Source organism: Melitaea cinxia, chromosome 22, assembly GCF_905220565.1.
Source record: "Melitaea cinxia chromosome 22, ilMelCinx1.1, whole genome shotgun sequence".
Lineage (NCBI taxonomy): Eukaryota > Metazoa > Arthropoda > Insecta > Lepidoptera > Nymphalidae > Melitaea > Melitaea cinxia.
This window is the reverse complement of record NC_059415.1, coordinates 5,980,124-6,052,212: the sequence shown is the minus strand read 5'-3', so window position 1 is coordinate 6,052,212 and position 72,089 is coordinate 5,980,124. Positions and strand designations below refer to the sequence as shown.

The window sequence follows — 72,089 nt, the reverse complement described above, 5'->3', positions numbered from 1 at the left end:
CAGATTAATCGGTTGACAGGAAGAGGGTGAAATTTGAATTACTAAATTTGACCCAAGAATAATAAATAAAACAAACGGGGTGAGCTAAATAAAACCGTTTAATTAAAAAAAATAAAACAAACGGGGTGAGCTAAATAAAACCGTTTAAAAATCAACCGATCAGTCAAATATATGCAGTAGTTTCAGTTCAGTTGTAAACCTATCTTGACATGTTTGAAGACATAGTGTTATCTTAGGAATAGAAGACCGTGTGTAGATTGTAAAGATGTAAAGGTTTTATTTTTACATAACTAGGTCGGCAAACAGGCGTACGGCTCACCTGATAGTAAGCGATCACAATAGCTTATAGACGTCTGCAACACCAGAAGCAATTTCAATCTCCAATTCCCTCTAGGAGCTCCGGTCACCTTACTCACCAATAGGAACACAACATTGCTTGAAAACAGTATTATTTAGCTGTGATCTTCTGTAAGATCGAGGTACTAACCCCGTCGGGCTGCTCCATATTTTGAGCAGGAAATTTCCTGCTGTACCCTACCTCAGTCATATGTAATAGGTGTACCGTGTCATAGGTGTACCAGTCACGTGTAACAGGAGTTAAAACAACTAGTTCCTATTTGACAGATTTTTTATTCAACTTAGAAATGGCATATACTGACAATATCTTGTTTGGAGGACTTTCTCGTCGATTACATCAGTAAATGAAAATAACATTGTATTTGACAATTTTAATTGACATTTTAATGACATTTTATTTAACTCTTTGAATCGTTTCATTTGAAATATACATAATTCTGATATAAATTTATATTTTAGCTTATCACTACAGATAAAAGTTATGTCAATGTTATTTTTATTTGTTTTTTCGATTTCCAGTTTGTTAAAACTTGACCGATCGAAATGAAATTTCTTTACTTATTTCTTTTTAACCGACTTCCAAAAAAGGAGGAGGTTCTCAATTCGACTGTATATTTAATATCTAAGATTTTTATTTTTGTGTTACCCACATTAGGAATTCTAAACATTTTTGAATATCATATCAAAAATTGACCGCTCCAGCGGGGTTCGAACCCGCGTCTCCGACTTACCGTGTCGGCGCTCTAGCCAATTAAGCTATGGAACGATGCACCCGCTCGAGCGAAATTTTCGATATGATAATTTTTAATTTACCGACCGATTAGTAGACCGATTTCGACAAATTTTGTTTTAATCGAAAGGTAGTGTGTGCCGCCAATTGGTCCCATTTAAATTTATTTGAGATCTAACAACTACTTTTCGAGTTATATCTAATAATGCGTTTTTACTTGACGCTTTTTTCGTCGACCTACGTTGTATTATACCGCATAACTTTCTATTGGATGTACCGATTTTGATAATTCTTTTTTTGTTGGAAAGGAGATATCCCTAGTTTAGTACCATGATATGGAAACCAGGATCTGATGATGGGATCCCAGAGAAATCGAGGGAAACTCTCGAAAATCCGCAATAACTTTTTAATGGGTGTACCGATTTTGATAATTTTTAATTTAATCGAAAGCTGATGTTTATCATGTAGTCATATATAAATTTTATCGAGATCTGATAACTACTCTTTGAGTAATCTTTGATAACGTGTAGTTGCTTGACTATTTTTTCGTCGATCTACGTTGTATTACTTGTCGATGTAATTGAAGTCGTTTTTTTTTTCGTTTGCGAGCAAACACAATTATTGTGTAATATTATTGTATTTCAATTATTTTTCTTTAAGCATTTTGAACTACTTAATTACATGATTAAAATAAGACATGTCACGCTAGTTGACATCTTCCAATTTTTTCCTATTATTATAATTACGTGCAATGTAAATATTTCTTTGTAACTGTAAAAGTGTTGATTTTCTTATTTTCTAGATATCACGAAGTTTACTTTTCGTTTATTTTAGCTTTAAAATGTCCTTATCTTTTCCTTATTTTCTATATCTACGAATAAAATCTCCACAACGCTTGCAGAGCAGTAGGTGAACAATAAAAATGTATAATCCACGACGTATTTCATAGCTACACCTCTTTATGTCGACCGGAATACATTTATTGTATAATATGAATGTATTTTAGTTGTTTTAATCTACTATAATTTCTTTTAATTGTTCTAATTTAAATAAAATAAATTTAATATCAGTATGTTTGCGTATCGTTAAAAGTTTTATCTTTAAAAAGTAGTTTGTACAATCGATGTTGCTGCGTTTTTGTATGGATAATAAACTAATTTACAGTATTTAGTAAATAGTGGTACAATGGTAAAATAATATTAATATGGGTTTTATATTTAATGATATTTTGTATAACTGTAATCGAAAAAAGAAATGTAATTGCGTCAATTTACAAAAGCAATGAATAACGGTTACTGCCTTATATTTCCGCCAACCCGCAGTAGAGCAGCGTGGTATATTAAAGTCCAATCCTTCTCCTACACGGAGAAAGAGGCCTATGTCCAATAGAATATTACAAACTAAATTGTGTAAAAGATAATAGTAGTAAAAAGGGTATGATGTCATAGTTAAATTAACTTATTATAAGACACGTGTGTTTTGTTTACATTTCGAAGAATTTGAAAGTAATGTTTCAGATAGATCTACAGACGCCATCATAAAATATATAGCAAATTCTTCATAAATAACAGCATTAAAAAATGTAAAGTATATTGTGATAGTTACACATGACATATATATAAATGTATGACACAATATGGAAAAACCGTGTATATCATTTTTGGTCTTATCTTCTTCAATAAGAAGATGAGATAGTAACAACTTTTGATCAGAATGAGGCTTATTTTCATTTCCTAGAACGTCGTTGCTGATAAATATTCTGACATTTTATTACTAATCATATTTTTACATATTAACGATATATTCGAACCAATTTCTCTTTTTTGCCCCGTAGGTTTAGGTAACCAGTTTTTACTATGACACCTACCACAACTGGGTACAGTTAGGTAGCCGACAAGTAAGATCTAAAGTACTTCGAGCGAATTTATGGAGGATTTTGTCTATAGGGATATTTTGAGGGGTTGCCAAATTGGGCAAGAAAGTTGTCGAATGCAGTGATGGCTATGTTCCATCAAAGACGTCGTTTTCTGTCTTCGGTCCTTGCATTAAGTACATGGATTTGATGTTTATGGGACCATTGGTCCGTTCTTACAAATCCCATAGTTACCATTAAAACATCGTAATTTTTAAATTAATCCTGATTCATTCTATTTTGTCGGAGCCAAATAGAAGTGGCTGCATGAGGAATGGGAAAAACCAGGGTATTTGGCGCAAATTTGGGTCGTTTATGTCCGGTAATAGACTGCAACCGGCTTAGACGATGCTATGTGTTTACCTTTAAATTACTCTTAAATATTCTCTTAAATAATTCTCTTAAATAATTTGGGCCACACCAGCTTTTGAATAATATATTATGTTAATATTGTGTTAAAAAGATACTGCAAAGCATGTTGATAAGTAATATGAACTATTACTATTCTCTACGACATACATACACATACATTTTATATCCAATGTATTACTAGTAATATTAAATATTCCACTACAATGGTAGTATCCCGCTCATATTAGACATTCATGTATAATGTTGAATCGAAATAAGATCCAGTCTCCATTTCTATGTAATTACAACCTCCGAGCCCTATTTATTTGACTCCAATTTAATTTCAATCCCTCGCTTCTAAAAGAGATGTTCTAAGATAAAGGGATCGCTTGTAGGGAAATCTAATTAAAATGCGTTGTCAGTACTATTTGCGTAAATGGTTTGTAATCTTTGTCTCGATAGGTTTGGTGTATGTTTGGTTTGATTGTTTTATGAACAATGAGTAGATTTAATGTGTATTTTATGGTTCCAAATTCAAGATTACCATTTTATTTTAAATATTGTTTTTTTTTTTTTAGTTCGAAAAAAGAACTACTAATAAATTATATAGCGCACTGACGACAACAAACGACAAGTAAATTATAAATAACATACACGTTGGTCACCTTACTCACCAAAAGGAACACAGCACTGCTTGAAAATAGTATTATTTAGATGTGATCTTCTATGAGGTCGAGGTACTACCGCAGTCGAGTTGCTTCATATTTTGACCAGGAAATTTCCTGCTGTGTTTTAACATTTTCAAAATATTTGCTAACTTTGTACTATGAAAATAATAATTTAAGCAATTTCTGCAGCATTAAAAATTGTAGACTATTTTTTTCATTAGAAAAATAAATTATAAATTTTCATTAAGCCGAGTAGAATAGCACCAACCCTTTTCTTCCCGTGGGGGTCGTAAAAGGCGACCAAGGAATAAACCTGGCTCAAAATCATCAGGGTCCTGGAGAAGGAAAACTTCATTTGAAACCCGATATGGGGTATCCGTCAAGCATTCGTGGCATAGCTCTAAAATGCGAACTCCTGCAGCCGAACTGGCTTTACACGTGTTGATTCGTCGTGCCTGTGGGCCTAGCCAGTGAGGTCGAGAGGGTGGCGCAGAGTTTAGGCAACTCTGCGTTTTCCTGAAGAGTTTCCTAGGTGACACAGTGTCTGTCTGACACTGTCTAAATCATCTGCAATAGACGGACTAAGGTCAATGAGAAATATCTTTCAAAGTCTGGAGCAGCCCAACCTTACAGAATTTGACGGTCAAATAATACTGCTTCATGATCCTGTTAACTACACTATTGGTAAAAAAGACAAATCTAATTATATGTATACACCTATATAGACATGTAATAAAAATATTCACATCATTCGTAAGAATATTTCCATTAAAATAAATTTTATTCCACCATTGTTTTAAAGTGAGCCAGAGAGCGTAATATTTCGAGAGCCGCTGCTCAGAAACTAATCGACGTCGGGAAGGTATTTTCAATTTTACCTGCCATTTACATATTCGATGAGAACAAAATCCTTGATAGCGCTCCGTGGACGAATTTACATCGAACGAAAAAGTCCTCTAATGTTGAAGCCATTAAAGCACGATTAATAAAAGTTTGTTAAAAAAAAAATGTGATCGGTTTTTTGTAAATTTGATTTTTTAATTTACTTAAGGCATTTATGATAACAACTGGGACCGATTGATGAACATACTCTACGAGACATGGCGTGGAGACCCACAAGGAAAAACATCCTAACAGGAAAGAAATATTAATAATAAATTTTATACGCGTTTTATTACCTTTATAAAAATAAAACAACGTTAAAATATGGTGAAAACGTTATGTCGCATTCAAATGTTACCGATTGCGACATATTAGGTATGAATCATAATAATGATAGTGAGGATTTCGGGAAACCGGGATGTCTGGCGCGAACTTGGGGAGCACATGTCCAGCAGTGGACTGCAATAGGCTGAACTGTATGACTGACTGACATAATAATGATCGTACTGTTACGCGGCACCTCCCGGTAGTCTTTTAGAATAGACACACAACTGGTTAAATATTGATAAAGTTTATTTAATAGTCCAAACACTTACAGTAACTGTCCCTAGAAACACCTCACTTTCCTTTTCTGTATAAAAAATATATATAGTGACGCGCTGGATGGTAAACGGCAACTGACTCGACCGTATGGAAAATGAAATATTTAAAGTAATTAAAATAGCGGCGTCAGCACTATCCGCGAATTAAACCTAGGTATAACATCTCCCCCCTTTTGATGGAGCTTTATCTTTAAAGATGAAGCGGAATTGAGACGCGACTAAAATCGAAAAGGTCAGAAAGGAAAATGAGCGTTTTACAATTTTTACCAAAATATTAATTAATTGGAATTAAAAAAATAAAATTTATCATTAAATAATAAGAGAGCTGCTTAGCTAAAATTTTAACAATGTTAATATTATCATCAATAATAAAGAATTTGACATTTTATTATAAAATTATGATAATAAGATAATTATAATAATAAGTTTGTTTCAGAAAATTCATCCATATGTGTTAGTAACATTTTAACTTATATGACTAATGTTAGTCTATTCTACACACAAACAATTCTTAAAGAAAATATAAATTTAATAAAATTCACAAAAATTATAAAATTTATAAAATTGTCAAAAATTGCCAAAATTCATAAATAAAAACACATAACAAACTTTTATAGGTATCTAAGTGTGTTTATCTTAGAGTTAAAATTATTATTTATTATAAGAATTAGTATAAGAATTAGTATAATGAATAGTGTAAGAGATAGTACATTGATAATCTTAAGACATTAGTTTAATATTTAGAATTAGTATAAAAAACATTTATTTAGAAATTGGATACATTACGATTTGAGAGTTTCATTACATTTTCTCTTGTATCGGGTAAAGATTTTAAGGATTTATCATCACTTGAGATATCTGACATCACCATACAAAATTTTATGATTACATTCAGGTGGCATTGATAGGACTACTTCTGTTAACAATTTACTTTCACAACAAGGATTATTTATACTCGAATAAATGCTGAGCATAGGGCATATAGAATACTCATCGTTTATCAACTTACAATTGTTTAAGTTATCTAACAAGACGTAACTGAGCTTATCATCTGTTACTGCAATATAAGCTTTAGTCGGTTGAATTAAAGAAAACGTGTTAGCATTTTTATCGTGTGGAGTCGGTAAAGGAATATTTTTGTAAACAATGTATTTCTCTGGGTATATTAATGGTATTTCTAATATAAAAATAATCTTTTTGTTATAATAGAAACATGTTAGCTTTGATACATCGATTATTGTGTTAATGTTTTCAAGTGATAGAGCTACAGGAAAAACTGTACGCTTATCAATAAAATTACTATGAATCGTTAATTCACTATACAAGTAAAAAGGCTTAAAACTGAAGGGTGTAAAATATTTGCTTTTGAAAATAAAATAGAATTAAGGATTACGTCTAAGAAATTAGAAATTGTTATCAGGGAGCTTTCAATTAGATTGATAAGACTATTTATTCGCGTTACGTAGTATAAGTTATCATTTTGCTTTGTAACTTGAGAAAGAATATCATTTAGTATAGTTATATGGGAATTTAATTTAATTTCGTTTTGGTTTAGTCTTCGAATAGTAGAATTAAAAGTATTTAAGCTTGATTTTATGACGTGTATGTTTTCTTTCATTAAGTGAAATAATTCAGATTCGCTTTTCTGGCAGATTTCGATAGCGGCATCATATTTCCGGGCATCATCGGCGTCTAATGTACCGAAAAAGAATTTAAGAATTTCTCCACCGAATTCTAGTGACCTTTTAGTCTTGGAAGAGTTATTCGATATTATATGAGAGAGAGAATCGAGCTTAGCATAGTTTGTTTGTAATAAGTTTTGTATAGAATCTTCAATATCTTTACAATCAATCAAATCTTTAGAACGTATTTTAGAACACAAAATCGTTGTTTTAAGTAAAATGCTTTCAATGCTATCAAGGTGAGGTTTATAGGTGACGACATCAACATGAGTGACGACTTGCCAATAATTATTATAAAAATTAATAGAAATACTAGGATCAAAGTAGATCCCTGGGCTATGAACAATGGAAGTAACCTTGCTTTCTCCAACACATTGGTGAATTATTAACCTGAAAAGAATAAAATTAGAATTATGAGATTTAAGAGACTTAGTATTATAAGATTCAGTGAGACTCAGCGGCTAGGACTGAGATGCATTTAATTTATGAGATTCAGTGAGACTCAGCGGCTGGGACTGAGATGCATTTAATTTATGAGATTCAGTGAGACTCAGCGGCTGGGACTGAGATGCATTTAATTTATGAGATTCAGTGAGACTCAGCGGCTAGGACTGAGATGCATTTAATTTATGAGATTCAGTGAGACTCAGCGGCTAGGACTGAGATGCATTTAATTTATGAGATTCAGTGAGACTCAGCGGCTGGGACTGAGATGCATTTAATTTATGAGATTCAGTGAGACTCAGCGGCTAGGACTGAGATGCATTTAATTTATGAGATTCAGTGAGACTCAGCGGCTAGGACTGAGATGCATTTAATTTATAAGAATTAGGAATAGTATTCATAATGATATGACTCAGGCCTACCTCGCGGGAGGCTGAGATGATAGAGAATCGAAAATGGAGTTTGTGCCGTTTATAGCCGACGATTTCGACTGGCACGAGGCCGAAATCGGATTTAGTTTAAATCGTTTTCGTTAAAAGAAGTATTACATCGATCAATATTATCACAATGGTGCACGCGCGATACGTTATTCGGTGCACGTGAACCCGTGGCGTTGCTTTGTGCAATCTGAGAAGAATCGGGTTGCGGTGTGCGGCGACTATTGTTATATTCGCGTTTGCGACATTCGTTTATAACATGACCCTTGTTTTTACAATAAACACAATATTTATTATTATAATTAGAATTAAGTTTATAAGGTCGACTTAAAATTGGAGGATTTTGTAGATGAAATGTTTTTTGAAAATTGTTAGATTTAGTAAAATTAGGTTTTTGGTTTTTAAAACAAACAGAGGTCTTATGACCTGATCTGTGGCAAATTGAACAATATTTAGAAGGTTGTTGAGAAATTTTGGTTAGGTTTAAAAGCCTTTCCTCCTCAATAGCAAGTGTGATAGCCTCAGATAGCGTCTTAGGATTGCGACAGCGTACAATTTGCGATAAATTTGAATTAATCCCTAATAAAAAAGTATTCAATGCCAAATCCTCCATAGCAGCTAACCTTCCTATTAACTCATTTGAGTTTTCGCAGCTGTAATGTATATCAGATAGTAATCGTGTTATACAAGACTCAATTCTTAATGAATATTGCGTGACATCTTCTGTTGAATTTTGCTTACAATTCTGTAGATCAATTAAAAGATGCGTAGAATGCTTTTTCTCACCAAACGTGACTTTTAAAAATGATTTTATTTCGGACCATTTATTAAATGTTTTAAGACAGCAAGCCATTTGTGCCTTGCCTTCAAGCTGGGATATAATGTATTTACAAAGCACATTCTGTTGGTCAGCGGTTGCGAGAGAAATAGCATTTTCGCAGTTTGTGAGAAAAGCTGGCAAAGATTCGCGATCACCATTATAAGGTTTTATAAATTTGGTAAGAACAGATAGAGTTATCTTCTCAGCCATTTTCGGTTTTGAGAACTTTAAAGATGGATCTGAATAATTGCTGTCGGAATCAGAGCGAGCTTCTTCAATTACAGTCTTTTCCTTTTTAGGAGGCATTCAATTAAAAATAACAGTAATTTTAGTAAAAATGTAAATAGATTTTTGTAGAAGTTGTATATACGTGACTCTATAAATATATTAAGCTTGTTACTGAATTTAAGGTTTATTAAAAAAAAAGGTTAAGATATATTAATCTTCTGGGAAAAAATCACTGATCACTAGCACTTATTCACTTTTAGGCTTTTAGTAAAATAGAAAACTCACAATGAAACAGCAAGCGCGATCATTTCTGCTGGGAAGCGTGACACGTGTTGATGACGTTGCGGGGCCGGAACTCGGACACGTGGTGGCTCTGTGAGTCGTATTGCAGCTAACGCGTCACGTTGCAATATAGCGACGTGTATGTAAAATGTAGATGATGGTATGGTTGCCTGGTGAGGGTTCTTCTGCTGGGACGCAGTCTCAGCAGCGTGGGGCTGTAGATCTGCTAGAAGTTCCGTGTGTTTGGTGGACCTGCCTCGGCTCGTGGGGCCTGAGACGTATACCTGATGTAGGCACGGCAACGTGGGGCCTGTGACCTTGTGTAATGTCTAATGACGTACCTGGGTGTCAGGGTTCGGATGTCAGGGTTTTATACAGAAAACCACTTACGACATCCCGCTTCTGACACCAATTGTTACGCGGCACCTCCCGGTAGTCTTTTAGAATAGACACACAACTGGTTAAATATTGATAAAGTTTATTTAATAGTCCAAACACTTACAGTAACTGTCCCTAGAAACACCTCACTTTCCTTTTCTGTATAAAAAATATATATAGTGACGCGCTGGATGGTAAACGGCAACTGACTCGACCGTATGGAAAATGAAATATTTAAAGTAATTAAAATAGCGGCGTCAGCACTATCCGCGAATTAAACCTAGGTATAACAGTACGTCGTAATATCATGTTGTAATTTGATGGTTTTAATTTACTAAATTCAAATCAAACTTAGTAATAGGGACATTACATATAAAACGTAGTTCGTGTCACATATAAAATGTTATAATTGTAGCAATGGACACTGTAGTTATTTAATAATTAACGAAGCCTGACCAATACTTGGCATGAAACTTTTGCTATGGTCAGTACTCTGGTTTGGAATGCATTAGTTCGTTTTTCGTAAAATTATTTTGCGTTAATGATTTGAAACATAGCATTTGTGGTCTTTAATATACTTTACGTGTTATGACACTGGTGAACACGTACCATGATATTCAGTTTTTTTCAGACCCTAAATTTTCATTTATGTCACCTTTTTGTGGTACGCAAAAGTGTTATTAATATCTATACAAATAAATAAAATTGAAGTGTCTGTTTGTAATATTAACATAACCGCTTTTTACTAAATGCATATGGATGTATACACGATACATATACCAAAATGACATTTTTTTAGAATTTTTGTCTGTGTCTCTATCTGTCTGTTTGTTTGTTCCGGCTAATCTTTGAAAAGGCTGGACCAATTTTGACGGGACTTTTATTGGCAGAAAGCTGATGTAATAAGGAGAAACTTAGGCTTTTGTTATTTTAGAAATTTCTTTATTTTATGACTCTGCGAACTGAAAAATAACTTTTTTGTTAAATTCCATGCGGACGAAGTCGCGGGCACACCTAGCTATTTATAAAAAGTACCTAATATAGCAAAATTTATATCACCATTTTTTTTTCTTTGCAAATAACGATTGTCTTTTCAAACAGGAGTTTTCAATGGGAGTTTTAAAATAGGAGTCACTTGCCCAAAATAGTTTTAAACTTGCAAAAGACACGAAAAATTTTTTCATTTCGATACCTAATGATACATATAATCAGTCATATGTACGTTATCTTCAAGCTTGTGTCTACTCAACCGTGTAACAAGACATACGACTTGTTTCACATTCAAACACATTAGCTAGCGAACTGGAAATCTATGCGACACGGAAATCTGACTCAACCCCCTTTGTAGACCGAATGTGATATTACTGTACTGTGCCTATATACTAGATTCTATTGTCCTCGAGTCTGCAGTAATAAATAGGATATAAATCTTGATAAAAGATTGTCTTTTGCATCTAATTTAAGAATTTATTAAGAAAGTTTTCCTTAAAGGCGATATATAGAAGCTACAAAAATAAAATTTGTTTTTCAAGGTTTTTACATCGAGAAGTTATTTTATGCACTTATATCGATTTTTACGAATGAAAAAGCTCTTTGAACTATTCAAAAAAAGTTCTGAAAATATAACATAGTAAGAAAGCAGAGAATTTCAAACAGTAGATCGATTTGGAATAAAAAAATTGGTTTCGGAAATTTTATGTATTTTTTTTTAAATTTTAACGTCTTTATTTTAGCCTACAACAAAAAAAAAAACAATTTTTGAGCAAATAAAACATTTTCAACTTCTACGACATACGTATATTTCAGCAAAACAGTGCAGATACATGTATATACAATGGTTTTTTTATAGAAGAAGGGGCAAACGGACAGTTTACTCACCCGGTGGTAAGTGAAAACAACATCCATAGACACCCGCTACATCAGAGGATTAGCAGGCGCGTTGCCGGCTTTTAAGTTTGATTATGTTTAATAATTAAACATGTATACTCAATTGCCCATTCTACAGAACCAAACTCAATAGTTATTCTACAACAGTACTATTCATATCGTCAAATAATTTATATTAAATAAATAATAACAAACGTATCAATCTTGATTATTATTATTATTTTACGTCTTATTTATTTTAACTTTATTTCATAACCATACAAAACATATTATGTTTGATCAATAGGTGAACTTAAAACCATACAGCCTTATTTTTTATATATATATAACTAGGTCGGAAAACAAGCGTACGGCTCACTGACGGTAAGCGATTACTGTAGCTCATAGACGCCTGTAACACCAAAAGCATCGCAAGCGCGTTTCCGACCCTATCCATAACTCCGCCCAGGAGCTCTGGTCACCTGACTCACCAACGGGAACACAATACTGCTTGAAAGCAATATTATTAAGCTGTGATCTTCTGTAAGGTCGAGGTACTAATTCAGTCGGGCTGCTCCATATTTTGAGCAGGAAATTACCTGCTGTGCCCTACCGCAGTTATTTACAAGCTTATAAAAACAAAGTAACTTGTAATAAATAATAAATGAAAACACATCCAAATATCATTAAGTGCCAACAAATAACAATATTCTGACACAGTAAGAGGAAAAAGAGAGCTAAAAAAGTGACGGATAATAAATACATTACTTGTAAGGAATTCTAAGCACGAATAATTCATAAATATTCGAAACAGGCCTACTCATGTGATATAATCCTTTCTCTGTTATATATGTATGTCTTTTATTTGGCGTATCAAAGAAGTTGATTTATTGATGTACTCATGCCTTGAAATGCGATTCGCGTTGAATTATTTTTCAGTGACGTGAATAACTGAGATCATTTTTTTTTACAAATGTCAATTTAGATTTTTTTATTTGTGGCCTAGAACTTTGTTCGTATATAAATTTTCATATTGTCCTATTTGGCATACTGTTAAAAAAATGCCCTCTTGATTACATTTTTCAAAGATGCTTCACTAATATAGCCTAAAGACATTATTAATAAATAAGTTATCCAATACTAAACAATTTATTTCTATTGAAATTGGTAATATTTCAAATTAGCGCATTCAACAAACGCTTTATGTTATAATATCAGTAAAGATGTCGAATTTAATGACCGTTTTGGTCTACTGGTGGTCCCTTCATGCGGGTTTTTGGTTACTGTGCTGTAAATCATAGTGTAATTTGTTACAGCTTAGTCAGTCAAAGTCATCTTCAACAAGCAAACAGTGAAGTGAATGAGTGGATTGCGATTAATTTTGTTTTTTGTTTTTTTTTTTTACTATCGAAAACAGTTCTGGGGAAAAAACAAAAAAAAAATACGATAACTAAAAATTATACATTCGGTATCTTTGAAAAATAATTATGAACCTTTAGAATCAATTTGGTTTCAATAAAAGTCATGAAATCTCATTTTTACTAAGTTTTAATTTTTATATATGTATTATTGTTACTAACTAGTCTATATAAATAAAAATGAATGTTGTTAAGCGCATACCTTGAGAATCGCTCGACCAATTCGGCTAATTTATTTTTTGTATGTTCCTTAAGGCTTACGAAAGGTTTTAATACAAAAAAATACTGTCAACTTTTGATAGAACGAAGTCTGTCCGGGCAGCCAGTTTCTTAAACAAAATCTCTTATCTCCATTTTAGTAAAATTAACTTTTAAACAGGAAATGATCTTTACTGTCTTTAAAATAGCCCATTTAAACACCAAATAAAGCTATTAACAAAAATACAAACGTTTGCGATGATTTTCAAAGCACAACTAAAGTAAATAGTTACACAGTTATAAAATTACGATATACGATGTTAAAAATAGCCACCTTGCATACTACTTACCTGGGTAGGTATTTAATCAGTTTACGTTACTAAAATTAGTGAAATTCCATGACAGCTGAAAACATGACAGTTTTTTCGAAGACAAGTGTGCCTTTAGGGGTCTAATTTTTTCTTTTACATCTCATAAGTTGTTTAATTATGAAAGACACGTTCAATGACACAAGATGGGATTGCCAAATAATAATCAATTTAACACATTATCATTATCATTCATAATTTCAACCTAATACAGTCCACTGCTGGACATAGGCATCCATAAATTTGCGCGAAAAATGGCGTGAACTCATTTGTTTTGCCCATAGTCACCAAACTGAGCAGGCGGATTGCTGACCGCAGGGCTGGCTTTGTCGCACTGAAGACGCTGCTGCCCGTTTTCGGCCTGTGTATTTGAAAACCAGCTGTTGGATCGTTATCCCGCCATCGGTCGGCTTTTTAAGTTCCAAGGTGGAAGTGGAACTGTGTTATCCCTTAGTCGCCTCTTACGACACCACGGGAAGAGGGGGGTGACTATATTCTTACTGCCGTAACCACACAGCTATTAATTTAACACATATAAAAACCAAATGTGCAAAAAATAGCGCGAATAATGTAGTTCATTATTACACATTTATTCACAAAGAACACATCGAACACGAAGAAAAATCTATAACAAAGCTAAGATCAGAGATTAATCTTAATTAAGTGCTGATATCAAGATTAACGGGAAGACGTTTACCCAGAAAATAATGGAGCCTACCTGTCTACAGGTGTGGCGAGATATCTTGCCTAATTAAAACTTTCTGCTGAATCTCCTTATCTACTGCGATTTGTTAGGAAATATTCTGAGATTACGGAACTTCTTAGCTTTGTAGGTCGTGAGTCGATCATAAAATATATTAGTGAATTTATATTTTTGAATATCATATCAAAAATTGACCGCTCCAGTGGGGATCGAACCCGCGTCTCCGACTGACCGTGTCGGCGCTCTAGCCAATTAAGCTATGGAACGATGTACCCGCTCGATAGAAATTTTTGATATGATGATTTTTATATTCGGTTTAAGCGAATTATTTAATTTATATTTTTTGTTGAAATCAGAAATCGAGATGCAATCCGCTGTTTTACTTACCTTGATATTTGTGGTTTATGAAACCTTATAAATCTTAGTGGTTTTTGCTGTTCTTTAAATTTCGCTTACAAAATTATTTTATAAAATTTATAAGAACAAATCGTGGACCAATATTGCTCTGAAATTAGGTATGTTGATAGATTATGTATGGTTATTATATATGTTGTGTGTCCACGCTACTTCTTGATAAAGGATATCACTGTCTATATAATATAAGATAAGATATCAAGGTACATAAATATTAGTGAATCGCTCAAAAACGGCATACATTTGTATTGCTATATATATTGTTAGAGAATGGTGTCCAAGCTAGTCTCGAAGCCTATATTTATATATTCGGAATAGGAGACCAATCCCTTACAATAAATATTATGCATTAAACGCCAACCCGCATAGGAGTAGCGTGGTGGATTAAGCTCTGATTCTTCTCTTACATGGGGAAAGAGGCCTATGCCCAGCAGTAGGATATTACAGGCTGAAGCATATTCGTCGCATATTTAGTAGAATCTCACTCAATAACCTTTCAACTATCGTTGTTCTGTTGTAGTCGTAGTTTTCTAGGTAATGGTTACGTGAAAAAAATATTTTCGGAAAATTCAACGGAGATATTTTTTGGTATTTTTTTTAGAAAAAATCCTAGTAAAAATATTTGATGTTCCATTTTACAGGGTCTGGTGTCACATGTTTTCATAGCAATAATAAATTCAAAATGATTGACAGCCAACGCCTACATAGCCGGAAATAGAAACGTCGTACGATAAAAAAAATCTAATATTTCTTGCTACACCTTCTTTTCATATTCTCATGTGGGTGCAGGGCTACACTTCAAACCGGCAAGTAAGATAAAGTAGTAAATACACATCCGCGTAATCCGAATCCATTCATTCTAAATATTTTCTTTTAGATAATTTAAAATTTAATTTTTAAAGATTTACCCGTAAATAAGTTATGGCCTATGGTTTCCATGTTCAGAAAACACAGATACCATAACTTACTTCATAATTAGGTCACAATAACTTGTCATCTCAAACCATACTTAAGACCTTTAAGCGTGCAGCTCTTTTTAAACTGACGTAAGAACTTTATCTCGTAGATATAAAAGGGATGGTTATAGGAAATGTTGTTACAAGTAAGGCTGTGTTAATAACAAAATTAAAACGACTTTCAATTTCCAATTTAAAATTCATTTATTTTTATTCGGTGTTTGGAAAATACTTTGGTATGTTTGAACTTCTAAGGAATGGCCGTATTCTTGCATAACTTCGTTGTTCTATGTTTAAATCAAATAAATTACTTAAGCGTTACTAAAATGTACTTAAAGGAGTTTTCTATTTTCATGTTGTACATTAACTTTAAATTTTTTTAATAGGAATCAAACCAAAAAAGGAAGAGATACTCAATCCATGTGTATTTTGTGTTGTGTTACATCATAATGTTTTAACGGGTATATCGATTTTAATGATTTTTTAAATCGGAATCTAGCGCTTGTGATATGATCCCATTTAAGTTTAATCGAAATCTGACGAGTACTTTTAAGTTATCTCTAATAATCTGTACTTGATTTTTTTTTCGACCACATGGGTATTGCGTGAACTCATGTGCTTTGCCCATAATCACCACGCTGGGCAGGCGGGTTGGTGACCGCAGGGCTGGCTTTGTCGCACTAAAGACGCCGCTGCCCAGCCCGTCTTCGGCCTGTGTATTTCAAAGCCAGTAGTTGGATGGTTATCCCGCCATCGGTCAGCTTTTTAAGTTCCAAGGTAGAAGTGGAACTGTGTTAATGAGAGGGGGTGGCTATATTCTTTGATGCCGTAACCACACAGCACATAGGCTATATTACTAATCAATGTAAATTGAAGTCTTTTTGAAGAAAGAAGTTTTTTTTTTCTTTTCTGCGAGCAAACACAATTATTGATCTTAAAAAGAAATACTTATAAATTCAACAAGCACTGAAAAAGGATATACGAAGTTAAATTTATCTTAATATATACGAGTATTTACTTTAAGTTAAACAATAAAATAAAAATGAGAAGAAGAAAAGATTTATTTCGAAACAAATAAGAATGTACCTAAATAAGAATTTATATATATCTATAAAAGATACGTGAAGTGAATATTCTCTCAACGACACTTATAAGTCACATTCAAGGATGAATACTCAGAAGAGGCTGTATGTTAGTCGTACTAAAATATGAATATAATATTCGAATGATATAAAATCCAATGATTGTACCAAATTGTCCAAATTATATACGGTGCTTGTGAGCGGTTCTTAGGCAAAGGCCGCCCGCATAGATGGGAAACCCTCGCTTGGGGCGTCAAAGTTGCATGCGTTTACAGATCCCGTGGCCCACTATGACGACGAGGGAAACGTTGGGTTTTAGTGGTAAAGTCTGGCATGCTCTGACCTGAGTTAAAAAAATGTATTTTCTAAGAAACACAATAATAAATAACTCTCTCTGTGTACCCTTTTTGTTATTTTAATTTGGGTTTAAAAAAAAACATAACGAATTTTAGGTCCAATTCACGTTCTTCTCTATGTTGTAGTTACGGAAATATTTTATTACAAAGTGATATAACTCTATTAAAAACTCGTCAATATCGACATTTGTCAAGTCGAACCCCTTTGTCAGTAATCAATCACTCGAAGTATTCAATGCTATTTTTCGTGCTATGTGATTTAAGTACGATTGTTTTGAATTTCACAATTAATATTCAGTACATTTTTCGTGAATACTGATGCATCTGAATTGTGTTCCTTTTCAACCTAAAGCTTTTGTATGTCGTTAAAATTCAGGCAAATTAATAATTTTGAAAAGGTGTTAACAAAAAAAAAAAAAAATGTCATTTGTTTATGGAACATTGCCTTAGGATCATTATTGTGGAATTTAGACAAAGACAAGTTATAGGTGTAAAGTAATTGAACTGTACAGGCATCATTTATCACATAATTGTAGCACTTAATGAAATGAATAAAAATGAATTTTAAAAAAAACCGATCGTGAGTCCTGAATACAGAACAATCTTCTACTAATTTATTTTAATTTTATCCCATAATTATATAAGATATATTGGAATAAGGTGGACTTAAAGCCATCTTCTTTTTTCTACGACTAAATTTGCAAACAAGCGTATGGCGCTGCTTTTGAAAAGCGCTTACCGTAACCTATAGACGTTTGCAACACCAGAAGCATCGCAAGCGCTTTGATGACCCTATACTCGATCCTCAGCTGTTCTTCAGTAAGGTCGCGGAAGTTTGGGGAAGTATCCCCGCAACATCATTCATTTATTGAGTAAATATTTTAATTACTTATTTAATTTATTGTAAGGGTAAGAAAAGAATATACTTTATTGCTCACCATTCAGGAAAAATTTACGTTAAACAGTTATATAAACATGCAGTTTGTAATGTACAAAGATGGTCTTATCACTAAGTAGCGATCTCTTCCAGACAACCTTTAGATAGACGAAAATATGCATACAAAGGTATGTGCAGATCCGTAATTATCAACATTATTTGTAAATTAATGACATGAATAATGTTTATTATTCATGCAAACATAAAGCATTTTCGTAACTTATATAATAAATACACAAAATACTACAAACATATACAAACAAACACACATATATGTTTATACGAGTACATACATAACATGTCGTCACATGCTATCAAAGTTAATCTTAAATTCTTGTATATTATACTTTATAGCACTATTATTTCTGTAATAAATCGCACATATTATTTACAATTATATTTATATTATACAAAATTCAAGTCCAGAAAAGCACACGACTTAAAAACCGAAATTATCAGAACACTACAAATATATGTATATGATACAGATATTTCTCATGACGATGTGGTAGTTGATGACCATAGGTTTATAACCTTGAACAAAATAATTGCGTCTGTTTTTAAACACAATGATTGTTTGCTTGCAAACGAAAAAAAAACAGCTTTAATTACGTCGTCAAGTAATACAACGTAGGTAGACGAAAAAATAATTAAGTAAATTAGTATTTTATTTTTATTTTTTTAATAACTTTTGGGACTTTTGTCCTACATGGCAGTCCCCTTGTAACTTTTACAAAATAATCGCGACAAAAAAAAAATATAGCTCAATTACTAAAATCTAGTTACATAAATCAACAAAGGATAATTTGTAAAAATCAAAAATCACTCTAGCAGATTCTGATAAGGGATCCGATAGAATACTTTGCACCGCCCCAACATCGAAGTAAATATGTATTATTAGAGATAATTCAAAAATTAATCATCCATAAAAAAAGAATTATCAAAATCAATACTCACAGTAAAAAGTTAAAACACATAAAAAATACATATGAATTGAGAGAAAAAATTGTTGTCACTAAAAATTTATGCTTCCCGCAATTCTCTCTTTATCAGTGCTATCGGGTTGCTTTGTACCAAATTTCAAGATTCTGAGTTCACGGGATGTTCCCTGTACGTTTTAATTCACTTGCGAGTATCGAAAATTTGCACCATAAACGGCTGTATCTTTTGATTACGTTGGCTTTGATTTTTTTCACAGCTCTAAGGGACAGGAGACCTGAGTATTTGATACGAATTTCAACTTGATACCTCCACGCGTTCTTGAGAAAAGGGTCTTGATAGATAGACGGACAACAAAGTAAAGTAATAAGGGTTCCGTTTTTCCTTTTGACGTACGTAACCCTAAAAAATAGTCGAATTGCGAACTTCCCCATTTTTTGAGTCAGTCAATACAACAAAACAACTGTAATGATCCTATAATATAGATAATCGCTCAAATCAATCAAGTATTTGTAATACTTCTTCTTTATCAAATTAGATTAAGTCCCAACCTAAATAATATTAAAGTACACATGCACAAGCTACTTCATACATGCTTCTGTTCGCTTGAAGAGTGAAGTTCTAAGACATGAAGTTATTTGTATATTCGTTTGTTTTGTTCATTGTTAGTTGTGATTGCAAGGTGTTCACAAGATGCAGACTTGCTTCGGAGTTAGTGAAAATGAAGATGATAGAAAAAACTTTTTTGAGCAATTGTAAGTAAATTATAATAGTTTTTTTTGTGTTGGTGATATTCTATATTTATTATACGTTTATATATCTGTAGTGTTGGTGATGTTCTACACTTATTATAAGTTTATATGTATAAATAAAAATGAAATACCGAAATATATGTCCGCGCATAATATCCGAACGACTGAAACAAATTAGATGTGTTTTACAGTTCGTTTTTTTTTAATATTATTTTTTTTAATGCTTGAAAAAAATATTGTGTACGCAGTTGCATTTTTTTTTTAAATACAAGAAATAATATATCTGATACTATTTTTATTTTAATGATAACTTGTTTACAATGTTGCTAAAACGACGTTCGATATTTGTTTAAGGAAAACTTATAGATAATTAAATCGTTTGAATGTTTATAATCTTTGCTGTTTCTGATAAACTAGTTTTACCTGCGCGAGTTGCTACGCTTTTTATTTAATTATTTTTGAGTATCGTGGCAACTCAGAAATCTTTATTGGCTCATGCACAACACTTTGCTAAAGATGACATGATCAAATGCATAGTTTACGATTCTATAAAGGACATACAGACAAACATTCATTTATATATAATCATATAGTATATAGTGAGATAGTGTTTTGTTTACATTCATATCGTCGGTAGATATGCAAGGAAATCTGTAACTATTCGTAACACCAAAGGACACGAGAAGTCGTTAATGTATTTTAACACCAATAAAATATTATATGTTTTTATAATTGTGTTGTTATGTCAGTCCTCCATCTTACTAGTGTTTTTTGAAAGCGATATTGACGCGTTCGACTAACACTTGTCTAGTGGCTAATAAGTTTGTATTTAGCGTTCACAGTGCCTGTTTTATAGTGATAGAACTTTAGTCACGTGTTACACAAATTGTAAGTGGTGCAAGTTTTGATGTTGATAAAGTATTAAGAACATGCGCACGTTTAAGAAACGCCACTGTGATTTTCACCTTAGGATTTAGATTTCCATGACAGTGCCCCTGGGTCGTAAACAATTTTTTTGTCTGTTGTTCTCGTGAGCGCAGAAAACGATAAAAATATATGTAGATTAATACACAATTATTGTTGTCAATTACAATTAAAAAGCGATAGCTAAGCTGTAATTATCAACAACGAATTGAATATGGCGTCTACGTATAAGTGTGTATTTGATAATTAGTAAAGTAATGAACGATAAATATATCGAGTGATTCAAAGTATGGGTACTAAAATATTGCGCAGTTACTTATCTGTGCTCATCCTTATCTTCTATCTTTTCGTGTATCTCTTTATCTGTTAAAACGTTTGACCGTGATCTTATATTGATAAGTTGTATTTGAAGGTTAATACCAAGTTTAAGCAGTAGTATATTCCATGAAGTCAAGTGCATGTTTGTAATATGTGTCTTTTTATACTATATTGTATTTTTTTATTGTAGTATAGATTTGCTTTACACTCCTGAGTTACAAACAACTTCCTATTTAAGGTCTTTTTAATTCTACATTTAAGCAAATAGCATGAAATAGAATAGCTATTTTATAATTGAGTATGTACTTAAGACTAGGTGAACAAAAAGATTGGATCATTTTTTTTTCTTCACTTTACCTGTAATAGAAATTTTACCTTTGATTTAGTTAGTGTCAAAAATTTTGAAATATCCTAAACTAACCTAAGATGTATAATATACTTAAAATAGTTTGTATAAATGACTATTAAATCATATATTACAAAAAAAAAAAAAACGAGTGTGCCTTAGACCACATGATTGAAAAAAAACTTCTTTAGCTCCATCTAACTTATATCTCCCTCTCGACTTCCGTTCACATCGTCTGATCACACTTTACGTAACGCTCTCGTCACTAACTCACTCGTGCCTAAAGAAGTTTTACTTCAACAAATTTTGTGACGTATGTACTGTGTTATAGATATAAAATATTAAATTAATGAATAATTTTCATAGCGTACCCGAGACTGACTTGCCGAATCACAACCGAAATATGTTTTCGTTTCATAATTATTTTATAACTATGAAAACTGACCGAAATTTTCTTTCAAATGTAATTTATTTCAGCGTTTTCAAAGCGAAAATTTTGGTGTTAAATATCTATTTATTTTAAAATTTGACTTCACTGTTTATTTCACACCTTTGAACTTTCAACCGGGTGAAGCTTATTTAGATTAAGAGAAGGTATTCATAATTCATGAAGTTAATTTATTTCGGTTAAGATGGGTGGCTTTGTCTACTTAAGATATTTTAGATTAGAAGCGTTTTCTATTGTTTACAATTTATTGTTTCCCGGTTTTCTGACAACGTATGTTCACCTCTGATAAAATTTATAATTAATTTTTTCGAAACTATTTTTAAATTCGTTTTGTAGTATAATTAATTGTATTTGCTCGCAAACGAAAAAAAACTGGCTTTAACACCTACGCAGAATGCCAACACCGTCGTTCTTACAACACACACTCAGACACACAACACACAAACACAAATAGAACAAAACCGTGTCCAACAAGTAACTCAGCAGGACAACATCACGGCTCCGCGGATGTCTCCTGGCCGCACCCTTCTGGGCCAAATAACTAGGACCATGTCTTCCTCACTGCAGAACCTGTTCAGGAATAGAGCCAACCAAAACGCACCTCCGCAACCGACTCAGAGCAGGATGACACAATCCTCGCCCAGTGAAGTGAACGGAAGTGGAGAAGTTGGTATTAGGACCAGATGCGTGGCTCTATTCATGGACAGCGAAACGGAGAGGATGGGAATAAGCTTCTGTCGCTCTGAAGAACGCAATCAGCTGGCGATTTCGCCGGGGCTCGCCTTACTGATAAACGGTAGCACCCAAAAGACAAGCATAAAGCGCACAAAAATCACAGCGCTAGCGCAAGAGCAGGAGGGCGACCCGACCTATCGTTTATTGCGGTTGAAAAACAAAGAGATCGCACTTTTCGAATGGGGAGAGACGTCCGCCTTCGCGCAGTCCAGCTTGTGGCTACAGCGCTTGGGCGAGATCCCCGGGGGAATCCCCGGAAGAATCAGTGTCGATTCGATGAGAGTCGGTTATGATAGAGGCAACGTATCGGATAGGTACGGTTGCCTAATGGCTTCTAAGAACAGTGAGGTCATTGTTTACGAAGACAGGGGGGAGGATCTTGGTTACTTAAGACCGAAATCCAAAACACCTTCATCCCCTGCATTGCCGACTGTCAGCGAACCCGCACCTAGTGGCTCGGAGCGCCTACAACAAAAGATCGAGAACCAGAAGGTTGAACAACGCAAAGCAAGGGCCGCACCTGAGTCTAAGCCGAGCTCGATGTCATTGGCGACCTTTATCCAGGCAACCATCTCCCCGAAACAAGGTAAGCTCCCGCATCACCCCTCTCCCAAAAAGGCTGGACAGGGAGAGCGACTATCGGGGACGCTGAGCGGGTTCACCAAAGACGACAGTCCGAGGCACCCGGAGGCGTCACTCGCCGCTCGAACTAGGGCCGATATGGGACAAGTAGAACCACCAAGACTTCGACCTGCGTCCACACCGTTTCAACATGCAGAGAACGCCCTAATCGAGTTCCTGGCCATAATAAAGGCAAACCGCGAGGTAAGCCTGGCCACCTGCAAAAAGATCATGCAGGCCTACCAGTACGATCACCAAAGGCTACTGGAGGTGGAACTCGAGGAAGCCGAAGCAGCCATATACAACAGCAAAACCCGACAAATACTCAAGGGCAAGATGTCGGGTAGGTATATGGCTGCATATAACACCACAGCAGGTTTTGTGAGCGCGGTCGAGTCTGAGGGGAGTGACGAGGAGTCTCAAACCTTCGACACACCTGAAGGGGACCCGGTGGTGGTAGTGGCCAGATGCACGAAAGTAATGCTGGGCGACCGGATGCTGCGGATGGCGAAAACCATCTCGGGCGACCGGGAAGCCGGTTTACCGTCCGTGACCTGGGGGCTACCATCGCTGGAGTGGATAAACGGTGTACCGGGATGCGGTAAGACAACTCGCATAGTCAGGGACTTCGATGAGGACACGGAGGTCGTGATTACGACCACAGTCGAGGCGGCCAAAGACCTAAAGGAAAAACTGGCGCACCGCTATGGCAACAAGGCCAAGCAAAAGGTGCGCACTATGGCATCCGTGCTGGTAAATGGTTTCCGTGAGGGCTCAAAAATCAAACGCCTAACGGTGGACGAAGCCCTCATGAACCATTTCGGAGCCATAGTAATGGCCGCCCGACTATCGGGAGCAGAGAAGGTAGTCCTCATTGGAGATATAAATCAGCTGCCGTACATCGACAGGGACAACCTGTTCGAAATGCGGTACCGCAGACCAAACCTGTTAACAACCATCTCATGTGAGTTGTCATGCACGCATCGTAACCCCAAAGACGTCGCCTTTGCCATCAGTGAGGTTTACAAGACCGTGTACAGCTCAAGCACAAAGATCCGATCTTTGCGAGTGGAGAGCCTCACGGGCGCGCGCATTCCTGTAGGAAGGGACCGGACCTTGTACCTGGTCTTTACGCAAGAGGAGAAGAGATTGCTGACTGACCAGGGATACGGGTCTGGTGAGGGATCGCGCGTCTTAACCATCCATGAGGCGCAGGGCCAGACCTATGAGGACGTCGTTGTCCTCCAGACGAAGACAAGGAGGCTCAAGATTCACGACAGCGTCTCGCACGCTGTAGTCGCGGTGACTAGGCATACCAACACCTGTGTCTATTACACCGACGACCGTGACGACGCAATTGGTCGCTTTGTGACGAAGGCAGCGGAAACTTCTGAAAAAGATATCCTCGAGCACAGCCTCAGGATGGCGATTCACCACAGGGATGCCGCCGTCATTGAGGGTGTGCTCGAAATGTTAAAATTGTAGCACACCTTACTTGTAGGAATAAATTGTATAAGGAAAAAACTTAGGAGTAAGAAAAAAAAAAAAAAAAAAAAAAAAAAAAAAAATTACTAATAATAACATAGGTTAAGTGTATATTGTAAGTAGGCCAAGTAGGCCATAAGTGTACATATACGTTAGCTAGACAATAAGTGTACATATATTATAGATAGCAAGTAAGTGTATATATAAACATAGATAATAATAATTATTATAATAGTGACAACAATAATTAAAGTAAGGCGCAATATAATTCTATGTCTTTTTGCATGTAAGATATCAATTAAGTTTAGCATAATTTTGGTCGGTGGACTCACGTCTGCATTAGGGATACTAAGATAGAATAATTAGGTCTCTTAGTGTAAGCTGCAGTAGTGTAACAAGTAAACGATCAGTAATAAAACTTAAAATCGGAATAACAAAAGCATGGGCACTTTAAGCCTGTGGACATAACATTATTTAAAAAAAAAAAAAAAAAAAAAACGAAAAAAAACAAACGACTTTTGTTTCCTTCGACAAGTAATACTAAGTAGGTGGTCGAAATCATAATCAATTAAATACACATTATTAGGAATAACTTTAATAGTACTTGTCAGATATCGATCGCGACCACGCGACAAAGAACTATACCAATCATCAAAATCGGTGCAATCAGTAAAAAATTATGAAGTAGCATATATAAAATACAGTAAAATTAAAAACCTCCGCTTTTTTTATTTAATTAACAAGAGTGTTTTATGTATATATTTTTATATGTGTATGTATATATGTGTGTATGTATGTATATGTGTGTGTATATGTATATTATATATTATACACAAAAATATTTACTTATTTATATGTTTTCTTCTTTAATAATTATGTAAGTCTATCATATCGTAGTTTTTATCTATTTATTATTGATTTTTCCTCCTTAATTCGTGCACACTTCTAACCGCTGCTACTGTATCGTGTCCAGTACCTAAAGAAAGGTTATCTGGAAGAAATTGCTATTTAGCGATAAGATCGCCTTTGTACATCTTGTATTGTATCTTTCTTTATATGTGTCTGTATTTTGGTGTACATTAAGAATAAATAAATATAAAATAAATAAATAAATGTTTTAAATTTTCCCAACTGGAATAAATTCGCTATCGCTTTAAGAACAGAAATTCCATTTTATTACGTAATATTTTTTTCCGTCAAATTATTATAATTGATAAAAAACAAAGCACACAAAACAGACTGGAAAAACCTAAACGTAAGATGTACTCAAGATAAAAATTGTTATTATACTTGTTGCTTATCTGCAATAAGTGCATTTTGTAGTTTGCCTCATATTCCTGTAAATTGAGTTAATTATAGAGATGATGGAAGAAAAGATGAAGCTTGCTTAGGAAAATTTATTGATGATTATAAATAAAATAGTAAATTGGTGCAGTCCTAGTGGGTCTCCCCACCGTGCCTCGGAGAGCACGTTAAGCCGTCGGTCCCGGTTGTTATCATGTACACCTGAAAGCGATCGTTACTCATAGTAGAGAATATATCCGCCAACCTGCATTGGTGATACTTCTCCTACATGGGGAAAGAGGCCTATGCCCAGAAGTGGAATATTACAGGCTGAAGCGATTAATAAGGTTAAACTAGCTTGAAGTATTTGTGTACTCACTGCGATTTCATATCACAAATATTTCGTTTTATTTCAAGAGAACTGAATTTGAAGTGTGTTAATCTAGTGTGGTAATCCACGCGGTAGGGACAATTTGGATCCTTGTAAGCTAAAAAGCGAGTGCAACTGCGTAGTACGCTTTCAATTCTATCAGCGTGTACATCGTAGTTAGGGTTCCAGATAGGGCTTGCATACTCAAAGGCACTACGTATACTTTATACAAGTCTACAGATTCTTTTAATTAAACTGGAATTTTTCTAGGCACGTAACGATTTTATCAATGTGATAGCATTATTTGAGATAGCTTAAAAATAACTAGACAGATCTCGATCGATATAAATGAGAGAACGCGATAAGTATCACCTTTCGATTGGAACAAAAATCATCAAATTACTACACCTAGTAAAAAGTTATAAGGTATAATACAAAGTATAGGTCAACGAAAAAATAGTCAAGTAAATACGCAAAAAATACGCACTATTAGAGATAATTCAAAAACTATTTGTGAAATATTAATTAAGTTTAAATAGGACCACATAACAATCAGCAATCATTGAATAAGGCAAACTCAATAAGATTTTCTGAGGTAAGAACGTAAAAAAATGCAGTCGAAATGGAGAGAATCTTTTCCTTTTTTGAAGTTGGTTAAAAAGTGAAGGTACCACCGATTCGAAATGTAGATACCGCAGAGATGAATCAGTAAGTAACTTAACTTAGCAGTTACTCATTTAAGAAAAAAACTGTGTTCAATATGTAACGATTAAATTATTGTTTTTATGAAATAGTCCACGTACAGAACTGATCTGGCTGCCATACTATGTATATAAATTTAAATATAATCAAATTGAATATGTAATTCGTATCTACTGTTTACAATTCCTTTTCCTGTTACTAGTAGTACATCACGGGCGTACCCTGACTCGGAGCTAATCTATAATATAAAAATGAGTCGCTGAATGTGTTGCTAAGCGCAAAACTCGAGAACGGTTGGACCTATTTCGCTAATTCTTTTTTTAAAATAGTCCTTGAAGTACGAGGATGTTTCTTACGGAGAGAAAAATTCTAAAAAAAAAATTAAATTTCCTGAAAAAGTCTAAAAATAACACTTTTCTATACTCCCATACAAAAGATTTGTGATAATACTTAAAAGTCAATTTGAACTTTAATACCATACGATAAAGTTTGTGTTAGGCGATACGAAGTTCGCCGGGTCAGCAAGTAATTGATAATTTCGATTTCAATAGAGAAATTTTGCGTAGATTTAGCTAAGACCTACGCAAACTATTATTGAAATTGTAGTAAATAAAAAGAATTTAACCACTTATTGAGTTTTACATTTTATTTTTTTCATTATTATATTAATTGACTATTCAAAGTACTAAATAGTAAAGAAACCGGTTTCTAAATTGCATTATTAGGGATAATTCAAAAACGACTTGTCTGACCTCGCTCACATTAATATGGGTAAATACGATACGCACCGGCTTTCGGTAAAAAAGAATCAATCAAAATCGGTAGACCTAAAAAAAAAGAGTATACACACAATTTATTATGTGTAACACATAAAAACAGTCGAATTTAGAGCACCTCCTCCTTTTCTTGTAGTCGGTTATAAATCATTAGATTAAAACAAAATTGTTATTCAACAACAGAGATTGAATATAAGTGACTATGACTTGAAAATGTTGGAAGATAGTAAAAGTTTTCCCACAGACTGAGCTGCAATTTGATGGAACTTTATGCTGTCCATAAAGTTATGATTATGATTATTTCAAGAATGAAATTATTTCTGTTAGTAAAAGTTACAAAGACAAGTCAGTTATTTATCTCAAAAACGTCAGAAACGCTGAAGAATTTCAATGAAAAGGCAAGAAATCACCTATTAATAAAAAAAATTTGCATTTAACTAAATCATTAAAAAAAAATTAAACACAAGTACGTTTAAAAATCGACTTTATTCATTCATATTCTTTATTGTAAATAACAAATATCAAAACAATAACATATTACAAATAATTGTGTTTGCTCGCAAACGAAAAAAAACCGACTTCAATTACATCGACGAGTAGTACAACGTAGATCGACGAAAAAATAGTCAAGTAACTACTCGTTATCAAAGATTACTCAAATAGTAGTTATCAGATCTCAATAAAATTTATATGTGACCACATGACAAACATCAGCTTTCGATTAAATTAAAAATTATTGAAATCTTAAATAGGGATATCTTCTTTCCAACAAAAAAGAATTATCAAAATCGGTACACCCAGTAAAAAGTTATTGTGGATTTTCAAGAGTTTCCCTCGATTTCTCTGGGATTCCATCATCAAATCCTGGTTTCCTTATTATGGTACCAAACTAAAGCTATTCCCTTTCCAATAAAAAAACAATTATCAAAATCGGCATATCCAGTAGAAAGTTATGCGGTATAATACAACGTAGGTCGACGAAAAAAGCGTCAAGTAAAAACGCATTATTAGATATAACTCGAAAAGTAATTGTTAGATCTCAAATAAATTTAAATGAGACCAAATGACACACACCACCTTCCGATTAAAAGAAAAATTGTCGAAATCGCTCCACCCAGTCAAAAGTTCTGAAGTAACATACATAAAAAAAATACAGGCGAATTGAGAACCTCCTCCTTTTTTGGAAGTCAGTTAAAAATAAAGAACAGTGTACAAAGGCGTCCTTATCACTAGAAGAGCGATCTCTTCCAGACAATCTTTGGCAATACAGGACACGGCATAGTGAAAGCGGTAGGGAAGTGCACTACTAAGAGAAGTGACGAATAGTGTCACCAAGAACGATATTACTAAGACCTTTATTATAATAACAAAAAAAAAAAAAAACAAAACTTAATTTAAATACTTCAAAAGAACTTTTGAATCGCCATTTTACAAATTTAAATTATATTTGCTAACTACTAAAAAAAGTACTACAAAAACAAACACAAGCTACTAAAAGAGCCTACATACATAAGTGGGTATATCATCACAAAAAGTAGCCAACAATATATGTATTAAAATCATTACTATAGTTCTTCTTATCAACAGTAAACATAATTACCTGACCTTGACATTTCCATTCGCTGTTCAACACGCGGCCTGAGTGTTATGTAATCGTATGTATTTCATTAAAATATTAAGTTCGTTGTAAGAGGTTCGAAAAGTACAAGCTATTGTGTGAATTATTAAAAGTTTGAATGCCACGGCGTACGTATTTAAGATAATTGTGTTTGCTTGCAAAAAAAAGCCGACGTCAATTACATCGAAAAGTAATACAACGTAAGTAGATGAAAAAAATTAACAAACTTACTAGTCTTCACTACGATTTTCGAGGTTTTCCCTCGATTTCTCTGAGATTCCATCATCAGATCCTGGTTTTCTTATCATGGTTGGATATTTCCTATATCCTATTTCCTATATCTATATCGGTTCATATATAAATATATATATATGAACCGATTTTGATAATTCTTTTTTGGTCGAAAGGAGATATCGGGGATATATATATATACACGGTCGAATTGAATAACCTTCTTCTTTTTTGAAGTCGGTTAAATGTAATATGTTAGTTAAGAAATGTTTACTACCTATAAACATTTACTACATAATAAATATATATTACATATATTTATAATACACATAGGTATTTCTAAGGAGTAATTGCAGAGTTTCTTGCCGATTCTTCTGATTCGAGCTTCACTTCATAATATAATTATTAAAATAACTATTCAAAAGCGTTTTTAAAGCCTATTGTAATAAAGCAACTTGTTTATAGCAGGTTCATATTGACTAGCCCGTTGCCGTTGTTGGTAGTGACACGGCTGTTTGCACCAGCGGTTTTGATTTCGATTCTCACCACGAGTCTCTATTGAATATATTTATTGACGTGTAAATTTACTAAGAAAAATGTATATATGCACATATCAATCAACTGTTACCTATAAAACAGATGTATTAATTTAGCCTACCTTAGTAACAAATGACCTTGTAAAAGTTGTTACGATGATAATGACGACAATTTTAACGATATTTAAAGTTTAATATTTTGTTTGTTTTTTAATAATATAAATTTTAAAAGTTTTATTAAAAAAAAAGTATATCTGTCAGCTCCGACGTACGACCGAATCTTACTCCTTCAGATCGACTGTCTAAATAAGAAAAAGATTAATACCATATTAAATGGTAAATAAACGAACCAAATAACGTCATCTATCGGAACCAAATGGCGTTATTAGAAAACGTCGTTACGCCTTTAGACTTTACGCGGTAGATGGCATTACGAGAAACGAACGAGGTCATTCGTTCAGCAGATTTTATTCATATTTCTTTCATACCGGGGACCTTATATGAAAATCGATTTTTAAGGAGTAAACTCCGAAAATTCTCTTTATATTTTTTATCAGCTTACCCGGCGAACTTCTTACCACCGTTACCATACGTAGATATTTTTTTTTTTTACTTTAGATAAAGTTTTATTACCTTGCTCTGACAAGAACAAACACCAAAAAAAAGTACAATCACATTAGTATAGTGTAATCATATAGTGCTTTCGTGCGAAAGTTAAGACAAAAAGATAAATAGAATCTTAAAGTGTATCAAGAACTTTTAACTTCGACAAATCATACATGTAGGACGGAAGCGGTCAGACTGATTAATTAACAATGTAGGGTAACACATGATAGTTACTAGTTAACGGGGGGAGATTAACTTCTTAGCATTCGATGGATTCACCGTGCAGGTGCCGGTTCCATCGTATGGCAGAGGAAGAAACTAAGAGCAGTTCCTAGGACTTGTGACCTAAGTGTTGGTTTAAGGAGGCCCCTTTGTAATGCCCATCAAGTCATCAACGCTCATTTTTACTGTTCGAGTTGCCCGCCCTGCCTAGCCAAATTATAGATCGTAATATAACTAGTCTAGGTTAAGCTACTAGCAGGATACAATAAGTGCACCGTGTCAAGCCAGAGCTAAGACTGCCTTAGCCGCTGTTGCACTGATCGTTTTATACACGTCAGAATGACTCGAGTAATAGAATAAGTGAGGGTAGGTGAACATCGAACGATGTGCTAAGTGGCGTGATCGGTGCATCTGTTGTTTAAAAATAATAAATATCTTGCTAATTACCTACGACAGCATAGATGCTGACATAATTTATATATACATCTTTTTACAATTTAAATTTTTGATTAAATGACTATTAATAGCACTCGTCTCTGGAATTTAATCATATTACACTGACATTATTATATCATATTTTCAAAGGTAAATTCCGTTCAAAAGCCATTGTTAATTTGACAATTATTCTTAATTAATTAATATTAATTATTTGCTATCGTCAAACTTCGGGATAATTAGCTTAATAACATTGGGACAAATTATGATTGTTATCAAAATTGTCTGATAATTATCATGATGTGCTATATGACAGTCTTTGTTTGTCCCACGGTTGGGCAAAGATTGTCTGAACACTCTGACTTTGGCAATTCCTATGGGAGTCCAATTATAAAAGAAGAAGAAGAAGAAGAAGAAGATTGTCTGTCCTGTTTCATAGTTAAGGAACAATGTGGTGCGATGTGATGCCACAAAATACTTAATGGGAAAATAAAAACATATTTTGGGTAAATGGACTTAAAAAACTTTAAACCTGCATTTGAAACATATTCACCATTTTTTATCTGTTTTGCTTTGGGACTGTAATATCTCTCTGTAAAATATCGTTTTATACTTGACAAAGTTTACGTAGTTCCTGTGTGTCTGTAAGTACCTATTACTTGGTACCTGTCAACTCTTTTGCATCAATTACGAGTACATATTGTTTCTCCAATTTTTTCGTTTACCGAGAACAAAGTACTATTAAAATTATCTTATCCAACATACATATATGAATAAAAACCCGAAATAAAAGAAACAGTTTGTTTCTCTTCCAAAAAAGGAGGAGGTTCTCAATTCGATTGTATTTTTTTATGTATGTTACCTCAGAACTTTTGGGTGGATTGACTTAGATTTTTTAACCGACTTCCAAAAAAGGAGGAGGTTCTCAATTCGACTGTATTTTTTTTTTTTTTTTTTTTTTTTTTATGTATGTTACATCAGAACTTTTGACTGAGTGGAGCGATTTCGACAAATTTTCTTTTAATCGAAAGGTGGTGTGTGCCATTTGGTCCCATTTAAATTTATTTGAGATCTAACAACTACTTTTCGAGCTATATCTAATAATGCGTTTTTACTTGACGCTTTTTTCGTCGACCTACGTTGTATTATACCGCATAACTTTCTACTGGATGTACCGATTTTGATAATTCTTTTTTTGTTGGAAAGGAGATATCCCAAGTTTAGTACCATGATAAGTAAACCAGGATCTGATGATGAGATCCTAGAGGAATCGAGGGAAACTCTTGAAAATCCGCAATAACTTTTTACTAGGTGTACCGATTTTGATAATTCTTTTTTTGTTGGAAAGAAGATATCCCTAGTTTAGTACCATTATAAGGAAACCAGGATCTGATAATGGGATCCCAGAGAAATCGAGGGAACTTCTTGAAAATCCGCAATAACTTTTTATTAGGTGTACCGATTTAAATGATTTTTAATTTAATCGAAAGCTGATGTTTATCATGTGGTCACATTTAAATTTCTTCGAGATCTGATAACTACTTTTTGAGTAATCTTTGATAATGCGTTGTTACTTGACTATTTTTCGTCGATCTACGTTGTATTACTCGTCGATGTAATTGAAGTCGGTTTTTTTTCGTTTGCGAGCAAACACAATTATTTTTTAACCGAAAGGTGTTGCGTGGCACATGCCACATAACCACATGGTCCCATTTAAATTTAATAGACATTTGACAAGTACTCTTCGACTTATCTATACACTAGCTGCTGCTCGCGACGTCGTCTGCGTGAACGCTATACAGCACCAAAAATACCTACGATTATATCTTTTAAAATAAGATCCATTTACCCGTTTCTTCTTTACATTTTATATCTCCAGAAAAATCTCATAGATGGCGCTGCTTTAAAATTGTCTTGTCTACTTATATTCATTTAATTATGTTTATCGGCTTAGTTACGTATATTGTGTGATTTTTACAGTGTGAAGCTAGCTTATATAGCATGGTTATTAACAAAATAACAACAACATTCAAATATGCGTCGTTAGATTACACGTTGTTACAGAATGCGTTGAGGAAATAAAGGTTCACTGCTCGTTCCCGGTAGGTGATAGATAGTATGACAATGTGTAGCCTATATGTTGACCCGACTTCTTAATAATATTCGTGCCAAATTTGAAGTAAATCCATGCGGTACTTTTTGAGTTTATCCCGGACATACATACAGACAAACAGAAAACAGACAAAAATTCTAAAAACAATGTTTTTGGGCTTCGGTATCGATTATAGATCACACCCCAAGTATTCTTTAAAAAAAAATAATAAATTTACAGTTTTGACTTTCCTACCATTAACAACTACCTGTAACAACGTGTAATCTAACGACGCATATTTGAATGTTGTTGTTATTATGTTAATAACCATGTCAAAGACATTCTGTAGTATATTTAGTATCAGCATTGCACCCGTGCGAAGCCGGGGCGGGTCGCTAGTATCTAATAATGCGTATTGGCTTGACTATTTTTTCGTTCCATGACTTTTTAATAGGTTAATCGATTTTGATGATTTTTACTTTTATTCGAAAGTTAATGCTTGTCACGTGGTTCCATTAAAATTTAATCGAGATCTGATTATTAATTTTTAAGTAACCTGGTTATTTTCCGTTTATTTACTATTTGATATGTTATTAATCTTTTTCTTAGACTAATAAGCCTTTTTTGCTTATTTAGACAATCGATCTGAAGGAGCAAACTCCAGTCGTGCGTCGCACCTGACACACAAACATTTTTCTCTCTATATCACACTGACACATTAAATCACTAGATGTGAAAAAAGGTTGTTTATGTGTTGACTAGTATCTATCTCTATGTTGAGGAAGGTCATTATACACAATTGATACGTGCTACTAAATTATTTCGATACAGTAGTAAACATGATATAAAACAAGTTTTGAAATAATAATTATGTCTAGAAACCATACGTAGCTGATCTAAGATTTTATTTTATTTTCCTCAATAAACTTGTTTTGTAACATAAAAAAAATACGCAACGTAATACATCCATATTATCTACGCTACGCTTCAGCCTGTAATATCCCACTACTGGGCATAGGTCTCTTTATGTAGAAAAAAGATCAGAGCTTAATCCACCATGCTGCTCCAATGCGGGTTGGCGGATATATCAGGTGTGCACAATAACAATCGCGACCGACTTTTAACGCTATATGCAAATAAAAAATAAAAAAGGTATAAAAAAAAAATTAAGATATTTTAACAGATTTTCTCCGTGACAGCCACGTCACAGCGTCAAACCAAGTCCAGCTTTAATAGGCCTTCACAGGTCTGTCGATCTGTAGTCTTACGGACTAAATTGCCTGTAGGATAAGCGTGATGTATGATGTTTGAAATAAGAAGAAGCAATTTAGAGCCTATGGATGTTATTACTTTAAAAAAACAGCAACAAAACCACAGGTCTTTTTATTTATTTATTTATTAAGACTTTATTGCTCACAAAAAAGTAGATACAGTTTAGAAACATTAGATATAAAAACAAATAAAGATGAAAAGGCGGCCTTATCGCTTAAAGCGATCTCTTCCAGGCAACCTTTAATAAAAGTAGTATAGGAAAAATGTGTCTGTAATAGTGCACAATCAACAACGCAATTTCTTAAGAAAACCACCTTAAAATAAACTGGCTAGTTACCGCTACGATAGATACATACATACTAGTTACAAATAGTTTAGTTATTACACTTAGAGCCTGTCTCACCAGTTGCGGATAACGCTATTTGACGGATGATGATTCAAATTGACTTTGACAGCGGGAGATAGAATAGTCCAGTACGACCTGTTTCTCCTCAAACTGCAACTTGAAGATTAATATGCAAATAGAAATATCTCATAAATATAGAATAATTCGATGGAACCTAAAAAATAATAATTAAACAAAAATTTTACAGTCGGATATTATAGTCCTTCAAATATAGTGTTATTCACAACTAATGAAGGCTCTTAGTGTAATTATGCTTCTGCGTGACTTTGAATGTTTATAATTTACTCAAGCAGGAAACACACAATTATGTTTTTATACATATCTTCATATTATCTTTGCGTATATCGTGTCAATATATTAAATTTCTAAAAGTAGATGTACAATTACTATTGCTAAGTATTGTTGTAAGTGCTTTAAGTTTCTTTATTGATAAAGAACTGATTTTGTTAAGTATCTACGTCTGATAGTCAAAAGAGGTTTATTTATTTATTTAATAAGAAATACCAACAGAATAATAGACGAAAAAAAAATATTGTTAATAATAATTACTAATAATACATAACCATTCTCGTAAGGTCCATTATGAATTCTGGCTCAAAGTATTAAAATTATTAAATTTTTAAAAAGGTCTGATTTAGTGATAATTGCGGCCTCTATATATTATCATCTCCCCACCATACCTCAGAGAGCACGTTAAGCTGTCGGTCCCGGTTGTTATCATGTACACGTGATAGCGATCGTTACTCAAAGTAGGGAATATAGCTGCTAACCAGCAAAGCAGTAGCGTGGTGCATTAATGTCTGACCTTTCTACTACATGGAGACAGACGCATATGCCCAGTAATGGGATATTACCGGCCGAATCGTGATCGATTTTCACATTCAATGTTTATCTGGAACATAGTAATATTTATTTTTCTTGAATACTATTATGCACATTTACAATGATCAACTTTTTGAAGTAAAGCTTCTTTACGCACGCTTGATTTGTGGAGTAAGCTGGTGAATGCGTAACGAGAGCGTTACGAAAAGTGTGATCGGGCGAGGCAAACGGAAGTTGAAAGAAAGGTATAAGTTTGTAAAGATAGAAAGATAGAGAGTTACGTTAGTTTTACTTTAGTCGTGTGGTCCAAAGCACATTCGTTTTTAACTGACTTCAAGAAAGGAGGTTACTCAATTCGACCGTATATATAAATATATATATACTACCTGTGCCCGCGGCTTCGCCCGCGTTTAAATCAGTGAGTCACAAAGTTTTCCCGGCAAACTTGCCACGATGTCCTTAGATGGCGAAGTGGCTTCTTCCGGACCTGGACAGATATAATATCATAAACAACGGTTCGTTATTAAACAGGTTTGTTATTTTTGTTGGCGTCCTGTCGTGTTGGCGCATTGGCGCGTTGGCACGTTGGCGCGTTGGCGTGTTGGCGTGTTGGCGCATTGGCGTGTTGGCGTGTTGGCGTATTGGCGTGTTGGCGTATTGGCGTGTTGGCGTGTTGGTGTGTTGGCGTGTTGGCGTGTTGGCATGTTGGCGCATTGACGTATTGGCGTGTTGGCGTGTTGGACTGTTGGCGTGTTGGCGTGTTGGCGTATTGGCACATTGGCGTGTTGGCACATTGGCATATTGGCGTGTTGACCTGTTGGCGTGTTGGCATATTGGCACATTGGCCTGTTGGCGTGTTGGCGTGTTGGACTGTTGGCGTGTTGGCATGTTGGCGTATTGGCGCATTGGCGTGTTGGCGTGTTGGACTGTTGGCGTATTGGCACATTGGCGTGTTAGCGTGTTGGCATGTTGGCGTATTGGCGCATTGGCGTGTTGGCGTGTTGGACTGTTGGCGTATTGGCACATTGGCGTGTTAGCGTGTTGGCGCATTGGCGTATTGGCGTGTTGGCGTATTGGCGTGTTGGCATGTTGGCGTGTTGGCGCATTGGCGTGTTGGCGTGTTGGCGCATTGGCGTGTTGGCGTGTTGGCGTATTGGCACATTGGCGTGTTGGCATGTTGGAATGTTGGCGTATTGGCACATTGGCGCGTTGGCGTGTTGGCGCATTAGCGTATTGGCGTGTTGGCGTATTGGCATGTTGGCGTGTTGGCGTGTTGGCGCATTGGCGTATTGGCGTGTTGGCGTGTTGGCGTATTGGCGTGTTGGCATGTTGGCGTGTTGGACTGTTGGCGTGTTGGCGCATTGGCGTATTGGTATGTTGGCGTGTTGGCGCATTGACGTGTTGGCGTGTTGGCGTTTTGACGTGTTGGCGTGTTGACGTATTGGCGTGTTGGCGTATTGGCGTATTGGCGTGTTGGCGTGTTGGCGTGTTGGCGTGTTGGCGTGTTGGCGTGTTGGCGTGTTGGCGTGTTGGCGTATTTGCACATTGGCGTGTTGGAGTGTTGGCGCATTGGCGTATTGGCGTGTTGGCATGTTGGCGTATTGGCGTATTGGCGTATTGGCGTGTTGGCGTATTAGCGTGTTGTCATGTTGGCGTATTGGCGTGTTGGCGTGTTGGCGTGTTGGCGTATTGGCACATTGGCGTGTTGGCATGTTGGACTGTTGGCGTATTGGCACATTGGCGCGTTGGCGTGTTGGCGCATTGGCGTATTGGCGTATTGGCGTGTTTGGCGTATTGGCATGTTGGCGTGTTGGCGTGTTGGCGCATTGGCGTATTGGCGTGTTGGCGTGTTGGCGTATTGGCGTGTTGGCATGTTGGCGTGTTGGACTGTTGGCGTGTTGGCGCATTGGCGTATTGGCATGTTGGCGTGTTGGCCCATTGACGTGTTGGCGTGTTGGCGTTTTGACGTGTTGGCGTGTTGGCGTATTGGCGTGTTGGCGTATTGGCGTATTGGCGTGTTGGCGTGTTGGCGTGTTGGCGTGTTGGCGTATTGGCACATTGGCGTGTTGGCGTGTTGGCGCGTTGGCGTATTGGCGTGTTAGCGTGTTGGCGTATTGGCGTGTTGGCGTATTGGCACATTGGCGTGTTGGCGTGTTGGCGCATTGGCGTTTTGGCGTGTTAGCGTGTTGGCGTATTATACTACATATATATACATATATAATGGGATGATGGAATGCCAGAGAAATCGAAAGGAACCCTCGAAAATCGTAGTGACGAGTGAGTGCGTTTGTCAATTTTTTTCGTCTACTTACGTTGTATTACTGCGTTACGTGGGTTATTGTCTGTCGATGTAACTGAAGTTGATTTTTTTCGTTTGCTAGCAAATACAATTATTTACTTATTATTTTATGTTTGTGTATTTTGTCTCTATGAAAGAAAATTGTGCTCATCTTAAATTTTTTTCAGGGGTTTGTCTCATAGAAAAAGTAAGCAAACGTGACACCACGGCCCTGGAAATCAGAAATGGCAAGACATTCTATGGACTTTACCAGGTTTGTAACTCACGATTAATTTGATAACAACTAAAACATACTTCAGGCCCTCTGTTTTACTCACTGATAAAATTATCTAAAAGTTAATAATCCTGTTCAAATTGACCAGTTGAAGCAAGACCTTCAACTGAGGTAAGGGACAGCAGGAAATATCCAGAGAAATCTGGAGCAACCAGGCGGGGGAAGTACCTCGATCTTACAAAAGGTCTTAGCTAAATAATACTGCTTTCAAGTAGTGTTGTGTTCCTGTGGTGAATGAGGTGACCAGAGCGCTCCTGAGCGGGATTAGAGGTAGGATCGGTAACGCGTTTCCAATGCTTCTGGGGTTGCGATCGTCTATGAGCTACAGTAGTCGCTTACCCTCAGGTGAGCCATAATCTTGTTTGCCGACCTAGTTGTATAAAAAATCTATAAAACACTTTAAATAAAGTTTGACTCATTATCTTTTGAAAACTGTTTGAATTGATATTTTTTTTATCATGATTTGATATATTAATCGTAATGTCATGTCAGCCACTTTTGACAGTTACAAAACCCATTATGATATCATGTAGTCGTGGTGACACTTGTCTATATATATAAAAATGAATGTTTGTCTGTATATTTGTCTGTATGTATAGAATTGTAACTATGCATTTAATCATGTCATGATCTTCAGTAAAGTGTTCTACATGAGCCCACAAAGGTTTCTGAAATGGTACGACCAAAACAAACAAAAAAAGCATAGCAACGCCCGCTGTTAGTATATTAAAAATTGACATGTATATCTGTATGTAATAAGGCCTATTATTGTATATTACGATACACGTGTTATGTATTTTATATATTTTCAGATTCCTAACAAATGGTGCAGAGAGGGAAAGAAAGGAGGAGATTGTAATATAGCCTGTGAATGTAAGTGAATCTAGGTACATTAAAATTATATTTTTTTTTATCCCATGAAATTTTATAGATCTTTTCTATCTATCTTTAGTAAAGATTGTCAGCCAACCTCCTAGAGGTCAAAAGCTGAAATAAAATACTTTTTCGAAATTCACCTGCCTAGATTATTTACTATTTTTTTGATTCTTAGTTTTGATTTTAAATTGTATTTTATATAAAATCTCAATATTCCGATCATTACGATAATCAATGAAACAATAAAAAAGAGTCAACAGCTAATAAATATTGAAATAAACTCTATTCCGATAATACAAATACGAGAAAAAAAACAGTATAATAGGTAGTAAAACCCAATTATTAGAAACAATATTTTTTTCCTTATAAAAATTAACACATTTTGTTAGTAATAATTAATAAAATATGACTACATTTTTTCACTTTGTTGTATTTTACAACTTGATTAGAATAAAAATTAATGTCTTTCTTTCAATTATTATACTATTTAATTCGGCTGAACAAAAAGTTTCTTAGCAACATTGTATATTTAAAAAAGGAACAGATCAATAAAGACAATAAAAGCGCGATGTCGATCCAATAAAAAAATAAAGTGTCAAAAATAATTCTAGCTCCTAATTGGTTGCACAAGGACACGTTAACATACATAATATGTCAGTTATAAATATCGTTGCGCCAATAGTAAGTGTTCTTACTATCTTGAACATGAAATTTCAAATTACGAATTCTTAGAAAGTATTAAGGACCATTGTACTCTGAAACTAGCGCGATGCAATGCGATGTCCGCGTTTTCATTTATGCGGTATAGTTTCATCGGTTATCATAATCTATGGATGCCTGCAACACTAGGAGCGGAGGAAGATTACGAGCATGTTTTCAAAACTTTAAAAACGTTTTATCGCCCTTTTGTAAAACTCCGTACAGTATTTGGGTCTTAGAAAAACTTTTCTTAACCCTATAGAGCTAGATCGCATTGCATGCAGTGAGGAGAGACTTATATTTATTATCTAACTGTTGCTAAGTACGAATAATGATTTATCGGCTACGCTCTTCATTATTATGGAAACTTTACTATTATTAAACAGAGGTAGATATATTTTGACATAATGAAATAATATTACAAATTAATTTTAATTGGTCCTGCATGGATAAACAATAAAATTGCTATTGTTTAAAAATCTCCTTGATGTTAACAATAAGAAGATTTGGTACTCTCGATTCTTAATACACATTTATATAACAAACTTTTTAGTATTTTTTTTATTCTTTATTTATAAAGTCATACACCTATATAAGGTTAAGTCGGCTAAAGTTTTTAGTAATTGTTTTTAGACTAAAATTATTAAAACGTTAAAATTTTATTCTAAAAAATTAATTCTCTAAAATAGTTAATACATAAGTTTATCATTTACTTGTTAAGTTTCACATAGCGCGACATCAAACGGAGATAGGAGTTTTACGAATTATCATTTAACGTATAAAATTTTCACTGTTAAAACTTTTTACAACTACTGAATATAAAATAAACTGTAACTTAATTCAAGAAGTATAGAATTAAACATTCGACTTAAACTTGAAAGTGAAATATAAATTTTATATCCCAATCCGTGGTTCATCGTTTATAGTATTATATTTTACGATCTATTTTATGTTTCCAACAGTGACAATGTAACAATATATGAATAAAATAAATTAAATTAATATCTTTAACACTAGCTGTGTCCCATGAGTTTAACCTCGTTAATTACAAAAGAGAAAAAAAAAATATACTAAAATATTTTATAATGTGTATATATATATATATATTTGCCTACCTTAGGAACAGACTACTGTTTTTATATCTACAACTACATATACTAAAAAGCTGAAGATTTGGTTTGTTTGTTTAAGCGCGCTAATCTCTAAGTTACTACTGTTTCGAACTAAAAAAATATTTTTGTTTTAAATAGTACATTTCCCGAGTAAGGTTATACAGGCTACATTTTTTCCTCAAATTAAACTGGTTGAAACCGCTGGCAATAGCTAGAATATATATGTAATTACATTACTACAAATAAACTTTGGAAGTGGAACCGAAACGTGTATGTTACACGGTTTTTTTCCATCATCCATTTCATCCACCAACCCGCAGTGGAACAACGTGGTAGAATAAGCTCTGATCTTTCTCCTTTGTGGAGAAAGAGGCGTATGCCCAGGATGTTACTGACTGAAGCGTACATAAATTTTACTTGTTCCAGCGCTCCTCGACGACAACATAAGGGACGACACAGCCTGCGCCCTCCGTATCTTCGAACAGGAGGGCTTCAAGTACTGGACTCAGTGGGAAAAGAGATGCAAGAACGACAACCACTTTACAACTGAAGTTTATAAGTTTGTTCATTTATCTTGACTTCCTAGTACTTTAATATACGGATAGACGTTTAAGCTATCTGTTTGCTGTAGAACGATTTTGGATCCTTTGTGATGTATTTTCTAGAAGTTATGTTAAGGTCTGGAATGTACCAGTGTCTAACTTTTCATGCCAATATTGACTAATTAAAGATATTTCGGTTAATGTTTTCGTTATCAGATCTAGACTACCTCGTACTTTAGTAAAGATAGAGGAGACGCTGAAGCTACATATTCACAATGGAACAATACTAGATTTTTTTTAAATTATTTATTAAAAGTAATAACTGAGTTTCTAGTAACTAGTTCTGTATTACTGAGTAACTAGTTCTTACGGAGCACAAATTTAGTTATAGTAGAGTTTACCACCGTTCAGCTAGCCATCATGCTGCTCAATTGCTGGTTGGGTAATATAATTATTCTCTGCTTTGAGTAGCGATTGCTATCAGGTGGACATGATAACAAGCGTTACTGACAGATTAATATGCTTTTCGAGTTACGATTGGAAGACCCGTACGTAAACCTAGAACGGAAACCAATATTTTTGTAAATGAAAATATACATCAACACTGCTTAGGCGACTCCACTACACCAGAACGGTTCTTCTATCCTAAAGACATATTTGCCCATCAGTGGAACGTTACAGGCTGATTAAATTCAGTTCATGATAGACATATAGTTGTTTATATAAAAATAATTATCAGAGAGTACGTAGCTTTACTTCTATTAAATTGTTTTCCTTTTCTTAAAAACTGGTCAAAATCATTGCTTTTTCGATATAATGAAAAGTAAGTAAACAAATAACGGGAACCAGCCAACTCCCTCGGGATTCACTTAAAAATAAATTGGTCAGCTTTGTAAAGCTAAAAACATTAGGAAATGAAACCACAGGAAATTAAACAATAATAAACAATATAAGTATTAAAACTTTTTTCGGTCACTATCAACGATTTTATTTATATGAAAGTAAAAATTGTAGTATTCTTGGGAGGAAAATCGCTTCTCCTTAATACAGATAGCTCAGCTACCTAGCTAGGAGAAGTAGAGATCATAATAGTAATTGCTTTCAAATTACACCTAGAAACTGATTGTTCCTTTTTTGTCACTTGTTACTTGAATATGTTGTGTAAATACGGAAATAAATAAATAAATAATAAAAAAAAATATTATATTATTATTATATTATACGGGACTTACTTACTTGAAATTACTGACAGTTTGGCAACGTTACCAATGGCATAGTCACTGGACGAAAAAAAGTAAAAAAAAAATGAATAAACGCCTCCTATTAGGTATTTATAGTATTGCCACCAAATGTGTCACACTACGAAGAACATTTCTATAGTGTATATATAAATATTTGTCACGACCAGGAATCGAATTCTGGATTTGAAAGCATAGTTGCCAACTATACCACAGGCTACAAAATATACTTGTATTTTTACAGATGCCCTGATCTTCTTATGGTCAAAACAAGTCAAGATGGCGACCTTTCTAGCAATGACTTAAGAGAGAAAAGAATAGTATCTAGAAGAGGCATGGAACGTTCCAGATTCTTAAGATCTTTAAGAGATTTACCCTGGCTACGAGCATAAGCTTGGAATATGGACATTTTTACTGTTTTTTTTCCACTTTGTGTGGTTTTTATTGTTTAATATACAAATATTAAGTCAATAAATTTGTATTGTTGTACGTTATTGTTATTTTTTATTTTTCTTCATATATATCGGCATTTTTTTTTGCTATACAATAATTGGAAAGTTGTTTAGATGATACTGTATTAATCCTTATCGATTGATATACGTTTTTTACGTGTTGCAGACGTCTATAAGCTACGATAATTGCTTATCACCGGGTGAGCCGTATGTTTGTTTGCCGACCTAGTTGTACAAATAAGTGTAGCGAGACCCTTAATTCTATGAAATACAAGTTGACTCAAAAATATTGTTCTGTCTTACGTACTGTCGAAAGTGTAAAGTTCAATCGTTACGTTTTCGAACTTTTCTAAGTTTTTGAATTTTTTAAAATCTTATTTGCATAAAACCCTTTGTAAAGTATGAGTAAAAATACCTTTGGCTAGAATTGGTTCAGCCGTTCTCTTCGTTCGAGTTTTGGGCTTGGAAACATATTTAGTTATTCTTTTTCTTTTTGACCACGATCACGATTGCCACGGTCGCTTAGAACCGTAAAATCATCATATAAAAAATTTCGACCATCGAGTACATCGTTCCATAGCTTAATTGGCTAGAGCACTGACACGGTAAGTAGGAAATGGAGGTTCGATCCCCGCTGGATCGAGCGACTTTTGATATGATATTAAAGAAAAAAAAATGTTTAGAATTCCCTAATGTGTGTGTAACACAAAAATAAATAATATTTTGTCATTCATTTTTTTTTATATAGAACTAACTGGTACTTGCTATGTTATCTGCATTTCATTAGTAGTTATTATCTCTATTTGAGGCCTTTGCCACTATAAAGATAGCCTATGTATTTTCCCAAAGTACTTTTATCAATGCCTGTACCATATTAAACTCCGTTCAGTTGTTTAGGCGCGAAAGCGTAACAGACAGACGTTCATGACGTATATTTTCGCATTTTTAAAATTAGCATTTATAACATATCTAGAAACCGTTTCACTCAATACCGATTAATAATATAAGACTAAAAGGGTACGTTGATAATCCTACCCCTAAAGTCCCAGACGTAAATACAAACCGTAAAAAGGCACATAAAACTATTTTCATCGCAGAGATCTAGTAAATATCATACCAAATATGTCTGTGATAAACCAGAGTAAAAGCAAACGTTGAAAAGACTCGAGAAGCATCCATCTTATTCAACAAAGGAATATCACGAACTAGGAAGTTTGTTTATTGTTTCCGACGAGGTTAACGCCTTCTTTAAGGGAACTTGAATATTATGCATTCGAAACTCGCTGGAATTATTTGGTTTTCGTTTTTGTGTGTCGTTTATGAGCTTGAGACCTTTTTGGTATTTTCTCTGTTACCAAGATATGAAGTGATATGTTTTGTAAAACTTTGTAATATACGAAAGTAATTTCGTATTTTCAATTTATTTAAAAATACCTAATTTTTGTTTTCGTAATAGTGTTTGTAACCAACAGGTCCCAAGTATACTGATACGTCTTGCAAATTACTTAAAATTTGAACATAAAATTTATTCTAAAATATCTATTACATTCAATAATTGTGTTTGCAGGCAAACGAAAAAAAAAATCGACTTCAATTATATCGACAAGTAATACAACGTAGGTAGACGAAAAATTAGTCAAGTAAATACGCATTATCAAAGATTACTCCAAAAGTTCTTCAGATCTCGATGAAATTCAAATGTGACCACATGATAATTCTATCGTTCTATTCTTTCTCCGACTTTCGATTAAATTAAAAATTATCAAAATCGGTTCATAAACGACGAAGTTATCCCCAAACATACATAAAAAATATACATATATGGTCGAATTTAGTAACTTCCTCCTTTTTTGAAGTCGGTTTAAAATAGTAACTAATGTATACATCATAACTAGTGACATAGTGGTATCCACACAATTATTGATATTGTTTTAAGGGGCTCGATCCATTGAACCTAAGTCAAATTACACGGTAAGCCTACAAGTAACAAAAATATGCTACATTTTTGCATGTTTATTTATTTTTGTAATGAAAAACTAATCGACTATATCCTAAGGTGTATATGTTTTTGTGAGATTTTACGTTAATTGTTATTTATTAGACAAAGAAGTCTATACTCAGGCATATGATGTTATAGGCTAGTTAAAAGTCCAAATATTAGTGTAGACAGGACCCGTAACTGTGTTAGTCATCTTTTTACCAACCGACTTTAAAAAAAGGAGGAGGTTCTCAATTCGACTGTATTTTTTTTAATGTATGTGACATCAGAACTTTTGTCTGGGTGGAGCGATTTCGACAATTTTTTTTAAATCGAAAGGTGGTGTGTGTCATTTGGTCCCATTTAAATTTATTTAAGATTTAACAACTATTTTTTGAGTTATATCTAATAATGCGTTTTTACTTGACGTTTTTTTCGTCGACCTATGTTGTATTATACCGCATAACTTTCTACTGGATGTACCGATTTTGATAATTCTTTTTTTGTTGAAAAGGGGATATCCCTAGCTTAGTACCATGATAAGGAAACCAGGATCTGACGATGGGATCTCAGAGAAATCGAGGGAAACTCTCGGAAATCCGCATAACTTTTTACTGTGTGTTCCGATTTTGATAATTTTCAATTTTTATCATGTGGTCACATTTAAATTTCATCGAGATCTGATAACTACTTTTTGAGTAATCTTTGATAACGCGTAGTTACTTGACTATTTTTCGTCGATCTACGTTGTATTACTCGTCGATGTAATTGAAGTCAATTTTTTTTCGTTTGCGAGCAAAGACAATTATTTATGTTTTATTTCACAATTTCTAAACAAGTTAATGTTTTTGAGCTATTGTAGTAAAAAGTACACATTATTACTTGTTTAATCTTTTCGTAATTTCTAATATTTTTTTTTCATTTTGATTCATGAAACTAAGCTATTACAAATTTAATCCTGTTATTTAAATAATAAAACACAAGTAACATTATAGCCGACACAATCATACAGGAATGCAGTCGGTACCAGATGGCGCTGTTATCCGCTCGAGCGGTTCAACTTAACTCAGAGTTTATTTCAAGAGTTTTCAAACGTTCTGTGCGAAGTCTTGCATATTCATGGAATGTTAGAATTTATACCAATTTAATACAGAATCGCGGTTAATTTGAACTCATTTCAATTAATTTAATAAGTACTTACATATAAAGATAATTATTGTATTAGGATTGTCTGAATAGTGCAAACACTTGTCTGCCAAAAAAGCAATTTTGAACACTTGTAAAAATATAATGTGCGCTTAAGACCGCACGATAGAGATGAGAACGTTATTGGCAATCACAATCAACAATAACGCAATAAGTCCCGAGTTCACCCGATCGAGTCTTTCACCTCAGGTCGTGACAGATCAGCCTTACTACCTACGAAAAATGTGAGTGCAGTGCGCCAAACGAAATTTTTACTTCAAAAATTTATAATCATCACATAACGCCTAGTAATATTTTTTCCCTATGAACTGACAGATAGTATGTTTAAGCTGGTGTGGGTTGCGCAGTGCTTATAGGTACTTAAATAATAAAAATTTTACTTAGCACACACACACACACACACACACACACACATACACATACACACACACACACACACACGGTCTTTCGTTTCCGAGGTAAGTTACTTAATACCTGTTTTTAGGTAACAGCTTACTGATTCGAATACATATTTATTTTTTACATAAATTTTAAGGATAAATCGAACCTAGAACCATTGAGGTGAAAACAATGTCACTGGAAACTGAGACAAGGGGCTCCACTTATGGTGGACCTTAAAAAACCTACATAACATATACTATACATGTCAGCCATTTTTATTTGGAACGTTACCTTGTTTAAAATACAGTAATATATTTAATATAATGAGCATTCATACAAAAACGAAGTTCACCGACCCTGGATCAGTTCATCTCAACATGGAGCAAGTATTCCAGTAACGCCGCTGTATCTAACAACAACTAGTTAGTATATAGAAATACTTAGCGTATTTCTGTATGCATAGATTCGGATGCAGATGTTGCTCTCAACGCTCCGACGGATACTTCAAATTATATCACAGTATAATTTGAAACTTTTGGAAAATCTCAATTTTAGTTGTATCGTACGTTCCGTTGAATTTAAGTTCATTTTAACTTAATTATTCGCCGGAATTATTTCTTAAGTATTATATTCTTAATAGCAACACTTTATTTGTTACTTTTTTTTTTTATAATTATATTTATTAAATTAATATATATGTTAGTTAGTTACACATGATCTGTGTTAAACAATTGTAACATAGAATCCTATTCGAGGATGCGTTAGCACAATGATCAAAGCGCTGGATTGTAGCTGTTGCGCTAGCGGTTGAGGACTCGAACCTCACATACAGAACGCATTTTTATTAGCCATAGAGATGTTTGCTGTGGTCTGAGCATTTGTGCTTGTGTATGGTGCGAGTTTCCGGACCCCCAAAACCGGAGTAAATAAAATAAAATAAAAAATAAAATAAACCCTAGTTTCTTTTTCATTATTATACATAAATAAAATATAAAGATAATATTTAGATACATATCAAAACAACTAATGAACAAAACAGGAACACAAAACAATAAAAAAGAACTTAACAATCATGCAATAATCATTAAAATTGACGGTAGGTATAAACATTCAGTGTGTAAAATTCTACAGCTGGATCTCTGGATTTTGCAGGAGCCCTCTTTCTCCATGCACTAAAGTACTTTACGGTATAATTATTCTCATTCTGAAAGGTGATAGATAGCTTTCGATTTCAATTTTATATTGTCTACTCACTGTACTACTTTTTGTTTTTCGGAAAATAATCTATTTAAAGATATAGACGAAAAATACACGATTTTCTAAATCCCTAAAGTGCTTAAATAAAATAAATTATAAACGCTTCCTGCTTCATTTATATTGACGTTAGCTTCATGTATACATATAGACAGAACGAAATTTTTAACAAGTTCATACGAAAGGAACAAGGCGACTTCGCCTTTGATGTTTTCAGAATAAGGGTTAAAATCGAAAAAGAATATAGTGTTGTCTTACACGACACAGGTGTGACTCGAGGGAATCAAGCTGTATATCTTTAGTACATCCGTATAATATCACATCCTCTTCAAGTGTGTTATCGCGAAGAGAATTTTCTCACTCATAATGAGATTTGATCTGCTTAAAAGGGCATAAAATGTGCTAAACGATTTAAATTTGCATTAACATATAAATCATTTACATGAAACAAAAAAAAAAAAAAAACAAAGTAAGTAATAATAAAATTCGATTTGGTTTAAAAACAAGAAAATATAAATATTAGTACGTAAGTTAGAAGACATAAAAAAAAAAATTTAAACCATTTTGTAATTAAAATTAATAATGAATATTCTAACGAATAACAGAATGTTCTAAAAGTTTTAAAATTTCTTTTAAAAACTGAACTATTTAACAGGTAGCAAAAATGTTAGTGCAAAAGTCATAACAATATAAATATTAGAACTAATCTCAGAGGAACATTCTAGGATAATAAAGTTAAAACGCAAATCCCTTAAAATAATATTTGAAAAAGTTTTTAAAATTCTTTCGTTTTATAAGAATGAATAGTTCTACTTTTTATAGCTTTGGGACTTTAGCATTAACTGTCTGAAAACTGATGTTACTGTTTATTATTCCTATTCTTCAATCTGACACGAATGTTTTGTTCCCAAATATTGTGGTCCACACAATAGCCGAGATAGCCGGATCCTAAAGGACCTCTAAAGTAGGTCATTATTAATTATTATGCATAAAGATATGATAAATTACTTCGGTCCACGGTTGACAGCTGGTACAAAGTTAGAATAAGAATGATCTTAAAGAATAATAAATAATCGGATCATTTTTTTTTTATTCAGCCAACACATATTTTAAGTTGAAATTTAAAATTAGCATATAAAATTCCTAGTAGCTAAACATTATTATAGCCTACTTAAATTACATACAGTAAATTCTGATAAGTTTATTTTATTTTTTTGATATGGAGGAAAATCTACTACTGCCAGCTGATCTGGAAAACGTTGCTATTCCATTTGGATAAGGGGACCATTAGAGAAAATAAATGCCCAAACAATATTAAAATTGCTTTATCTTCAAGGTTTTTTATTAGAAGAAAATGTCCAAGACCTTTCTGTAATGACATCTTGAAAATTGTAGAGACGCAAGTGTCGCGCAAGCTAAGTTCAGAAGGGGTCACATCTGCGCTGAGTCGTACGAGCATTCATGGCAGTATTTCTTTAGAACTGCCGGAAGGATTATTTTAAAGCTCATTTTAATGGTGGCAATTTGAGAAACTTACGTAGCGTAATGTTGCAATGTGAGTGCGGTTCGATAAGTTGGATCTTCATTTTTAATCTTAATCTGGCTCATTAGTTTGCAGCTTGAAACTATTCTAATGTGAATTTTTGTTGATTTATTTAACTTTTACTCAATTCTTTCAATTTATTATCAAAATTGATTCTGATTTTATTTATTAGGGATGAGCGACTTTGAGTCTAAGTCTTTCAAGTACTTGAATATGGTTTAAGCAATAAAATATAATAAGAATTACATCTTACGTTACCCAAATTAATACTAGATTATTTCATCGAAAGAACGTAAACCACTCTACAAGAATCGCTCAAATTTTTGGATATAAAACACATTACTAAAATTGTCTCTATTTATTTAAGTTTTGTCATCAAGCGATAACAGAGAACTTAGAACGGAATTTTAGTGTATATACTTAATATATAGTAAATTGTTATCTATTTTTTTCTTGACATCACACATCAGCCTATTGCAGGCTACTGTTGGACATAGGCCTCCACAAGTTCGAGCCAAACATCCCGCCCCCCCGCAATACCCATCCAGCCTGAACCAGCAATCAAAACAACCGAGATTAATGGGGCTACTGGGAACTGAAACTAAATTTTTTGGTGCGCACTCACGCTGGGCAGGCGGGTTGATGTCCGCTGTGTTGGCTCTAATGCGGGTTGGCGGATATATTCCCTACTATGAGTAACGATCGCTATCAGGTGTACGTAATAACAACCGGGACCGACGGCTTAACGTGCTCTCCGAGGCACGGTGGGAGACCCACAAGGATTGCTCAAACACCCAGACCACGGCAAACATCTGTATGGCCAATACAAATGTTTGTCATGCGCGGTGATGGAACCCGCAATCGCCAGCGCGACAGATACAATCCATGGCTGTGACCGTTGCGCCAACGCGACGTCTAGCAAACTAGCAAAGTAAATACCAATTATTAGAGATAACTCAAAAAATACTAATCAGATTTTGATCAAATTTAAATGGGACCATATGATATATACCACCTTTCGATTAAAAAAAGAAACATCGAATTCGGATCACCCAGTTTACTGTTTTGTTATGTTCTGCGGTAACATAAAAAATACACATAAAAATGCAGTCGAGTTGAGAACATCTTTCTTTTTTTGATTAAAAAGTTAAATATAGATTAAAAAGTTATAACAAAATATCATAAACAAAATAAAACACACTTTTTAACCTTTAAGTATGGACGTCATTTTTTCTTAACAATACTGTGGACGTGTAGTCTCACAGGCTCCTATATAAATTTTTTTTGGAGAATTTGATATAAGATCGCTTTAAAAATAATTACATATTAAAGTTATGTAGTTTAGCAATTAAATAACGTGCTTATATAATCAAATTTTATTTAAAAAATTATAGAAATATTAAAAATCCAAAATTATGGCTCTTTTCAATCGAAATCTACTTAGGTTACATTTTTAAGTAATAAAAGCAGCCAAACTTATTCCTATAACAAAATAAGTCTTTTTTTCTCAAAAAATAATGTATATCAAACCAAAAACACAAAAGAACTACTTCATATAATAAATATAAAAAATTTTGACAACAGTCAAATAACGTAAATTTAGTGGCAGTCAGTGCACAAAGATCTAGAACATTGGAGACACACAGGTTTGTTGCACCCAATACAAACATGGATAATCATCCTATGTTTTTTCGTGGACAGATTTTATATGCTCTTCTGGCTTCTTGACTGGTTTCTTGATCCTAGACGTCTTCTGTAACCATATAAATACCTAAAACTAGAGTCATGGTCAATCTCAGCTCTCCTGGCAGTCGTGTATTTATAAAACGTCTTTGCACATAAGGCACCACAAGCACATGTACTAATTTTTTAAATCTCTTTCCGCAGCTTTTGTTTGGTGCATCTTATATAAGATATACGCATTCATGGTACTCAAGTCTAGGACACGATATAGCAACACCATAGGCTATCTCTATAACTACAAGATTCTTCTCCTATGTCTTGGTCTTGGTCCTGGTCATCATCACTGTCACTTTCATGATTTTGTATTAGTTTGGACTCCAATATAAAAAAAATCTTCAGTACTCTTTTCATTGTCAGACTGATCCGAAGCTAATAACAACTAACTCACTTCACCACAAAAGTGGATCTCCTGCACAAATTTTTTTCTCACGGGGTCCTGAACAGAACTCGTAGATGGTCGTTTTGATTTAAAACTACCGGCTTTATTGTGTTTTGACATTTTGTACTTCAAAATCTGATACAAACGTAATCGCTCTTGTAAAATATATCATAGGGCAAAAATGGACGTGTAGCCTGACAGGCTCCGGTCAATATTTTGATGGTCATTACTTAGGTGATATTCATTGGAAGACGCAACCCCCTCTCTCGTTGGTAGTTTTACAACTAAAACAAAAGCTACTGAGCCGCTCAACCGCTGGGAGTTAGGGCAAATAGGTGAAACTAGGAAAACGAAAACATCGAGTAGCCTGTGAGACTCCACGTCCATACTTAAAGGTTAAGTAAAGTCAATTGTTCTCAAGAATAGATGTACACTGTTGCATGTATATTGACGAAATGTCATAAAGTGTAGTATGTCATTACCATCACTATACGTTTCAGCATTACGTTCTTATTGTGGATTAACACGGACATATCATTATTGTGGATAAATACAGCTTTTAATATGTGACTCGACTTATTCTTCGTTCGAGAGCAAAAAAGGGGTTCCAGAGGAAAATAAATTATGAACCGCTTGAGGGTGTTTTATTCTTCCGCATTTTGATGAGAGCGACATAAATTTAGGGAAAACACGTACACCAAGAAGGCTTTTTTTGCGCGCCTGAATATTTCAGGCCGCGTAAGTCTTATAAGACTCAATCTTTATTTAATAGCTTACAGTTCGGCTTAGAAAAACAAGATGAAATATGTATTGTTGCGAGTTTTAAAACATCAGCTATAATATATGATGATGCACAAATAAACAGTGTAGTGATAGCTATATACTATTCATAGTTTTGACAAAGGAGTTTAATTATAAAAAAGAAAAACATTATGGGATGTAATATTCTGGCTATCTATAGTAGTAAATAAAAAAACAATTATTGTTATATATTTTGTGTTCAACAGACGACTACAGACTGAGAACTTCAACGATTGATTTGTTTAACTTCAGTTTTACCTTAAGTTTCTTAATAATATAATAATTTGATTGATTGATTGATTTAGCCTGTACCATCCCACTACTGAGCATATGTATCCTTCATATAGGAGAAGCTAAAGAAGCTCCGACTCAGTTCACCACGCTGCACCATTGTAGATTGGCAGATATATTTCCTACTATGAGTAACGATTGCTGTCGGGTACTTATGATACCAACCGGGACCGACAGGCTTACGTACTATCCGTGGCACAATAGGGGAGGATATACCCACAAGTACAGACGACCTGACCGGAAAAAAGTATTTACACAAATACAAATATTCACACCCAGCGGGAATCGAACTCGCAACCGCTGGTGTGCAGCCGCCAACACGGCACGCGCTCCTAATACCAGAGCGGTCGTCGATAATAATTTATTTATGAATACATATAATAAAAATGCAACGGATCGTTGTCGTTGTTGATAAGAAAAATATTATTGGGATCTTTATTTACGCAAACAGCACCTAAAACAATGATTGTTAGAATTTTTGTCTGTTTGTCTGTGCGTTTGTGCACGCTAATCTCATAAACAGCTTATCCGATTTAGATGTGGTTTTCACTTGTGTATTATGGTAAGTTTTAATTGACATTAAATATTTGTTTCATGTCAATCGGCTTATAAATAAAAAAGTTATGCCAATTTAAAGAATCACGTTGAACACGTAAATACCCAAAACGCGGACGAAGTCTCGGACAGAGCTAGTTAATAATATATCTATTTAGTTTTCACATCACTAAAATTATAGCTATGCGTTGTTACGTAACAAACACATATTCCTCACCTAATCAGCAACTCGTTAATAAGATTACCTCAAACATCTTTCTACTAAAAGTAACCATCCAAGTAAAAAGGGAAGCAAAAATTCAAACATCTTCAAGTTACGTGTCCAACCGCAAGAGTCACTTTAGTCGCCCTCAATGGCATAGAACAAAGGGTATATAAGCAATCCAATTATATTGGAACTGTTGACCCCATATTAGTTTCTTTGACAGGTCAGCTATGGCTTTAAGAAGATTGGATTCTTAGACTGAGCAAATTTGAGAGTCGTTTCGATATCTGGTTAATTTCGAATAAGATTACATATAGAAATCATTTGAAACTTAACGTATATTTTTTACAAGTACTAAAAAGTTTATGTGAATTATTTGTTATTTTTTTTAACACGCACACGGTTGTCTGTTCCAATGGTAAATAACTTAATGCTTGTGTTATAGGTAACAATATATATACGGATGAATTTAGTAGCCTCCTCCTTTTTTGAAGTCGGTTAAAAATCACAAATGGACTTAGATGCTCGTTTCGGAGTTCACTGCAAATTTCTTATTGGTCATAGTTTGTACACGTGCAGTAGTGTGTCATAAATTCGTTATGTAAGTTATTTGCACATTTAATGCAGGTAATTCCTTTTTAAATATTATTCCAGATTCAAATTGTACTTTATATAAATGATTATTCCTTAATTTGTTTGAAATAATATTATTGAAGAAATTCTGTAATCCCAAAAAAATAGATATCGTTCTTTGAAAAATTCGTAAGGAGGAACTCGATAATTACTGAACGAAGCTGTCTCACCAGATTATTAATTTAATATGAAGTAACAGTTGTTCAGATTTGGAGACCGAAATTATTATACTATGCGTCAGTAGCATGTATATTTCTTTGGTAGGTTTTTCCTTTTTTTTATAAGTTAAGTGACACAACACCAGGAAACATCTTGCTTAAAACTGTTATTAGCTTGAGTCTGAAATTCATGTACCTTAGATAACTGTGGTCAAATAACTCTGTTCACAAATAGTTGTTTTCCTATGATGAGGAAGGTAATAAGAGCATAAGGAAGAGCTGGGCACTATACATTCCTGGTTTATATATAATTTTTTATATAATATTATATATTATAATTAATAAATAAATTATAAATATATTGTTCTTTATATACACAAAATATTAATATATTTATTGACAACCGGTATATGAAAAAGAAGACTGGTAGAGATAAGAGAACAAAGCATATTAATTCTAAATGAGAAGTCACAATTTCTATTATCAATGAAATTGCAAGTCCTGAAAGTAATATACCGCGAAATTAATTGCATTTTTCGATTAAAATTATAGGATATGGAACTACATCTACAGTTTCTTAGCTTGACGAGTATCGCTCTAATCCTATTTGATACAAAATATCGTCCGACCTTGATACATTAACGAGTTCTTTCTTTTCCTATCCTTAATTAACAGTGCCATTGCTAATATTTCTCATTTATCACTTCATAATTACTCCTAACTGAAACATGAGGTAAAAAGATATTAAGACGTAGTCTGATTAGCGACATCGTTTGCTCCTATAATTAAATGTCACATTATTTATTATGCCCGGACCCCGTCCTATTATTACTTCAGTCGACGGTCCAAGTATTCGTACTAGAATTATATTAATAAATTACAGTTAGTAATAAAATTAAAAGGAATATTATTAAAGTTTCATATTAATATTGTAATTAAAATCCAAGAACTAGAGAATTTGTCTTAGATAGCCATGCGATCGATTGCAAAAAATTTGCAGAGTTATCAGTAATTGCTTATTAGGGAATCGATCGCTTGTTTAATTTCATTATTTTGTTAATAAAACCAAAACTATCTTCACAATGTTTTGCTATCGCTTGGTAATTTTTAGTGACAAGATAAATTAATCAATTATATATTACAACAAAAATAGTACGATAATTTTTTACAATTAGCATTGAGTCAATGAAATTTGTCTTAAAGTATTCCTTCATAAATATTAATATATCGCCGGAATTTATGTCCACATAACTTACAAAGCATTGCACCATATTGGATATTTATTTTGTGTTCGTTATTGTCAGAATAATTAGAAAGATAGATACATTCACACAATAAAATAAAGCGGTACAGTGTTCACCAAGTTAGATAGTAAAAAACGAAATTTTACAAATACGTTCGATTTCACAGTGAATCTCACCTTAACGTTGAACACTGCTACAATTTTCGCGTAAACTTAAACTCGAGATGCTGTTTTGTATTTTCCGTTACAGCTTAACTTATATTTACAATACATCTCGTGCTCAGCGATGAGTGCTTAGCGCCCGCATTAGCGCAGCGTTGGGTTAAGCCATTAATCTTTCTACTTAATGGGGAAGAGGCAAAGTCCAAAAGTAGTATTTTAATCAATTGTACCTTATCAGTCCTGTTTTGTATCCAAGTATGTTTAAATATAATACGTTTTAGATTAATGAGTAGAAAATAATCAATAGAAAATGAAATTAAAAATTCTAGCCATATTAATATCAATTGTAATTACACATTTGGGTGCAAAAAAATGATTCTCATAAAACAATGCATGCAATAATAATACAATTTAAAATTTTCTTTCGATTATCACCTTATGGTAAGCGGTTATCGTAACATATAAACGGCTGCAACATCAGAAGCATCGAAAGCGCGTTGCTGATCTTAACCCAAGTCCGCCCCAGGAGTTCTCTGCTTAACTCACAAAGGAACAACTACTACTTATTGCAGTGTCATTTAGATCATCTTTTAAATGTATATTTTAGTGATTGACGGTTATTAAAACAATATAAGGTTTCATTCAATTAAACTTATTGTGTGGACGACGACACATCAAGCTCCACTTTATTTCATCTCGTACAGTTGTAATAAGCGCAACATTTCAACAAAGACGATTTCGTTTCTTAGCTGACAATTCGTTCGAAATTTAACGGATCGAAAGCAAATGATTCATTATAGAATAAATTAGCTTGGATTTAATGACTTAAACGGTCACCAACCCGCCTGCCCAGCGTGGTGACTATGGGCAAAACACATGAGTTCACGTTATTTTTGGCGTCAACTTGTGGAGGCCTATGTCCAGCAGTGGACTGTATAGGCTGTAATGATGATAATGACTTAATATAAGTAAATCGTCTGTTCATTTAATAGTTACACCTGTAATGATATATACGATGAAATAACTGAGAGAGGGCACAGCAGGAAATTTCCTGCTCAAAATATGGAGCAGCCTGACTGGGGTACTTCGACCTCGACCTTAAAGTAGATCACAGCTAAATAATACTGTTTTCAAGCAGTGTTGTGTTTCTGTTGGTGAACAAGGTGACCAGAGCTCCTGGGGAGAATTGGGGATGGAGTCGACAACACACTTGCGATGCTTTTGGTATTGCAGGCGTCTTATAAGCTACGGTAATCGATTACCATCAGGTGAGTTGTTCAGAACGCTTGTTTGCCGATCTAGTTATATCAAAAGAAAAAATAATAATAATAATGAAAATTGAAAATGGAGCGGTCAATTTTTGATATGATATTCAAAAATGTTTATAATGAAAATTTTCATAATTGTTTCAAAAACCAGATATCTGTAGATTCTCCGGGATTTTACATAACAGTGTTGACGTTGACTAAGAGCCGCGGCGTCCTCTGTGCGTGACATTTCAATAAATTACCATCAGTGTCAATAGAGGTTTCCATATTTCATAAAACAAGAGAATTGGAGCAAGTTCGATTAGGTCGTGCTTACAAGCTGTTCAAACATGTCGAGACACGGTAGTGCGACAAACATAGATATGGATTGTGTGTAAAACTGATTATAACTTTCGACTTATCGTATATATATAGTTTTGATAAGGAGATTAATATAAATTTATATACTCTTAAATTCAATTAAGTAGACATTTAATCCTTAACACACACAGGTATAACTATAGCAAAAATGTCACGAATTCCTTGATTTTATTATTTCATTCATCATTATTATTACAGCCTATACAGTCCACTGCTGGACATAGGCCTCCACAAGTTTACGCCAAAAATAACGTGAACTCATGTGTTTTGCCCATAGTCACCACGCTGGGCAGGCGGGTTGGTGACCGCAGTACCGGCTTTGTCGCACCGAAGACGCTGCTGCCCGTCTTCGGCCTGTGTATTTCAAAGCCAGCAGTTGGATGGTTATCCCGCCATCGGTCGGCTTCTTAAGTTCCAAGGTGGTTGTGGAACCTTGTTATCCCTTAGTCGCCTCTTACGACACCCACGGGAAGAAAGGGGGTGGCTAAATTCTTTAGTGCCGTAGCCACACAGCACATTATTTCATTCATAGTATTTCAACAAATTTAACAAGTCGATTACCCTTAATCGATTAAGAGTAAATTTATAATGTGTAATTATTAATTATTTTATATAATAAAAATATTAAAACAAAAAAAATAAAAAAATAATTAGCCGCAATAAAAATATAAGGACGACGCGTTGGTGCAACGGTCATAGCACTGGTTTATGGCTGTTGCACTGGCGGTTGTGAGTTCGATCCCCGCACATGACAAACATTTGTTTTTGCCATACAGATTTTTGCCGTGGTTTGGGTGTCTGTGCAGTCCTTGTGGGTCTCCCCATCGCTCCTCGGAGAGCACGTGGTCCATTGGTCCCGGTTGTTATCATGTACACCCGATAGCGATCGTTACTCATAGTAGGGAATATATCTGTTAACCAGCAAAGCAGTAGGGCGGTGTATTAATTAAGCTCTGATACTTGTCCTACATGTGGAAAGAGCTCTATGACCAGGAGTTGGATATTACAGGCTAAGCAAGCGAGCGATATAAAATATTAGTGTCTTATAAAAAGTAGCTTATTTGTAAATACACCTTTACTCTACCTATCGCGCGGTTTGTACACTATCAATCAATGTCGGTCTTTAGAAAGTAACTTTAAAGTCATCCTAATGAAGTTACTGCGAGAAGGCTAGGTAATTCATTTTTATTATCCATTTATCTAAGTTTTTGCTGACAGCAAAAACGTATTTATAGGATGCCAAGCACTCATAAAAATATCAAACTTGGCAAGAAAATGGCAATTTTGTTATATTTAGTAGATATTATAACGAGATTCGTTTTAAACAATAAAATAAATGGGTCAATGTTAATTTGTATTGCAAATGTATGAAGAAAATAGTTTTCTTACTGTTCAGATGAATAGTTGTAGAAGATAATGGATGAAAAAAATTACAAAATACATCGCTGTAATGTGAAACGTAAGATCGCATGACATTGAATTGAAAATGACGTAATAATATATTGTAATTGAAATTGAAATTTTATTGATTTCAGACATCACCCATATAACGTTCTTATATTTGTATCACTTTTCATATTTTTTTGGATGAATAATTTATAGATTACTAATAAATAATTCAAATAAGATAATAGCTATTTCACGGTCACCACCCCATGTTGGTGACTATGTGCAAAAGACATGAGTTCACGCCATTTTTGGCACGAACTTGTGGAGGCCTATGTCCAGCAGTGGACTGCGATAGGCTGAAGTGATAATGATGATGATGATTAATAGCTATTTGCTAGTATAGGTCTCGTTGTCATTCATTTAGGATTAATTACAGCAATATTGGTATATATTTGATAATAAGTATTCTTCTAAGCCATATAGATGTTTGTATTTCTAGTAGCTGATCCAACATTTCGAGATAAGATAGCTGATGCGACAAATTTATTACCACTTTGTTTTGTTGTGAATAGATTGATTTTCTTTAATTTTCTTTTGGTACTTATCCAGACCAGAACAAAAATAATTGTGTTTTCTCGCGAAAGAAAACCGACTTCAATTACATCGAGCAGTATACATCGTAAGTAGACGAAAAAATGGTCAAGGTCAAAGAGTAAACGCGTTATTACAGATAGTTCTAAAGATGATCAGATCGACGATCGATGATATGACGATCAGATCTGAAGTACTCGTACTCGTAAAAAAGTAGTCCTCAAATCTCAATCAAAATAAATTAATTTAAATAGATCACACGGCAAGCACCAAATTACGAATAAAGAAAGAATCATTAGAATCGGTATACTCAGTACAAAGTTGAGAGGTGTAATACAATGTAGCTCAACGAAAAAACATCCAAGTAAATTAATGAGTATTTACATTGGTATTTTTTCGTCGAGTCATTAATGAGAATAGAGATAATTCAAAAAGTAATTGTCAGATCTCGATTAAATTTAAATGAAACAACATGACAAAAAAAACATCGAAGTCGGTCCCACCACTAAGAAGTTATGAGGTAACACACGTAAAAAATACAGTTGAATTGATAACCTAGACCTTTTTTGAAGTTGGTTAAAAAGTAAATATTCAATGTACTCGCTTTACGAACACTCATTTAAATAAAGATGTCGATGTAGTGTTGTTGCTAGGGTTAGCTATAAAATACAGACTTAACCCACGGTCTTTAAAATACAAAAGATGTTACAATCTCGATCACACCAGTTGATCTCCGTCATATCTTCTCCATTCTATGTATCATTAGCGAAATCATCTCTGCAGATTTGTCAGTCTATACGGAGAAAGAGGCTTATGCCTAGAAGTGGGATGTTCCACGCTGAATGCGATTTGTCAGTATTGGTAACTATGAATAATTGAATAATTAAATTGTCAGTAGCTTATTTATTTCAATTTACATTCCGGGACATAGGGCTGTTAACAAGGATAATGGAGGTATTAGTAAAAAGAAAACAGTTACATAGTAAAGTCGTTTTATTGTGTCAATTTGTAATTCAGCCTCGGTTCGCAATTAGTTTTTAACAGTTTTATTTTTTTGTCGTTCAACACGCCCTCGCAATTGAGTTTGATTGGTTCATGTCGGGGTATAGTAACGCAACCTATGTACAGCCTTGTTATTGAGACAATCTATATCGATACAAATATTATAAAGATGTAAGAATATTTTTTGTTTGTTTGTAATGGATAAACTCAAAAAATATTGCTACGTTATCACTGAGTTACATGTACCTACTATATTTACATTTTAGGATTTGGTTCAGACAACAAAGTCGCTTCCCGCACTCTGTATGCTTAGATCTTTAAAACTACCCAATTTGATGCAGTTTTCTTCAATAAATAGAGTGATTTTAGAAGAAGGTTTATATGTATGTACACTGATAGTTTTTGCAACTGTGCGAAGCCGGGGCGGGTCGCTGTTGTTTATATAAAGAGGATTGACCGGTCACATACCATGCAAGCGAATTGAAAGCTACGTCTGTTACACGTCTGCAGTATAGCTAGAAAAAAGCTCAACTGCAATGGGAGTAAATGGATCAGCCAGAAAAACTACCAGAGAAGTTAGATGGGTAGTTTTTTTTCCGTTGAATTTAAATCAAATTTTTTGACTCGGTTGCTTGGTTCACATAAGCTGTGACACGTAATGGGGTGATTCGATTGGGCCTACTTGTCGATACAATATTGCGGACGTTTTCATCGGAAACAGGTCCTGGATTGTTGCGATTGTTTGTAGTACTTCTTTCTAAGTACACGAATATAACGTCGCATTCATATATCTTTATTACTTTAACCAGTTTGATGATAGAGTTTGTTATTGTTATATAGTTTGATAATTTTAGTTATTTTTTATATTGTTTCTCATATTGAGTATCGAATTTTATACTTGTTTAATACATAGTTATTGAAAATTGGTACATACAAACAAGCAACTTGACGAATAAAGGGAGAAATAAATTGTATTGTTTGTTTGTTTTAATGCGCTACTTTAAAGGTTAAATAATGATAGCTTGTACGTTTTGAAATCTTACATATAAAGTTCTCGTGTCACAATGCTCGTTACCACACTCCTCCGTCGGCTGGACCGATTTTTATGAAATTTTGCGTGCATATCGGGTAGGTCTGAGAATCGGCCAACATCTATTTTTCATACCCCTAAGTTGTAAGGGGGGGGGGGGGGATTAACGGGCTTAGTAACATATATGGCAAAACAACTTTGCGGGTCGGCTAGTATCACATAAAGATTCATGCAGCTTTAATCATAAGCATAATATAATTAATTATATGCCAATTTTGAAGTTTGTTAAAAAAATTGAAATATTTTTATTTTCTATGTAACAAAACCCATGAAGTTACTTTTTATTTCTCTTTCTTTTATCGTAAGCACTTCACAGTTTATCCTCGCTCCTCGCCTTAAAATCTCTTACAATCGTCTATTAGAAGTGTGAAAATTATTGTACCTTTTAAGAGTATCTCAAGAGTGCCGCCAAAGTGTATACATCAGTCTCCAATTATAAAGAATTATCTTATTTACTGATACGACAATACATGAACAAATTCATTTTCTTACAACATTAACATCAATTAATTAAAAATAATTTAATAATGTGCTATTATTAACCGTCATATTATTATAAATACAAAATTGAATCACAATACACGCTTGTTAACCTTTTAACAACCATTAAACATTGGTTAGAATGTTAGTATATACATATTATATATTATGCAATTTTACAAAATTTCATCCATGTTACTACTAGTTCATTTCACAGGGTCATTTTACTATACCTTAACAATATTGACAGACACATAGCTTATTTCATTAAAATCCGTGTATTACAATAAGCCGTTGCGACTCCAGAAGAAATCTTTCAATCAAAATTATCGTCTTAATTAATATTAATTGTCCTTCACAGATTCCGGCGCAAGGAAAATTAAAAACAATTAGTGGATTCGACAGATTTTTCCAAATTAAATAGAACTTTTGTCATTTTAAACGAAACTTAATTATTAGATACATTTAAATGTTCGCTGAGGCTAAATCCTCTAAATGTCGTTTTCGTAGTTACCGATTTCACAGAAATGCCTTTAATCCTGTTTGTGGAACTTCTAGTCGTAGTGAAATGTTGATTAAAATTGGGAAAACTTTTTGACCAGATCAGTGAAAACATTTTGGTTTTCAAGAATTTGACTTTTGTTTAGTTCATATTATGTAATTAAAGATTCATATTATGTAAATTTAGTATAACTTTTAGTGAGTACCACTTTCGAGGATTCTTTTTATAATTAAAAGGCGGTACTTGTAATGTGGTGTCATTTACGTTGTATTGCTTGTTGATCTAAATAAATAAAGTCGGTTTTATTTTTCGTTTGCGAGCAAACAATTAAGTTATCGTTAGGACAAGGTTTCTATGAAAGAAAATTGAAAGAAATCTACATTTGGGTCAGCAAGTATAACAATACTGTGTAGTGCTTCAACCTACTCTAGTCGTAGCTTCCATTAAAGCAACAAAGCACGAGTTACAATTCAAACAAAAAAAGTGCCTAAAAAGGATTCCGAATATTGTTATCAAAAAAAGAACTGGCGATTTCTAGCGCAATAGGTTATAACCATTGCTGTAACCATTGCGCTAATACAAAGTCTTAGCTTAAAATTTCAATACATTTTAAGAATGAATTTAGGGTAGCAAGATTACTTTATAATTAATTTAAAGTCATAATACAAATCTTGAGATCGAACGAAGTCTAATAAATAAATAAATAATTTAAAAAATGAACGGATTCCAGGAGGTTTTCTCCTGTGTCTGGGGTTCCTAAATATACACAAGCACAAACGTCCAGAATACAGAAAAGATTTATTTATTTATTTATTTATTTATTTATTTATTTATTTTTTTATTTGTGTGTCCAATAGAAGTTTTTGTTATTTGTCTAATAAGTGGAGGGAGTTGAGTTATAGCGTAAACTCTGCAGAAAGCAGAAGTGAAAGATTACATTTGAATAATTAAACATGATTAAATAATAGTGAATACCCAACTATGCTATTTTTTAAGCCACGTAGGTACAGTTTTCTTAACAAAATTATTGAAATGGTAACCTCGAAATATCGTAGATCGAATATATCGAATATAAATCTTAATAGCATAAATTATATTAAGTGGTCACATCATCTTACTTTTGCGCTATCGATTGAGAATTCGAATGCCGTCAGCACAAATACAGATATATTACTTATTTTGGTTATAAATCTTTCCATGGGTCAGATGACGCTAAATATAACTAATATCAATTTTAATCTTAAAAGATCTAAAACGACACACACATAACACTAAGTGATATATTACCTTCATTGTATTTGCAGACGAAAATGACACGAACACAAATTTTAACTTGAAAAATTGTGTCACGTTGATTTATTAACGCTTCAGCTATTAATGTCATACGTAATGACGCATTGGAGCGGACGAAGAGTCTCAATTAAAAGCCTACTTATTCATTCAAAGGATTTACGAGTGAAGTTTTGACGTGGTTTTCACTAGATTTACGTTAAAAAGTATTGTCATATTTCGTTTTTAAATAAACCAGCCTTTGACACAACTGTGGTTATTTGGTCTTGTAAATAAAGTTCAAATATTTAAATGTGTCATTGCCCCATTCGTATCGATAAGCGAATCTCGCAAGACGTATACATATTAGTTACTCTAATATAAATATTATATATATAAGTAGCAAACGAGGACCATTTTATAGTCAAACGTGTATGCGAAAAAGGGAATATTAAGATCAGGAAGATAGCAAGAAAATTTACGCGATTCTTTGTTTCTCGGTACTAAAAGATTTAATGAATGTAATGAATGGAATATATATATATACAGTAAAGAAGTCTATCTAGTAACTAGTGTAGAGTACATCAACCTCACAAAAACCATCATTGTAATGACAGACATCAAGAACGGAAATTTTCATTAAAAATATCCATTCCCACCGAGAATCTAACCTGCAACTGCCGATGGTTGGGAATCAGTTTTTATTTTTCATGTGTGATTGCTATTTGTAATTTTTTTAAAAGAGTATATATAGTTTTAAGAATTTTCAACAACCTATATTATCTAAACTATTGTAATATTTGAAATTATAAAATATGACATGCCTGTGGCAATGAAAGTGTGATCAAAGACTATAGTGTAAAAGTATTCATTTTTTAGGACGCCTATTATTTCCGCGGAACATTAATTACGTCTTTTAAAATCCACTTACTACAATTTATAATAATTAATTATTTTTAGAAATAATATCTAAAAATCTGAAAGTATTCTTAGTGGCTGTTTTACCAGTCGTGGATAAAGTCTATCCTGCAAATAAGTTACAATTAGACTTTAACAACAGGAGGTAGAATACTGCATAGGGCCTGTTTCATCTCAAAAACGGGATTACTCCGAAATGCGTCAAATGACCAGTGAAATAATAATAAAAAAGTTTTTATTCAAAAACGAAGACACGATAAAGCTTCTTTTTAAACACAATATGTCTTATGAAAGAACTATAAAGCTTTATGAACAATAAGTAAACAAAAACTTTCGTAGAGAAAATGTAAAAAGCTCCGCTTTGAACAAGTGCGGCACTAAACATCCGTCGAGTACGTGCAGCAAGCAGCGGTTTTCACGAAAAAAAAACTGACTTAATACGATATTATTCTCTATTTTAGTAACCACAAAAGTGACCAATATTTTTAAGTGAAATAGAAATATTAAGTAATAATAATTACACAGTGTTTATACTTTTATATAAATTTTAAATTTTCACGGCCGTTCAACACTTTTACTTATGACTATGACTTGAGAGTCGCGGAAAGTCTCATATAATTAAATTTAAATTAAACATTATACATATTTACATTTCACAACTTAAGAACTAAATATAATAATACATAATAATATACCAATATCCTCAAATTTTAATGTTTTACGTAAAATAGGAAAACAAACTTACTACTTTTTATATTAAATTCTATGATAACAACGGAATGTTCTTTAATATATAATTATAATAATGCATTATATTTTTATTTTATATTTTTAGTTTAAAGGTATTCCACGTATATGAATATTTAATGCAAGGCTATCAAACTGATCTGGTGCTGTGGCGCAAAACGGCGCTTAACGCAGTCAGCCACGAGTTTGATTTCTGCTGAATAATATTTATATTTATAGCAACAAATTTTTTTTTCTGATTTTTCGTATATATTTTTTTGTTTTCTTTAGTGTGCCCAGTTGTGGGACAAATATCCTAGCGGATAGTTATAACACTAAAAAAAAAACACATCAGAATGGTTAGCACCTATATTTTGTTGTAAATCTTTTCGATTTCAGTCATTTTAGAACTAAAAATAACTAGGGCAAATCACATACAATTTTTTTAAAATTAATAATTGAAACATACGCCGTACGCAAAGGAAAACTAGTAAAGATTAAGAAACAAGATGTAATTTAATCACTTACGGAAAAGTGAAGCCTTAGAAATAATCTAACTTAACCACTAATGCCTATTATGTTTCACTTGATAAGGTGCGTAAAACCTTATTAGTTCAAGATAACTATTTAATATTCTATAATCTTGACTTAGGCGAAAATTACTAAATATATATATACTATATTTATATAGCTAAAAATTAATAAAAAAGGTCTATATTATAAGGAATGAAAAACAATTTTATAAGCTTGAACTGTGCGTGCACTTACATACAAGTGTATATGTAGGTTGCATACGTTTTAGGCTGTAATATTTATTACCTTATCAAGGTAGCAAATTAGTAATATAAAAAAAAACACTAAATCAAATGCACAAAGAATACACGAAAGCAAGAGCCGAAACATTTTAGCTGAGTGACTCAGTTTAGCGTCGACAGTCGTTGAGTGCGGACGTATCACGGGCAGTGTCTGTTACTCCGATAAGGAATACGTGAATATAATATTAATTAATTCGTAATAGACAACACTTTAGATATTTCAGTTCATGTAAAATGTATGTGGTGTGGGGTTTGTGTGGCTTTGTAGTTTGGAGGATGTGATCTTGGTAAGTAATTTCTAGTTATAAATAGAAACGATTAGGATAAGTTGAATAATTTATTTATTTTTATACATCCCTTACTTTAATTTTAAAAAATTTTTGAATTTTGTAGGTAATTAAAATTATTAAAAATTATTTTAAGCCTGTACTGAAGAAACTATTTCATTTGAACATTCTTATAATTATTAAAATGATGTTACGATGTACTTAAATGATAGACTTGGTTATTGGGTAACTTTTAGCGGCTTCATTCGATAAAGTGCCTAGTATATAGATAGGATAATTGGAATTAAGGGTTGACATAAATTTTTAAAGATTCAATAGTCACATATTAATAAAATGTTTAATTGAAATTATACTTAAAGTTTACGCTATTGATAAAGCTTTTTAAATATTTTAGAGAATATTTTATTTGACCGAATTATTTTTATACCTATCTTTGCATAATAACGTAAATGCTCAATTTATTATTAATAACATGTAATAAAAGTTTACGTATTTATATCTGGCACGAGCTTAGGAAAGCCTGTGTTCAGTAGTGGACTGCTAAAGGCTGAAATAACTAACTAATAAATGTTCTCGTAAAAGATAAAGTTGAATAAGCCAGAAAATTCTTCATAAATTAAACGTGTATTGTATGACACATTGCACATTTTGCTTTTTAAAATTCACTCCTACGAATGAACTGACATAAGTAAAACCGTTTCTTCTCAGTTACAAAGTATCTACGAATTGTGCAATCCTAAGTGAGCGTAGCTCGTAGCAGTGTTGCTACGGCGCTACATTAAAACGCTTAGCGGCTCTTATGAAGAATACTAAAAACATGCTGGTACTCTTGCTGCTTAACAAGCTGGGTGTAACGTATTATATTTAATAGTCGCCAATTATAAAGAAGTGGGTTGATTAAATTTATATTACTAGTTGCCCGATCAGACTTCGTTCTGTCAAAAGTTAATGGTAAAAATTTAATTTCTTTTTTTTAAATATCAAAACCTTCCGTGGGCCTTAAGGCCCTTAGTTAGTTCCTCAAGGAACATACAAAAAATAAATTAGCCGAATTGGTCGAACCATTCTCGAGTTATGCGTTAGCAACATTTATTTTTGATAATCGAACACAAAATGTGAGAACGTGATAAAATACTTTTGTATGAAATAATGTTTATTAACAAGAAGTGCAGCTCAAATATGTTTTGTTTTTAAGTTACATCTTTAAATCAATTAATTTGCACTTCAATTTTTAGAAATATAGATTCTTTCATTTTAGTATTTTAAAGATTCGAATTCATTAAACGATAATGTATAATTAAAACGTGATAATAATGTTTGAAATCCTCATTTTTACGATACTTTGAAGGAGTACAATCTAAAGGCAAAATGTTATTTTATTTTCTTTGAAACTGGAAGCCGGATACGTAGTCGTTAGAAGCATTACGCCTTACGATAAATCACTAATACGTAACTTTAACACATATACATTTATAATATACTCCTGAAAATGTCCATAAATTATAGCATTGTTAACTTAATTGATAATTAAGTAACGATTATAATTATGTTTCTGTAAATTTTAACGAATTTTGACTAGAATGTTCAATTTTTTATTTGTAATTATGATGTGACAAGAGACTCTTTACAGTTTCATCAGCTTTGTGGCTTCTCTTTCGTTGAATGTCTTAGTTCAAATAGATCAAAATACATTATTTTATTGGCTTAAGATCTGTCTTACTGGTTTTTGATAAAGCTATTTTACTTATAAGATAAATGTTAATTATAAGATAATGGTTTTTCTATTTAACATCGAACTCCACATTGTATTTCAGATACTTCTATACCCATTTTAAAATCACAGAATTAATCCAAAATTTGTACTTTATTAGTTAAGGTCAAAAAAACTCTAAAGGCCACCTTTATATCCCGCTGCTAAAGACTATCAGATGCTTATGTAGAGGATAAACTTACTAATCCTTTTCAACATATAGGAAATTGATGCAGTAGTGCCAGCTTAGCGATTACAAACCAATCAAAGTTGTTGTTTATCTCAGTATGAATATCACTCAGAGACGGAAGTGACAGTTCTAAGAAATATAATAATTTGTAAATTTACGATTAAAGTTTATGAAACGGTAATGTAATAAAATATTTGTCAAATTTATACAAATAAATGAAATTGGAGTGTCTGTTTGTAATTTTAAAATAACCGCTTTTTACTAAATGTATATGGATGTATACACGTTACAGATACCAAAATAACATTTTTTACAATTTTCATTTGTCTATCTGTTTGTTTCGGCTAATCTCTGAAACGGATGGACCGATTTTGACGGGACTTTAACTGGCAGATAGCTGATGTAATAAGGAGTAATTTAGGCTACTTTTATTTTGGAAATTTATTTATTTTAGGTAAGGTTTTAGATTAAAAACCGTTGAATTACCTAAGCTTAAAACTTGACTGTTTATCGGTATAATTTTGTTACAAAAAAAATAACCCTAACCTATCTAACTTCTAGAATAGACCGTTTATTGACATAATTTCTTTACAAAAAAGAAAAAATAACCCTAACTTATCTAACTTCAAAATGAAGGTTCTTAATCTAAAGCCTAGCCTTATTTTGTACCTCTGTGAACTGAACAATATATATTTTTTTAATTCCACGCGGATGCAGTCGCGGCACATCTATTATTATAATAATCTCATTTTAATGTCGTTATTTTTTCATTTCTACCATTGCTTTATACTCTCCCTATACATATTTATTTCTAAATACGTATATATTGTTCCAACCAACGCTAACCCGCATTGAAGCGACGTGTTGGATTAAGCTCTGATCCCTTTCCTGCATGGGGAAAGAGGGCTATGCCCAGCAGTGGGATATTACAGACTGAAGCGAATATATTGTTGAAATTTTCAATCGATACAAAACAGTTTTATTGAAATTGTAATTAACTTAATTTAGTTTCACTTAGGAAAAATCTATCTAAGAGAGTATTGACTTAAAAAAATATGTCATAGAGATAGATATAAGATATTTCTTGCTTAGTATTTTATTAGCTATTTTGAACAAGACATTTTATTATTTAAAATTTTGATATACCGGTAAGATTTGTTACTAAATGACTGCCTCAATAATCCTTTAGGTATGAATAATTGACCTTCAGTATACCGTGTCGGTGTTTACGATAAAAACATGAATGGTTTTATGTGCTTTTCGGAGTCGACAGGCATCCCAGTAAGGACACCATTATTCATTCGTGAATTCGATTTGCTGTTATTTGTATAAAAAAATCTTCCGAGGATGAGGGAATCGTATCAATCATCATTGATTTATGTTGCATGATAATATTCTTATGATTATATTGGTAATAGATGCGTATGATAATGTAAATAAATAATAATATTTATATTTTAAATACACATACTATACACATATTTTGATGGATTTGCTGTGCCCCGCGGTGGGTGGAAAACCTGCGTTAATTTGATAAAAAAAGGTTCTAAAACATCATATAGACTATATATAGCCTTTCTTGGTAAATGGACTATCCAATACAAAAAAAAAATCAATTGGAACCAGTAGTTTCCGAGATTAACGCGTTTTGAACGCGTTAATATCTAAAAACTCTTCGGCTTTATTTATTATTTCAATTTAATTAATTTTAATTTATTAAATATTCCTAAGAAAAACGTAAGTATTTTCTTTCTAAATTACGCAATTATAGAATTTAATGAATTCTTCGTTGTATGAAGTTTAGTGTCAATTTTAGAAAAATATTGTGTCATGCATGGGATTGAAAAAAAAAATGATTATAGAATAATAATGATGAGCAATGCTTTGATGTTTCCGGCCAGTGAAACTTTTATTAAAAAAAGAAAAAAAAACATAAACCATACATCATAGCCATGTATAATCTTGAGTTTTCAATTATTATTTTACTTTGCGTTATACGGTTCGTATTAGCTTGACCTTTCTCGGCTGAAGTTTTTCTTTTCTTGCTTATATTAGACTGGTTGATTCCGAGATTCATAAAGAAATAATTTTATCTTTGTTGTGATAATGTAGGACACGTACAATTGGGTTTATATTTATAATTATGTTATACAAGGAACGATCAAAAGCTTTCTCTAATTTGTAAGATCAATTTTGCATTATTTGCAAGTTTTATTACACGATTTCTGTATTCAATTACCTTTTAGGTTTTTCAGAGAAAAGATGTTAATTAATGGAATAAGCATATTTATATCGTGTTTTAACGTTATATATGCTAGTGATGATTCATTCATGTACTAAAACTTCATATAACTTTGTCACAATTTTTTATTTACTAAAAATATATGTATGTAGTTGTAAAAAATATCGTAAAGCGCCTTCTGTTTTATGTCAGTGTTTGCATAAGTTTTTTTTATTTTTATTTTATAACTATTTTGAATTTTTCAAACTTGTACTAACCTAAAAAATATAAAATATATTATAAATATTTAGAGTATTTTTTTTATACAAATAGGTCGGCAAACAAGCGTACGGCTCATCTGATGGCAAGCGATTACCGTAGCTTGTAAACACTTGCAACACAACAAACATCGCAAGCGCATTACAGACCTTAATCGTAAATTCTAATCCCACCCAGGAGCTCTGGTCACCTTACTCATCACAGGAACACAATACTTGAAACTTGAAAGCAGTATTATTCGCTGTGATTTTCTGCAAGGTCGAGGTACTTCTCCAGTCAGACGACTCCAAAGTTTGAACAACACATAATTATATATATTGAATCAGTATACTGGTAGCTTTGACCTTTAAATGTTAACTACATTTTAAAATCTGATTTATTTCAAACATATTTACGAATAAAACCGTCACTCCTAATTAAGTTTGGTGCAAATTTATTAGTGAATCTAAAATCTAATTTACGATTGTTATTTAGGTTCTCTTTGATTTAGTCATTTTTTCATTTTAACGTAAATGATTAAAATAGGTATTGAAAGTTCAAGCTAAAATTATTTTGAGGTAAGATATATCGCACGATTTATTATGATAATGATTTTTTCGCGCGCGACGAGGGGTCGGCCGGAGTGTGGGACTGCTGGCCAAACCAGACTACCCACTAAAATCTAGTGGTGCCCTCATTGCCATAGGGGGGCGCCATGGTATCGCTTACTACCGCGACGCCCCGAAACGGATGTACCTTAACCTTAGACAAGATCACATCATGCATGCGGTCGCCAACCCGCCTGCCCGTCGTGGTGACTATGGGCAAAGCACATGAGTTCCAGTTATGTCCAGCAGTGGACTGTATAGGCTGTAATGATGAAGATCACATCAAATGATACTACTCCCGGGTACTTTTAGTACTGTTGTGTTCCTGTG

The 72,089-nt window shown here is 33.5% G+C and overlaps 1 protein-coding gene across 1 annotated transcript; it reads left to right on the top strand.

Annotated features, from left to right (window-relative positions):
- The first annotated feature begins 19,576 nt into the window (after positions 1 to 19,576).
- Positions 19,577 to 43,497, top strand: LOC123664544 (lysozyme-like). Its single transcript, XM_045599077.1, has 5 exons — positions 19,577 to 19,765; positions 38,478 to 38,563; positions 39,397 to 39,457; positions 41,698 to 41,830; positions 43,296 to 43,497. The coding sequence occupies exons 1-5, from the start codon at positions 19,639 to 19,641 to the stop codon at positions 43,441 to 43,443; spliced, it is 555 nt and encodes a 184-aa protein (XP_045455033.1). The 5' UTR covers positions 19,577 to 19,638; the 3' UTR covers positions 43,444 to 43,497.
- Positions 43,498 to 72,089: the final 28,592 nt, after the last annotated feature.

Bases quoted from the DNA above. Each gene is read 5' to 3' on its own strand.
- LOC123664544 (XM_045599077.1), top strand. From the start codon at position 19,639: ATGAAGTTATTTGTATATTCGTTTGTTTTGTTCATTGTTAGTTGTGAT. The intron at 38,564-39,396 runs GTTTGTAACTCA...ATATATTTTCAG, and splicing joins CATTCTATGGACTTTACCAG to ATTCCTAACAAATGGTGCAG. The intron at 41,831-43,295 runs GTTTGTTCATTT...GTATTTTTACAG, and splicing joins TTTACAACTGAAGTTTATAA to ATGCCCTGATCTTCTTATGG.